At 34.9% G+C, this 67500-nt stretch overlaps 5 protein-coding genes and 1 long non-coding RNA gene across 8 annotated transcripts; 3 read left to right on the forward strand and 3 right to left on the reverse strand.

The window, feature by feature from the left end:
• The first annotated feature begins 4867 nt into the window (after nt 1-4867).
• On the forward strand, nt 4868-11295 carry LOC140960888 (sucrose transport protein SUC4). Of its 2 annotated transcripts, XM_073419206.1 has the most exons (8): nt 4868-5620; nt 7555-8294; nt 8707-8770; nt 8840-8883; nt 9389-9548; nt 10507-10619; nt 11028-11113; nt 11161-11295. In XM_073419206.1, exons 1-5 carry the CDS (start codon nt 5092-5094, stop codon nt 9545-9547), a joined length of 1536 nt encoding a protein of 511 aa, XP_073275307.1. In that variant the 5' UTR covers nt 4868-5091; the 3' UTR covers nt 9548; nt 10507-10619; nt 11028-11113; nt 11161-11295. The 2 variants fall into 2 exon arrangements, with proteins under 2 accessions (XP_073275307.1, XP_073275306.1); XM_073419205.1 differs by having other exon boundaries at nt 11028-11295.
• A 1448-nt stretch (nt 11296-12743) lies between these two features.
• LOC140960887 (uncharacterized) lies at nt 12744-38062 on the reverse strand. Of its 2 annotated transcripts, XM_073419203.1 has the most exons (27): nt 37618-38062; nt 34547-34706; nt 34021-34113; nt 33478-33580; nt 33145-33316; nt 28384-28558; nt 27870-27998; nt 27167-27760; nt 26419-27057; nt 24738-24803; nt 23478-23582; nt 23171-23407; nt 22366-22413; nt 22079-22228; nt 20493-20657; nt 20334-20396; nt 18652-18762; nt 18481-18564; nt 18350-18397; nt 17475-17549; nt 16967-17062; nt 16533-16613; nt 16380-16451; nt 14288-14332; nt 14076-14159; nt 13881-13984; nt 12744-13315 (listed from the first exon to the last, which is right to left on the reverse strand). In XM_073419203.1, the coding sequence occupies exons 1-27, from the start codon at nt 37821-37823 to the stop codon at nt 13222-13224; spliced, it is 3999 nt and encodes a 1332-aa protein (XP_073275304.1). In that variant the 5' UTR covers nt 37824-38062; the 3' UTR covers nt 12744-13221. The 2 variants fall into 2 exon arrangements, with proteins under 2 accessions (XP_073275304.1, XP_073275305.1); XM_073419204.1 differs by lacking the exon at nt 37618-38062 and having other exon boundaries at nt 34021-34094; nt 34547-34687.
• LOC140960889 (uncharacterized) lies at nt 31016-32805 on the forward strand. The gene is made up of 2 exons (XR_012172271.1): nt 31016-32043; nt 32077-32805. It is a non-coding gene; the product is annotated as an uncharacterized lncRNA (long non-coding RNA).
• A 1498-nt stretch (nt 38063-39560) lies between the features above and the next one.
• Nucleotides 39561-45611, reverse strand: LOC140962137 (phosphoenolpyruvate carboxykinase (ATP) 1-like). The gene is made up of 13 exons (XM_073421013.1): nt 45433-45611; nt 45041-45318; nt 44693-44889; nt 43973-44126; nt 43357-43441; nt 42151-42251; nt 41667-41965; nt 41347-41520; nt 41192-41257; nt 40838-41016; nt 40569-40738; nt 40310-40478; nt 39561-39808 (listed from the first exon to the last, which is right to left on the reverse strand). Exons 2-13 carry the CDS (start codon nt 45307-45309, stop codon nt 39665-39667), a joined length of 2007 nt encoding a protein of 668 aa, XP_073277114.1. The 5' UTR covers nt 45310-45318; nt 45433-45611; the 3' UTR covers nt 39561-39664.
• Nucleotides 45612-55788: 10177 nt separating this feature from the next.
• LOC140961382 (glutamyl-tRNA reductase 1, chloroplastic-like) lies at nt 55789-58595 on the forward strand. The gene is made up of 3 exons (XM_073419872.1): nt 55789-56267; nt 56434-56675; nt 57155-58595. The coding sequence occupies exons 1-3, from the start codon at nt 55976-55978 to the stop codon at nt 58283-58285; spliced, it is 1665 nt and encodes a 554-aa protein (XP_073275973.1). The 5' UTR covers nt 55789-55975; the 3' UTR covers nt 58286-58595.
• Nucleotides 58596-58928: 333 nt separating this feature from the next.
• On the reverse strand, nt 58929-67494 carry LOC140961537 (uncharacterized). The gene is made up of 11 exons (XM_073420125.1): nt 67337-67494; nt 67027-67251; nt 66312-66407; nt 65529-65617; nt 65321-65449; nt 64242-64362; nt 63513-63597; nt 63325-63431; nt 62798-62949; nt 60185-60281; nt 58929-59733 (listed from the first exon to the last, which is right to left on the reverse strand). The coding sequence occupies exons 1-11, from the start codon at nt 67415-67417 to the stop codon at nt 59434-59436; spliced, it is 1482 nt and encodes a 493-aa protein (XP_073276226.1). The 5' UTR covers nt 67418-67494; the 3' UTR covers nt 58929-59433.
• Nucleotides 67495-67500: the final 6 nt, after the last annotated feature.

Genomic DNA, 67500 nt, shown 5'->3' on the forward strand with positions numbered 1-67500 from the left:
ATATACACACACACGCGCGCACACACACGAAATCAGTGCCTAGAAATGGAAAACTAAAATAATAATTAAGTTAATTTGAAAGATTTGTAATCAAGAAAAATATGACAAGATAATATATGTAAATATTTGTATGTTGTAATCTTCTACTATAAAAAGGGTGATTGTGTTCAATGAAAATTGCACCTGAGTATTGACTCATTCTCTTTTTTCTTTTATGAATTATCTCTACTCATCTTCTTTCCTTTTATGGCTTATAACACATTATCAGCCTTGAATATTGAAGATATGTGCAGAGGGAATAAGAAAAATTCTAATCGGAACATAAGGATATCACAATCAATTAATGATACAAATAATTCTGGATCTAACAAAAAACTGAAGTGTTGGAACTGTAGGGGACAATGCCATATGAAAAAGAATTGCATTACATCAAAAAAGGACAAAGGTAAGGGCAACACAACAAACGTGACAACTGATTAGATTCAGGGTGAACTATTTTTTTTCTATTGACAACCTGTCGATTCATAGATTTTGGATTCAGGTGCGTCTTTTCATAATATTCCTCATCATGAAATTATGAAAAATTATGTTGCCAGAATTTATGGGAAAATATATGTGGTGGATGGATAACCTTTGGATATTGTGGTTAACAAAGATATTTGTTTGATGTCAAACAGGGCTGTGTGGAAAATAGAAGATGCGAGACATGTACCAAAGTTGATGTGAGATTTAGTTTTGGTGGGACAACTTGAGGATTAAGGGCATAATCTCAGGTTTAATGGTTGTGCAATATTACAAAAAGTTTTATGATTGTTAGCACGTAACAATAAAGCTGAAACTCTTTATATGAATTTCAATTGCAGATATATAATTGACGTTGCTAACAGTTGTTCCAAGTCAGATTTGTGGTATTGCAGACTCGGACATATGAGTGAAAGAGGGATGAAGCTGCTTGTATTGAACGAGAAAATTCCAGATTTGGAATATGCTGATCTTCAGTTATGTAAAAGATGTATCTTTGGAAAGCAGAAAAAAACAATTTCTCTAAATTTAGGAAAGATATGAGAGGAGGAAAGTTGTACAAAAGTAAAGCAAGACTAGTTAACACACCTTTAGCTTGTCACTTTCGTCTATCTTAGGATCAGTCACCTTCTTGTGAGGAGGAACGAGCTTACATGGACAAGATATCATATGCTTCTGTTATTAGTTGCTCATTTATGCAATGACATGTATTAGACCAGAAATACCATATACAGTGGGAGTTGTGAGCCGGTTTATGAGTAATCCAGGAAAACAACATTAGAAGGCGGTGAAATAGATTCTCGGATATCTTAGAGATATTGAAAATTCCGCTTTATGTTTTAGAAAATCGGATTTTGGCTTCTATGGATATGTTGATTCTGACATAACTGGTGATGTAGATAGTGGAAAAAGTACTACTAGATTTGTCTACACTTAGGGCAGTACTGTAGTTAGTTGGGTTTCAAAATTGCAAAATATATTTGCTCTTACAATCGAAAAGCCATTTTGATTGTGATATCATCATGGTTTCACTCACTATGAATCTCGATTTTGATTTTATTTTTCTTCTTTAATTTTCAAAATATATGTCACAATTTGTAGAGAAACGATATATTGATTAGAGTAATATTTATAATGAAATTGTTAGTGCTTAATTTTATTTAGTTGTTTCTTCTCTAAAAATACCGAACAATTTGATTATACAGACTTGATTAGTATTTTAGCTCTAAAACTGTAAGACAAATTATTTTTTAGTGATCATTTTAGACATATTTTGTAATAGTCGATCGTTTCTCTTTTTTTTTTTTTTTTTTTTTATTAATGATTTATGGTATTATATGATAATGGTTTATGACTTTACGTTATTGTACGAATAGTAATAATGTGATAGAATGAAATAGAGATAGAATTGGTAGCATATATATCATGTGGTTTACAAATGAAAGCGTAAAGTAATGTTATACTTGTTGAAGTATATTACATATGAAGTTAATGGTGATGTAAAAGGGTGGTGTAAGAATGATGATAATGGATGGGTAGAATAGAAGGTTGATCTTGAGTAAAATGGGTAATAGAAGTGCAAAAACGGTATGAAAATGTGGCAGTAGTTGTGATTTTTAGCATAATGATTTGGATTTTGATCCAAATGATGTGAGGCCACTACCATTAGAAAGCTAACCTCTTTTTTGTTTTAAGTTTTGTTCAAATCATTGTGGAAGACAAGCCAAAAGTGTCTCGAAGTGTGTCGTGCGTATCGTCTTTCTGGCACTAAAACATGTTGGGAGATTGAGCGTAACTTTTTATTCAGACCTTCAAATGACATGAGGCCAATTAGAGATGCAAGCCAAATTATATGGCTACAACTTTCATGTTTACCACTTTTTTCTAATTCTGAAAGAAAGAGGCGTTTTAGAAGCAATCTTTGTTGTAGCTGTGTGCAGACTGCGCCCCAACGGTATACTTTGATCGCCCCAGTGCGCCTAGCCATGGAATTTTGGTGTTTTGGCCGGGAGGTCCGCACTAGGGCAGTAAAATGTGACCGCCCTAGCACCCATCAAAGTGTAAAAAATGTGTTTTGAGGTTTAGGAAGGTTTTAAATAGATGATGTATCACTTTTCCCTCATTTTCTCTCTTCTCTTCCCATTTCTCTCCATCGGTTTAGAACCTAGGGTTCTTTCAAGTTCTCCTTCTTTCTTCTTCTAATCTCTTCATCTCAAGGAAAAATCTTGCAATTCAAGCTAGAAAATTTATCTTTAAGGAATGAAGGGTATAAGGTAAGGAATCCATTCTCGTTTCTTTTGGGTTTTGAGTTAGAATTCAAGAGGTTGAGATTTTATAGGTTAAATGTTAAATGAAGGTTGTTATTTATGTAATGATGAATTATATCTTGGATTTGACTTTGTAGGAGTATCGTCAAAAGATTGAGTTTACCATTCCTATCGGTGGTTGTAAGTAGACCTCATTATTGAATGCATCTCATGAACTACGTATATAGTGAAATGGTTTTAAATGATTAGCTCCTTTTAAATTATTCAAAAGTACTATGTTTATGTATCTATGTAATGATTGGAAAGAAAAGAAAATGGTTTCTATGTCATTGAAATGTTAAAGGAGCTGAATGTTTTTATATATACACCATGTGTTTGATGAATGGTTTCAATGAATATTATTATGGCTTGATAGTTAAATGGTATAGTGGTGTTAACTTTGGTAATTCTAAACCCACATGACTGATATTGATCAACGAAAGAACTTGTACATGATTGATTTGACTGAAAAGTACATATATACCAATGATTGATAATTATCATTGACAATACAGATAAAGAAAAGAAACGAATGTCATCTTATGATATGATTGTTATCTATGGTTTTATTAAATGATGGCATATAAAGTTTAAAAGAAAGATTATGGATTCTTTGATTTTGCTATGATATATATATTTGTTAGTATGATGTCTACTTGCTGAGTTTTATAAACTCATCCAAATTATGTTTATGGGATGCAAGTTCTAAAGATTAGATTTAGCGGAGTTGTCGCAGCAGATGTAAATTATATATCCCAAATTTTGGAGATGAATGTTCTTTGCTATGTTGAAAGATTTTGGATAGAAATGAGATATATTTTGTTATGTATGTATATGATATCTTTTATTAAAACTTTAAACATGTATGAAAGGATCGTATGAAATTTTAGTTGGGTACTAGTTCTTTTACTAAATGCTTATGGTTTATTTTGTGTTTATTTTAATGGTTAAGTTGGATGGTAAGTTTAAAGAGCTTCGATTGTGACATGTTGACGAGTTTAAATTATAGGTAAACTCTGCCAAAAAAATTTAAAATGCACATTTTCTCCAATTTTAGTTAAGCTTCCGCATAAAAGTTTATATCTTCATTTGATTGAGTCAAAGGTGTTACATATTTGATCTTATTATTTAATTATAATAGAAATATTTTGAATAATATGTATTATTTAGTTTTTTATATTATCTTTAATGTATTTATTTAGTTTGAAAAAGTTATAATGTAACTAACTGCGATCTTAGTTTTTGTTTTAGTTACGATTTGGGAGCATGTTTTGTTTTCATTATGAGTTAAAGAACTCATGGGAGGAAAATGATTGTCATTGGTGACAAAATAGTTTCAGTTAGTATTATGTCCATTCCAAATATATAAGTTTGTTTGTTTTTCTCATATATTATAAGAAAATCATTGGAACTCCGAAATTTACGTATCTTATTTGGGTCATCCATAAAAAAGTATTACTTTTTATGCTAAGCATATTACTTTTTATTGNTATCTTATTTGGGTCATCCATAAAAAAGTATTACTTTTTATACTAAGCATATTACTTTTTATTTTGAATATCGGTAGGGTTGACAAGTCTCACATATAAAGATTCGTGAGACCATCTCACAAAAAACATACTCAAAGTAATATTATGTATAATTTACAGGAGAATATTTACCTCATTTTATCGACTCGTAATTAATGATAATCAAATATATATTTATTTATGATATTACTTATATGATTTTAGTTTTTGTAAAGTGATAAGCACTCAATCTTAAAATTAGTATAAGGGTAGATCGATTCTAGTTGATTACAAAGAATGCGATTTTTGGAAAAAAAAGAATATTGAACAATGTAATAATTATCTGTGTTAGATAGAACAATCAAAACGTGACATCTGATATCGTCGATACTAATTATAGTTTTACGACATTAAAATATTTTACCTTTGTTTATTAGTGTAATAAGTAGTGATAATGATTCATTTTTAAACGTGGCGTTTCACTATGTAAAGGCATTCAATATATTTGGAACACATCATTTTTTAAGATGTTCTCTCTTGGGATTGTAAAAGAGTACTGACATGCAACGTGTGCGATGACAAAAGATCTTAACTTTTTTGCTCCGCCGTACGCGTATGCTAACAAATCCACCCGCCGCTTAACTATATATAATCCGCCCTTCTCCAGCGGAAACGCGCGTCCGCTTGCTTATTTTTCGGGCAGTAGTGAGTAGCGAGCTGTTTCTGCAAGCATCAACTGTTTGAATCATTCGAGCATGCCGGTTCCTGAAGTCGAGAGGCGTGATCCAACGCTTAATAAGCAGCAGACCCAACACCGAGGGCCTCAAAATGGACCCGGTCCATCGCCGAGGTCAAACAGGGTGAAACTCCGAACTCTACTCCGCGTAGCTTCGGTGGCGTGCGGAATCCAATTCGGTTGGGCGCTTCAGCTGTCTCTGTTAACCCCGTACGTGCAAGAGCTTGGCATTCCTCACGCATGGGCGAGCATAATATGGCTTTGTGGCCCGCTTTCGGGATTACTGGTCCAACCCTTGGTTGGCCACGTGAGCGACCGATGCACCAGTCGGTTCGGGCGGCGGCGCCCGTTTATACTCGCCGGAGCCACCTCCATCGTCGTCGCCGTCCTTATTATTGGTCACTCTGCAGACATCGGACGGATTCTCGGCGACTACGGCCAGAAGAAAACAAGAGCTGTGGTGGTGTTCGTTATCGGGTTCTGGCTTCTCGATTTGGCAAACAACATGACTCAAGGGCCTTGTCGGGCTCTACTCGCTGATCTAACAGGTAAGATGACTGGCGAACGCATACTAAATATTTTTACTGTTTTTTCATGCTAATTCTAGATTTGTACAAATTGACATGTGCATGTTTGATTTCATATTATCGTGTTAGTATTTGGGAATCAATCAAATTTAGTTAATATTTGTTGGCCTGGTATAATTTCCTGCAAAACGGAGCTATGGTAGTGTTGGCTATCGGTTTGGGGGAGTGGACTCTGAAATGCCCATAAATGAAATTAAATTTTCCTGTGGAAACTGTAAACATCATCCAAATATATTGAGTCGACTTTGACTAACTTAGTGGTCATTCCCCATTCCTTGGGTTTAGAAGTAAAGGAAAAGTCAAAATATTTTGAATTATCTCTAATTTCAACAAATTTATGATGAAATACAAGTTCTTGGTTCAATACGAAGGCAAACTCGAAAACAGAGTTAATGATTTATGACTTTAGGAGTTCAATCAAACAAGACAAATACAAAGTTATTTTTCCTTTAAAAATATATCGGAGTTAGGATTCTGACTTTTATACTCCCTACAATGCAGTTAAATCAATCTCTTCGTATGTAATTTACAAAATAACATACATAAAGTAATATGTCTCTGTGCTATTGTTGGATGGTTTGGGTTGGTTCGTAAGGATTTCTTTTTCTATTGGGTTGCCGATCAGCTTGTTTCAATCACTCTGTACAAAATTATCATATCCATGATCTGGTCTGCATAATTTGACCCTAGCTCGACTTTACCAAGAGGTGAACGGTATTGCTATTCCTAAACCATGCTGCTTTCTCTTGCTTCATTTTGTTGGGTAGTCTATAAAGTTGCTTTGTTTCATTCTAAGAGAGTTAAAGAGTGCTTCACTTGTCGCGAAAAGTTTAAAATTGTTGGGAGATGGAGCTGTTTTTTATTGGGAATTTAGAGCAATTGAAGCCAGAAGGCCTTACTGCCTTTGTCAGCTGTAATAATTCATTGTAATTCTCAGTGGGCAGGAAATAAAAAAAAATAGTGATTGAAGAGTTCTATGATGATAGAACAGGTTACATTTACGTAAAATGACCTACTGTAGCTTCCTGCCTTTTTTACATTTAAGTTGGATTGGTTTTGCTTTGCTGCCAATCTTGAAAAACGCTAAAATGGCTTTGTAAAGTTACGTCCAATTTATGTTTCAATGCTACTGATGACAGTTTAAACTGTCCTGAACCCCGTGTAGTTATGATTTGAGTTCATTTCATGACTGGCCTGCCCTTGCTACAATTTTTTGCACCATATTTCTCCATGTTTCAATTAGATAAAGATATTACATTTTTTAGTATTTTCATAATTCACGTGGGTTTTTTGGATTTATCATAATTCTCATGTTTGATACCCATGAAAACTTTATCTGGTATTTAATTTCCTTGTCTGCTCCCCGAGTTTCCCTTCGCGAAAGCCACTTTGAAATTCAGTGCAAGGAGATCAGTATTTGACAGCCTGTGCACCTGATTGACCACAATGTGATTGTTGCAAGTTCATTCTTCTCATTGAAGTCCAACCCAATACTCTGGAAAAAATGGAGGCATTTGCAAAATGTTTCTACTAGACTACTCTTATTCGGTACAAGTATAAATCAGAACAACGAACTGCTGATCTATGCTCAAAACATTTTTTAGTAGCTCAGAGAATAAGAAACTAAGATTCTCCATTCAAATTTGTTGTTAGCTCAGAAATAAATAATAGCAGAATGGTCCTACAGGGATATCTCCTAAGATAAATTGAGTTAATGATGGGTCTCCTTCTGAAAAAAAAACGCTTCTTGCTATGTAAAATTATAAAATTAGTTGTTTCAAACATCATTGTGCTCCTTATATATCAGGGGATGCCTGTAGAAATATGTTGATTACTTTGAACGTGGCTTGCAAATGTTTGTACGTTAATCTTTTGCAATTTTTTGATTGTGTTAGGGAAGGATCATAGACGAACTCGAGTAGCAAATGCATATTTCTCTCTATTTATGGCTGTTGGTAATGTCCTTGGCTTTGCTACTGGATCCTTCAGTATGTGGTACAAGATTTTTCCCTTCACACGGACTTCTGCTTGCAACATTAACTGCGCAAATCTGAAGGCAGCATTCATCATTGACATTGTTTTTATTCTAGTGACAACCTATTTAAGCCTCTCTGCATGCAGTGAGCGATCTTTTAGTTCCAGGCACAGTTCTCATTGTTTTAGTGAAGAAATGTCTGGAGGTTCTCCAGAGCATGAAGCTTTTCTCTGGGAACTGTTGGGAACTTTTAAATCTCTCCCTGGCACTGTTTGGATAATCCTTCTTGTCACTGTACTGACGTGGATTGGCTGGTTTCCGTTTCTTCTTTTTGATACTGATTGGATGGGTCGTGAAATATATGGTGGAAAACCAAATGAAGGGAATAATTATGGCATGGGAGTGAGAATGGGTTCATTGGGTTTGATGTTAAATTCAGTTATCCTTGGAATTACCTCAGTATTTATGGAGAAGCTATGTCGAAAATTGGGTGCTGGATGTACATGGGGACTTTCAAATATTCTTATGTCTCTCTGCTTCTTGGCAATGCTTATTATTACTGCCATCAAGAGCAGTTTGACCATTGACGGCCATCTTCCTCCAGATGGGGTTGTTGCAGCTGCTCTAATAGTATTTGCATTTCTTGGCATTCCATTAGCTGTAAGCTACTCAATTTTTTACCTTCAAACAAAAAATTTCTTCAGTGAAAAAATTGAAAGAAATGAAGAAAGAAGCCATTATCTGCCAAAAAAATCCCTCTTCTTTATTTGTCTGTTCACGTTCCATGCAACAAAAAATGAGATTATTTGATTAAGTACTGAAACTAAATTCACCAAGCTGCATTAATGCAATATGGATCTCCCATTATCTCATAAGAGTAATCATTCCGGTGTACGGAATTCATGGAACCAGGTTGACATATTAGTATGGGAGTTACTTGTATTGTTGGTTTATTTTTACTACGAAGGGTGGTTGGAAAGGATCTGTGGATGCTAACTTTCGGGTCAGCTTACTGCTCAATCACTTAAATTTCCTCTATCAAGCTCTCACCTGGGTTATTGAATCTTTGCAGATAACCTATAGTGTCCCATATGCATTGGTCGCTACTCGTGTTGAAGGGTTAGGCCTGGGCCAAGGTTAGTTGGAATGTGCATTTGAAATTAAAATTTGTAGGCTGGAGGCATATAATTAATCTAATCTTGCAGGGTTGTCCATGGGGGTTCTGAATCTGGCAATTGTCATTCCACAGGTATGATTTACTCCACATTTTTTCTTTTATGGATTAATTTTGTTTTATCTGCCTGCTGCCTTCTCTGATGGCTGTTGGATTTGTTGGGTGAGTGTACATGTAACAAGCTTTTAATTAAGCCTGCATAATGTATTGTTTATTTGTGGACTTGTATATGAATGAGGCTTTAATCATTTGACCATGTATGTTTACATCTGCATCGCATTAGCGAACAGCTTCATGACCCTGACAAGCATTTCTGGTGTGCTAACGTCAGAGACTTTTGTCTCTCATCAGAATCCTATTTCCCTTATTTCTTGAAGTTCTGTTTCAATATCTTCATGTTCATCTCAAACATATGGCATGAAGTATCTTCACACATTCTGGTATCTGGAACATCTTTTTTTCTTCCCAAATGTTTCCTGTAATGGGTACCAGTGAGCATTGCAAGGTTCCTATTAAAAATATTTCGACGCTTGCCTAGTTTTATAAACTCATTAATTTTTTTTTTTCATTTTGAAAATAGGTTATTGTATCTATTGGAGCTGGACCGTGGGATCAACTTTTTGGTGGTGGCAACTCTCCAGCTTTTGCTGTTGCTTCGATTTCTGCATTTGCTGGTGGGCTTGTAGCCATCTTGGCTATTCCTAGAACAAGGGTAGAAAAGTCTAGGATCCACCATTAAGGTACTGAATATTCTTAATTGGGAAATGAGAATGATATATTCATATGTTGGCTAAAAGGAAAATTAAGGAGTCTCTGAAGTCCAGAGTAGCATATGATAATATGATATCATGGGTATTACCAGCATAAGTATAGGATCTAAGATGGATGCTAAAGGCTGAAGGTGCATTTATAATAAGTTGTCATGTTGACCATTTATGAAATCTATAAAAAATATTATGTGAGGCTTCTTTCTTAGCCACCATTGGACAGGTATGGATGTCCTAAATTGTCATTCCTGTGAATTAGGTTTTGTAGAAAATGGCCGCTGTTACCTTTTTAAGACTCGCATTGTAACATTGCCATTGTCTCTTTCTATGTAAAGAGCACTAGAATCTTGACCTTTGCGGCATATTTAAAGGTATATATGCATCGGTATAAAATGCAGAGGTTGAGGTTCTGTGATTGTCTCTAATATTCTCTCTCCTGTCTTTGCTCTTCATTCTGTGTACTGATCTCACAGAAATACCTAGTGAAACACCAAAAAATTAAAAACCGTGCCGAAATTTTTATTGATCTATCAAGTTTGGCTTCTCGGCTCTCACAGCGCATTTGAACTCGGGCTATTCATGTTTTACCGCTTTTATCCTTCATGTCAAGGAAGACAACAAATATGTCGTATATATTGGATTGTTTGCCAAAATTTTCACGTTGATGATTTTGTAGGCACGACTGCCACCACGTGCTGGTAACCTTTACGTATAGAATGAGATATAAGAATCTCAAGACGCAAGTGATCTTAAATTTGGAAATTATCTCATTTAACTGGATAACTTTTTCCAATGACATGAGATACACCAGTTTGCTTTACTTGAATTCGTTTTGTGGTGAATCAGTTACACTTATTCAAATGATGCATCCTCAGCAATTTAATCTGGTATGTATGAAGGCAATGAATCTTTTTTTTTCCCCTGCAAACAGGTTCTAACAGGTCAGTGGTCCCATGTAGAAATTAATGACACCTATCAATTCGCTTACATCATTGCGACCACATCTGTTGTATATCTGACTAATTCATACGGAGCTACTTTGAGGTACTTGATATTAGTTTTATCAGTTTGGGAAATTGGTTATTTGTATATCTGACTAGTTACATACGGAGCCACTTTGAGGTACTTGATATTAGTTTTATCAGTTTGGAAAATTGGTTATTTGTATGTGTTGACATGTAGTAAGCACCATTTTTACCTATCATAGATACTGGTCGGTGCCTGTAAAATATCACAATTTAAGGTGGTTCCTGATCATCATTTTGGGCAATCACACAACTAGAAAGAATTCTACTTGGGGGTGAAATAAATTTTAAGTTCATTTATGTTACGCACTTCTATGAACCATTTTTTCCATTTTTCATATCCTACCATCATATTACATTTATATTATTAAATCCTCCTCCTCTGGTAGTTAATCTTGAAATATTTTGGAATCATGGTTCTTGTCAGGACTCTTATTGGATTGCTAACAGACACAGGCAATGATAGCGATGTTAGGACAACTCAAGACTCTGGACCATTATTACAAGTCTACAGTTTTTATAAATTTTGCAGCATCACAGATGAGAATCTCATTCAAAAGGATTGTATTTTATCACTTTCTGTTAGTAATTAGTGTTTCTAGAAGAAGCTGCAATATTTTGTGATAGTTAATCGGAGTTTTGAGCATCTAAAGAGAGACAACTTATTAGGTAATGAAAATATATTGAAATATTCATGGTGTAACACAGTAAGAGCTTCGGTTAAAATAATACACGTCTTCTTCCTCTGCTGGTTTTGATGCGTCCCCCTTTACTGTTCAACATCTGTTAAATTGGTCGAGTAAGTGCTGTAAAGATCTTCTTATGTGATATATCAATAATCCTTTTATGTTAGCTATATGATTGTGAATGGCCACCGGAACTAAAAGTTATTTGAAGGCAAGATACTATATCGGATGGAAAAGTTGGTTGTCCCTTGCTATTGTGGATGATAAGGTTAAAGAATCAGTGGCCATCTTCTGTGACATCTTGTAAAAGTTACCTTATAACTAAGCTTAAAGTAAAATAACATCAATGCAAGGTTAGTTTATTGGGATTTATTCCTGGGAAACAGATGGAAATTTTTTAGGAACTTTAATGCCCTTTATTGATGCAACAATAATGCATGGAAATCTCCTGCAGTTTGTGCCTATCTTGGTTGTGGTTGGTAGTTAAGATACCTGTAATTTGGAAGCATGACACCTCCAAATAATCTATTCCGTGGTATATCTGCTTTTTACCTTCTTGGTATCTGGTGAAAAAAGTCAGGTTTATCTGCTTTTGAGTCCTCCTACAATCGCCGAAACCATTGGCAAGGCTTTTGTATCAGGACCTGAAGACAAGAAAATTGATTCACTTTTGCACGTCCGCGGTCTATGAATGTGGTATTGGCCCTCGAGTAGATAACTCATTTGGAGGAAATCATAAATTGTGTTAAGTTAAAAGTTTGTATTTCAACACATACCATGGGTTGGTGAAGGCTGGGACGATTCTTGTTGCAGGAATGAGCAACGGGCGCTACTGCTGGAGATTGAGATATTATAATATTCTTCTGATAAGGTGTTCCGAGTATAGGATTCTAGCATTTCACCTCGAAACAAGACGGTAGATTATCACCATTCCCGAACCATACTTAAATTTTGGAATTTTTTTCGAAATATCGAGTATTTTGACGGATAAGTTCTCTTGTCCGAAAATGAAAATGGTTGAGAAAACCTGTTGTTTTGCAACCCCTCACTCTCGAACCGTGTAACTCAGCTCATGAATCGAGCACGCATTGTTTGCCTTGTTCAAGGACATCTGCAAAAGTCGCATCTCCCTTCTTTCAATGTATTTCAAATCGTGTTTGATTATTTTAGTATAGTTATTTTCCTGTTCTTTTGTATGTATATGTTTTCGTTGAAATCATTTATTGCGTGAATTAAACCCATGTTCGTATGAATAATACAAGTTTGCTTGCCTCTTTTACAGTTTTACCATCGGAAAGATTCACAAACAAAAATATCTTTAAGATACATCATACTTTTTGAGTAGATGTCCAAATTAGCCACTATGACATATCAAACTTTTACTTTTGAGGGTGGGCGATTAAAAAATCCCAGCTTTTTCAAAGTTCGCAAAGTAATGGATCAGTCATTGAGGTTGCTGATAGTAAACACATGATGTATGGTTTCCCCCCTATGCATTTTGCGTATCATAATTCTTTTTGTGAAGTTAAAAAATAAAGATATTGACTATTTGTAATACTCCAAGAAGACAACTCCTGCTGCTACTGAAAAAACAACATAAAATTGGATACGGTCCAATTAGAGATTCCTAACTCGCCAAACCCCACGCATACCCCCTCCCTCTTCTATCGGAATCTCCCCACACCTTAAGACCCACCAAATGCAGATGAAAACTGCGAAATGAAGACTTGAGACTACCTTTCTATTTAAATCAGCTGCTCCAGAGCTCCTGGATAGGATCATGAATCAAAAACCGAGGCGATTTCCAGTGTCAGCACCCAAATGCAATGCTGACTTAGGCGGCTGAATGCGCACTTATATGCTGTTCTTACAGAAGTGTGAGACAAACCTCCAAATTTGCAGGCATCAACATTTGTTGCTTCCTCGATTTTCATTTCATGAATTTGGATCCAAGCCATGCAAAGATGATGTAATATGAGGTTGTTGCACTTGTGCTTCGGTCTCCAGGCCAAGAAACAGTGATGTTGACCTGTCACAGTTGCGAACTTATAATTAGCTTCAAAAGGAAGATATCAGAAATTTGGACAACAGGGTCATGTTTCCATTCAATAATTCACATCAATCAGCGTATACGGTAAGAAGAAGAAGCTAGAAAGCATCTTAATTTATAGATAACATTTCCAGTAGACGTGAACATGAAATATCGGTAAAACAATTAATAGATCTTATTTTTATAGCCAGGGAACTCATTCCCAACACTGAAAATTCTGTGTTTGATATCTTATGGCTTTTTCCCGACCAGCACAACAGGTTTTCTAAAAAAAATGCATCAAGTAAATAACATATTTTAGAACTTTCAAACCAACTCCAAACAGTCTTCCATGAACCATGATATAGCATCTCTAAGACTTGATGTCTTCGAAGTTCTATGCATGGTTCCTATTATTATTTCTATATGCACACTTCTTAGATGATATTTCCAATTTCTTCTGGTTTTGAACAGAAGAAAATCGTGATTGTGCAAGTCGAGGCTAACAAAGACCGAAACGCAAGTGTGAGATACAAAAAAATTGCTAACGATCAGAATCAATTACCTAGATATAGAGTTTCTAACACTTGACTGATTTGCAAAAGAAATCAGGGGGCCACGAAGATTTGCATGTTTATTCAGAGCACTTTCAAGCTGAGGTGTGGGTAGCTGCAAGCAAGTTTTATAGAGTTGGCGAGAAAACCAGGCAACAGGAAAAAGAAGAGAAACAATTTACACAAGCAAATTAACCAGATAATACCTGTAATAATACACGGAAGGAATGTGGCTGTGTTTGTGAGATGCATTTCAAGAATCCAACCCATAACTTCGGCATTCTCCATATCTGCGCCAATGTAATCATCAAATGAGAAAATTCTTTTGTAGACTCCATATAATCTTACCAAAAATGCATCCCATCATAATACAGAGACGGAAAGTTTCACGGAAAAATCTAATTTGTACTTGCTGTACCTGCCGATGCACAAGTTTGGAGAGAATTTCCATGACAAAATCGACCTGGAATTTGTTGAAATGGATTATTATTCAAACAATTTTCCCTCACCACAGAATAGTATTTGGTTGATAACGAAATGCAACTTGTAACACAAAAAAGAACTCGCGCAAACTGGATCCGATCAGCATATTAAAAGCCATGACAAAATTCAAACATGCTGAAATATGGCAAGCAGTACAAAAGAAGCCATTTTAAACATTAATTCAGTGACACGTCAAATATTGGAAAAGTTGGAACCAACAAATAAAGTGAAGGTTTAGGATTGGAACCCCGCAGTAAGAACATGACATGAGCCAATAAAAGCAATTTTGCCACAGAAAGATGGGAACTTTGAGAAACATTTAAAACACCGACATAAATGAAGACCAAACAAATTAGACATTTCTAAAGCAGCATGGTTTATGTAACTTGGGGCAAGTAACCATATCTTCGTTTCTTGTTTCTCTTTCGGTGTTTTTTAGAGGGTTTAAATTCAACTCTATACCGAGCAAAAGAATGACAATTGTAAAATTATGCACAGGAAAACCATGACATTTTAGCAGCGCCATAAAAAGCTAAGGCTAGAATCAGAAAAACACCTAAAACAAAGAGAGAATAATCTGTAAAGCTTCATAGATCAACTAACCAGAATAGACTCGAGCACAGGTAGTAGTCATAAACTCACATCCTTTATTTTCAAGAATTAGATTGGTTTTTAATATGTTCAAACTTGTAGCAATACTTTTTTCTTAACATACTCCCAATGTAACGCCCCAGATTCGACGACTGTCTCCACTGTACCAAGACGAGTATTTCCAACGTGCTTATGTCCTCACTCACACGCACCCTAGAAAACTTCCCAAGGGGTCACCTATCCCAGAATTGCTCCAAGTCAAGAACGTTTAACCTTAGAGTTCTTATGTGATGAGCTAGCGAAAAGAAGTCCCAGGGGGTCACCCATCCCAAAATTGTCCCAAGTCAAGCACCTTTGGAGTTCTTCTGTGATGAGCTTCAAAAGAAGATGCACCTTCTTTTATGCATCTTCTTTTCGGGAGCTCATCATATAAGAACTCCAAAGTCAAGCTTTTCGGGAGCTCATTACATAAGAACTCTAAAGTTAAGCGTGCTTAACTTGGGGCAATTCTGGATGGGTGACTCTCAGGGAAGTTTCCTAGGGTGAGTGTGAGTGAGGACATAAGCACGCTGGAAAGACTCGTCTTGGTACAGTGAGGGCAGTCGTCGAATCTGGAACGTTATAGTTGGTATCAGAGCCGACCTCTCTTAGTACGGTGTGGTTTGGGGACGAACCAAGCAGAAGCTTGTGGCATGTGAGGCCCAGGGCCGAAGAGGGCGGGGGTTATCGCCGGTGCCATGAGGTTGCACGGACAATGAGTGACTCCTGGCAAGCTTCTAGGCGAAGGAAACATGAATAAACCGATCTCACACCGGAATGAGAGGGATTCCAAAACTGTTCAGGTATGAACTATACAGCTGAAGAGAGCTTAAAACATTTGATTGGTACTACTCATATCATGAAGGTGCATCTTTTTTTCGGTAGCTCATCATATAAGAAATCCAAGGTTAAGCATGCTTGACTTGAGACAATTTTGGGATGGGTGACCCCTTGGAAAGTTTCTTAGGGTGCGTGTGAGTAAGGACATAAGCACGCTGGAAAGACTCGTCTTGGTACAGTGAGGACAGTCGTTGAATCTAGGGTATTACACCCAAACTTTGTCAATATTTTTCTCACTGTAAAATTCAGATGTTCTTATGTGAACTAGACATAAAATGATAATGTGAAACACATTATCAGTTCTGCCACTGCAGAAGCGTTCCTAAAGCACAAACGTATGTCTTTACACCCAAGGAAGTAGCCTGATTCAGCTTCAGCCATTAATCAAAAGGTAAGAAACAAACTGAAAACACGTATCTCATCAAAATGGAAGTGTGACTTAAGCAAAACGAGTAAAATATCTCATGGCAGATTAAAAAAACTAGCATTGTCCATTACAACCGAGTTCACTGGAAAAATTATATAATCAAATAAGAAGTTGATACAACTGCACATACCAGTGTTGGAAATGCATCAATTGCTTGGATTACAGTTCTCATGAAGAGCAAAGGAAGTGGAGTTCGATCAACCTAATCCAAAATGAGAAAAGTTAGTACAGTGCTAAACGAAATCTCTGGATACATGCTAATTGCTAAGAACCTATGGCATACCATCTGGTTTAGGGCATTTGAAAGCACTTGTTGTGTAAAAACCGTTCGTTGCTCAAAACAAGCTGAGCATGCATCTGTAATCTGAAGACAACATATTCCATTACTTAGAACAGAACTCTAGAATGTGATCATGGACAAATGAATTTAATCATTATCAGAGATATGTCTAGGAATAATAGTCTGGTAATTATACAGGAAAATAGAACATAACACTACAACGGTGCACCAGAATATGCATAATAAAAACTTCTGTGACAAATCCACCAGCATATATATCTGTTACATGTTTGTTATGTCCATCTTGTCCAACTCGAGTTTAAAGCTAATGACCAGTGTATATCAAATTGCGCAGCCTCCAGAAAACAAATGGCCTTGGGTATCAAACACAGGATTTTTTTCTGCTTATGAAAAGATAGTAGCGCTTAGATGAGCACCTTCTTGAGAGGGAGACCATCTCTCTCAGGAGAAATGTCATGGATTGCAACCAAGACTTCAGCAGGTGTCAAGGCAGGACCAGTATGGGCAGAACCCTGAAGACAAAAGTATATAGAGTAATCTTAAAAACATATAAACTGGTCAAAGTCCATCTAAACTTTGGAAAGAATAAACTTCCCCAAAAAAATTTCAAACATGTTCATGCGAAACAGCCAAGGTGGAAGATAAATACATCCTTTCACAGAACATAACAGATCATCGATATGTTTTTTCTTGACTTGAAAGCGATGATTATGCTAGGATACGTAAGAGTAAAAAAATTACAACAAGAGGATTCATGTTCTTTCACTTTTAAGGGTCCAAAGTCACAACGGAGGTGCCATGGTAACCTCTTCCTGTATTACGACAAATTATATGAAATCCAAGCTTCAAAAACTCAAAAAAAAGTTTTAAAGAAAAAGGAAAAGAACTGAGAAGATGGTGATTCTCAGATTCTGCAGCCAATACCTGTAAAACATGAGCAAGTGCTGTTTGAAATGCATCCATTGGAAGGTGAACAAGTCGAGGGAAAATAGGTAAAACCTGAATTCATACAAATAACAAACAAATTTACTTTTCAAATTCGTAAAAAGTAATGATGTTTTACAGCGAAAGAACAGGGAAACTAACTAAAAGAATAGCAACAATAAGTTGAAACCATTTCGTTGCAGAACTCTCCTAAAAGTACAATACCAAGGGGACTTTTGCTTGCGTTGACTGAGAAAAATAAGGAGAAAAATAAGAATGAACTAGGTTTCTCAGTTTTGAGGAGTAACAAGACTAGCAGAATTCAAAAGTTTGCAGTTCGCACCAATCCTCAAAGTGAATGGATCTTTTCATCTCTCTTGGAATTATACCTTTAGCTGTAGCATTTGTTTTTTTATTTATTTTACATTTTGGTATTGCCTTTTATACCAAGATTCTAGATTATTCATATTGAGCTATTATGAATCCTTCAATTTATGTTAGGATTCTAGCTTAATTATTTTCCTCACAGAGTTCGAAATATACTAACGATAGTATCTCTCATTATTGACCGAAATATTATACAGTCACCGTCAATATTTTTCACAATCAACCTATAATCTTCCATATCATCTGATCCTATTCTTTTTGCAAAACTGAGCAGAGCACAACCAAAATTTCCTGTTCACAAGTCTAGTTAATCATGTTTCCGAGTATAATATTTTAACATCCTTTCGTAAGTCGCTCCATGTATGGTGAATTGTGAAACAACATACTATGGCAAACTCTACTGGTTCTGCCAAGTAATTCATACTTTTGTATCCAATATATAAGAGACAAATAACGGGCTTATAAACATGATAGATAAAAGCAAAAACCTCATCTCTTGAAAAAGCTGATAGTATTGGTATAAGAATAGTAGCGTCCTGCAAAGAATAACACCGTGAGGACCAAAACATCAACAATGAGCAATGCGAAAAGTAGGCAGAAATAGGTGCTAGAATACTACCTTTAGTCTAGTCTCATATAAATGTTTGACAATCGCCACTAAATCTGGAGAAGGTATTGTCCCTTCGGACAATATATGAATCACCTTCATGTAGAACCAAAATAATGGTCAGCATTTTACGAAAGACATTTCAAGAAAAAATTGATGTCAGAGAGTAGAATGGGATAAAACCTGTGTCAGTAAATCTTCACTTCCTTGGGGTGGGTTAGATATTATCTGAAGCAATTCAGAATATGGTGACTCAAGAGCCCTTATAAGAATAGGAACATGACGATGCACAGCCTGAACAAGACAGAAATTCAGCTATTGGAAATGAACTAAACATAATCAATGAATTATTCACACAAACTCTAGGCAAGGAAAGCAACAACCATGGGTCACTAGAATCTGATTGACTACTTTCTTATCGTAACACGTGCTTCTTTGCACAAGACAACATCATTAGACCATTTTTCTTCATGGATGGGTAATTTTAGCATTTTTCGTTTGACTGGAATGCCACAGATGAAGTTTGGCAGCCAAATCGCAACAACAGTAAGCAGTGTTAGATTGATCAAAAGACTTGAAACCACTGACAGCTAAGCTTCCTGATCAGTTTATATGCGATGCATGACCTAAAAGAACAAGAGAAGATGCACCGCATAGAAATTCGACAAACTGCTAAATGCTTCAGATCACTGGTACGATTACAAATTAAAGAAATGAAGCACGATATGCAAATGGTTGTGGCATCTCATGCAACAGAGCATTCGCCATATTGTTGTGACGAGTTGTATCCTACTATGTCCCCTCTGAGATTGAACAGGAACAGGACTATTACTATTCTTTTGTAAATGCGTTTCTGTTACAAGGATTAGTACTAGAAAGAACAGGTCTACTACAACTCTTTTGGAAACGCGCTCCTGTTACACGGATCAGTACTAGTATGTTTACAAGATGCCAAGCCAGGAAGTTCCATAACTTGACGAAGTAGTCTTTACATCAAGTAATTTTCTTCTCTCTTTTTTGTATTTGTCCCTTCGGGCGAGAGATTTTGGTCCAGTTTCCCATGCACGTCTTTTTTTGTTTCAACAACGGCAAGCATCGTGTGGTCGATATAAAATAATTACAAATGCATATTGAGTCACCGCTATGTAAAGAACCAAAAAAATAGGTTTGTGTGATTCCTGACTCCATTAATATAAAGTTGTATATCTTTATAGTCTTTCTTAAAAATGGAATTTTATACACTTCATATCTCCCAACATGATAACAACTTTTAATAAAGTTGTATCTCATTCCAAAATATATTTCATCGTTATATTTTATTCCGATCTAATATTGTAAGTTACAATCTTAAGATATCCTATGGAGTTAAAAATATAAGAACTACGAAAAAATCTTATGACATGATATCTAAAATTAAAAATATTTCGTTCAAAAAATTAAATTAAATACATCACATTTTCCTATATAATGGCCAAATATATACTTACAGAAAACAAACCTAAAAATACTGAAAATAAAACTGAACTCCACCTTAGGGATTTCGAAAACCAAATGACATTCACAGCTCTTTATTTCTGTTCATCCATTAACACAATGAGTAAATAAATTACTCAGAGACGCTAATAAATTATCAAACCAGAACTGGTTTTGCAAACAAATTAGATGAAAATATGAGCATGATCAGAAAACCAAACATGCAACAGGATCAGAAATCCAAACATGCTACAGAAAGCGAGAGATAACCTCTTTATCTTATCCACTGTCACAAAAATGCAAAGAATGCAATAATTATGCTCTCCAGAGCACATACAGCCTCGTAAGAAAAGTTATTTTAAGCCACCATTAATAAAATAGCAGATAGAGACCTGCTTAACAGCCTTGGGGGAGTGTGTGTAATTGTCGAACACCAGTTGAAGAAGACTTGGTTTCTGTGAGGAAACAGAAGCAACGGAGTCAAGAATCATGAAGACCAAATAACTAGAAAATGTCATTCTCTTCAATTATCAAAGAAGCATCCAACAAACCTTTGAGCATAAAGCAAAAAACAAAGAAACGTGGCTCTGTGCTTGAGAAAATGAGATTGAAGAATCATTAGGAAACTGATCCTGTGAGCCCTTAACAGAGTCATTTTGAGAACTTCCAGCTTCTGAAACTTGAGAATCGCTTATGGATGTATCTTGGCTTTCCACCTAATACAAAATTGAAATAGCATCAATAATGGAATGATAAAATGTGCAACTTTAGCGACTTTAGCCATACATGCTACAAACACTAAATAAAATTCAGCTTATGTATGGAATGCCCAAAAAATACATGAAATGACACAATACCAAAAAAGTTTAAATATCTAGGTGAAGAATAGAAACTCAACACCTCCAGTGGAGCATGTACCAGGAAAATGAGATCAAGAAATTCACTTAACATAGAGCCCACCTCTGTAATAGTTTTTAGATGTACATCTCGTTGGACAGTGAAAAAGAGCATTGACCTTGCTCGTGCTAGTCCTTGAACCATAAGTAGACACAATTCATATACTACCAACTTAAACAGAAAACAAAAGTTTAAAATGCAGCAACTCGCGTATGTAAGAGCAATGTGTTTATAAGTTGTCGAACAGCCCATATTTAAAACTATGCAGTGATGATGTAAAGAATTAGTATATTTTCATGTACACTAGCATAAGTAAATTTTCTAAAAAGTCTAAGATATGACAAAGAGCAGTTCCAAACGGCTGTTGTCATTATATAAAAAGAAACATATTTTTACTACAAAGAAACATCATAATCACTGAATATTGAAATTAACAGAACAAGAATTAAAAAGAAAAAATAAAGAAATGGAATTGCACCGATCCCTAGCCCCTGAAAAGATGAACTTGATAGAATGATGAGAACTTGTCCGAAGGGTAACAGGCTTAATACAGCGAAAGCGAAGAATGCTCAAAAGTCTAAACAAACTCCTTTGGCTTTGTAGTTAACTACTTTTCATTAAATAAGTATTAACTTTTAAAGATGAACAGCTGATAAACTACATACAGAAATATCAACATGAACTGCATCCATTTCCATAGATGGTATGTTTTTCAGAGGGGTTGACAGAGCTCTAAAGGTAACTGCAAGGAAAAACTAAACAAAAGGCTCGACTATACAATTAAACCTCCAACAATAAATAATTAGAATTAGAACATAAGAGAGTATGTTTATATCAGTACTGATATAAGCAGACAGTACAGCTGAAGAAAGTCACTAGACCTGTCTTCGGCCATGCAGAGGAAAATCTAGTCATTTTATCTGCATTCACGAGTATAAACTAAATGATATCCTATTAACAAATACCTCTATTTCAGTGATCCAGTGAGAAAATTAAATTCCAAGCAAACTGCAGCAAAGGCAATCTTTAATTTCATGTTATTTTCTTTATTGTTTAGACTGATCGGACGCATTTGAAAAAAAAAAAAGAAGATATGAAATTATTTGTGCGGTATGTCAGTAAGAGAACAAAATGTAAATACTCAGAATACACATTAACAATCAAAATGAAATCACTTTGCTAGAAAAATAATTACAAGAGGGCAAAATACACGAGTTACAGAAAGATAAAATCAAATAACCTGTATTTCAATTTGTTTTTCAGGTACTGCAGCAGAATTAAAAATCCCTGTATCAGAAACACGCTCATCTACAGCTGCCAGGAACATTTTGGTTGCAAAATGCTCAATGTTTCCCGAAATGTAGCTAATTGCATAAAGTTTGTTGGCCACCTGACATGAGGAAGACACTTTAAATCAGATATAACACCTTCAATCCATACTTTTTCTATGGACTGCGAGTACTTTAGTGGTCAACCCAACACCAATTGTCACTGTGCCCTTGAAAAGAAAGTGGCTATTTGCCTTACCAAGCGAATGGCTTTTGCACGAACATCGTCCTTCGAATGAACAGCACACTACACCTCACAATAAGAAAAGTTAGAATTTGGCACAAGTTTCCACATATACAAAGTTAATGTATTCCAGGAACTGCAAGTGCAGATGTAGCTGACAAGCATGATATAATGTACACATTAAGCTTCTTATCAACTACTGCATGCATCAAGTCTATTTGATATAAATATTCACAACCATTTCTGCAGAGATAGAGGCAACTAAACAAAATAATGAAACAGTTGAACGTACATAAGATTCATTTCATGCAAAAAAAATAGCGAATAAAAAGAAAAACATAACAAATTTGAGACAGAATCAAGAATTGTTCTAAGAAATTATCTAATAAAAAAGAACAAGACAGGCGTAAAATCAACAATTCTTCTGAATCATTAAATTTTCTTTTGCATCCCCACAGGTTACGAATAGTTGGGATTCTGATGCAAAAGGTTATCATCCAACTAACTTCTACCCTTCCAATTATTTCAAACTCCTCCACTTAGCATCATCCACAATTTTGTGAGGATAGTCAGTTACAGCAATTTTCATTCCATTCCATCCAGAAGCAGATAGTTGAACAGAATAAATCAGTTTTAGGATGAATGCTCTATATGCAATGTATGCCAAGTGCCAACTATTCCAGTAGAATGGCAGTTTTATCCAGGATTACCAAACAAATCAAACGAGAAAAAAGGACAACAAAAAACTCACATCCGTATGAACGCCATTGAAATAAAATACCAAAAATAGCTTAATAACGCAATCTCACACTGAGAGTACCTTCAAAGCTATATCCAAGCATGCTTGACGATTGGGTGGCCGCACCAAAATTAAGCTCCATGCTGCACCAAGACCCTGAGTGACATGATCACCATCACGACCATCTGCCTCAGAATGACTCTCAGTACATAGATCCTCCAGCAGCCCCAACACAGAGTCAGGTATAGAAGGAACTTCAACAAGAAGTCGGCTAAAAGACTTGTCAGATGCTGGTAAATTAGCTACTAAAGCTTTCGCCTGTAATTTAAGTTTAAATATTACTACTTTGTACACTGTAGCAACAGTTAAAAGTTAAGAAACTTCGTACCAATCCCAGAAGGAATTTCTCATATGCAATGGCAGCAGATGATGCTGAATCTGAGATCACAAGAGAGTGCAGATGATAAAGAATATGCATAACCAACTCGTGTCCCTGAGAAAGGAAACCAAAGAGAGAAAGATGAGGTAATAAAAAACGGATAACGAGAAACTAAGACTTTTAACACTTCATCCTTTATTTTCAAGAAGTCGCTACTGTAAGGCGAGAGGTCATTTGAGTCGTCGAACAACAATTTGGAAAAAAAAGATAGCTGGATAATCTCTAAGTGTCAAAGAAATGATACTGGAGAATATTTTACAATAAAGTAAAATTTCAGTTAGTTTATTATGGGATGAATCCCAAAGATTAAGATATATGAGCTTTTCATGACCAACATGCCAACAAGCTAACAAATAGATCCAACACAAAATTTAGGTGATTGAAATCTATGATCAGTAGGCATATCATAAAATAAAGGATGTGACTCTGATTTTGAGTGAGATCCTCACGCCACTTACACTTCGTAACTGAGAATTGAAATAACTTTAGATATGGTCGCAGCTAAAAAATGAAAGAGAGTAAATCTTTCAAAACAGATAATTTGTTTGTTAGGTAATAGTGATTTTCTAGGCAATTAATATACTCACACTCAAATCTCACATTGCCCCAAAATGAATTCATGCTTCTTTTTCTTTTTTACAATAGTATTTTCTATTCTTTAAAATAACTTTCTTTCCAGAAGTATCTTTACATAAATTATTGATAACACTCAACTTTCAACCCACTATTGTTTAGAGTAAAATATGAAAACTCCATACCAGGTCAACACAGCAATTTCAAAGTAATTTGAAGGGGTGTCTCATTCAGTATAGAGCTTTTAGCAAAGGCAATATATGCATCAACATGCAACAACATATCATGTATCATCTATGATAATGCAAAATAATGAGTTACTCTGACATGTACATAAAAATAAAACAAAATGTAATACGTAAGTAATGAAAATAAGTTCAGAAGTCAGAAAGTTTATGCATCTTTGTAGTACATATAATTATACATTACAACATAAGTAATGGTTTAACATGCTTATCTATCATGGAGTTTAAGGCAAGGCCACTAACAAAAAGTTAATATCATTCGGAAAGAAAACAGCAGTTGGCCCATTTCTCAAATGAAAAAGGGACTAAAAATCACAGATGGATAAGACTGCATATATCAGTTAATTTATGGCTTGCACCAATCACAACACATGCAGAGGAAGAAAGAGACCTTTTGTCGATCATAATCTGAGATAATATATTTTTGCACCATTCCAGCGACATCATTGACATCAGTCTACAAAATCCAGATAAAGAAAATTCAGAATAGACAATAGAAAACAGTCCTGCACAATATACAACATTACGTGCAATCAGTCTGTAGAAACAACATCCTGTACCAAAATCAGATCCATGCTGAATGTTCAAAAATAATTAAATCATGGCAGGTTCAGGTCATAACATGGAATTGGCAAACCAATAGTTTAAGACTCGAAGATGGATAACATACAGACGAATTACACAATTGTACATAGCCAAGGGCTTTGAGAGATCATCATTCTTATTCCAGAACTAACCCTATCTTGAAGGTAATGTTGCCAGGAATACAAATCTAATTGCGGAAAGTAAGGCACTGCATGCAAGTCAATCAAGTCTGAACTAGTATTTTTCGGTTTAAACAAGATATATTCTTCCATAAAGTGCATCAAAATGAGTTGCAACCCACTTAATATTGAAGTATTCTTCCTGAGAGCGAGCAATGATAATTCTTTTTTCATCAGTGTCGTCCACAAATTTTGTATCTTTCATCAGGTATAGAATCAATTTCCTCCCTCGACCATTCTTCTAATGGATGACAGTCTATCAACCCAGAAGCCGTACAAAATTGTCCAAACCAGCAATCGTCGAAACTCTGGTTTTCATTATCTTTAACTCTATTATCTGATATTTTCCATGTGAGTCTTAACTACCAATTGATGAGTTTATTTTATTGGCAATTTTATTTTGTCTCGTCTCTTTCTTCAAGGATCCTAATTGGATTCTGACATATTTTACATGATTGGAGTGATATCCATATTTGAACTGTAGTAAATACATCCACTATTTAACCTAAATTTCATTTGGATTTATTATCCCATTTCAAATTGTATTTCTCATGTTGAAACAGTTTTTCTTCACCAATATTGTAAGGGAATCCCACGTTCTCTATTTCATTCAACATGAACAATATATTTTCTGCAGACACACCTTAAAATTTTCGCCTTTTTAGGCGACCGGTTGGCATAAACCCCCACCATTCCAAAATGTATGCATTTATATGAGAGTGGATGTATTATATATATTAATTGAGTTTATTGTTTTCATCATTTTGACACATAGCATAAAAACAGAAATATTCTTCATATGAAAGATTATGAAACATAATTCTTGGTTCACTTATCCGCATACATTACAAATAAAAGTGTTGGCCATATCCAACTGAAACCAATATTTTCGAACTAGATTGAATCCTCAGTTGTTTAGATGATAGTTCATGCTCCTTTGGGATTCAAGGTGGGCTTGAAAGAATATAAGGATTGCTCCTAAATTTGGTCTTAGCTAATGATGAAAGCAAGTTCCTGTTCAAGGCATCAGTGTAAAAAAAAAAAATAATAAAAGTAACTCTCTAATTACCCAATTCTCAACGCATAAAATCAAAACAAATTTCACTATTGAAAAAATATAAAAGCACAAAATCAAAACAAATTTCATCATTGGAAAAAAAACAGGTGTATTCCTGCAAACATTCTCGTTCAGCACATCTCAATAGGCTTGTTTGAAGTATAAATATTGACATAAGCCACGCCTATGAAAATCGAAAGCATTAAAATCTTGTGATATAGAAAAGTAAATGAAAGGATCTTAGGCCCTACCTGGGCAAACAATCGGGCAACCAACGCCATTTGTGCATTCTTAGAATCGATTATCTCCAAACTAGGGTACAGATTAATTATCCGTTCCAGTGCCACTTTCTTCACCTCTCTTTGCTGCTTTTCAGTTAGCTCAATAAATTGGGGAAGCACTGGCAACAGTGTAGATGCAATTTCAGATATTTCAACATTTGAAATATTGGGTGGAAGCTGGTCAGTGTCTTGTGATGATGGGGAATAAGTGCCATCTGGAGGAGCAAAATCCAGTGGTACAGCCCCATGAGTGTCATCAACTTTGCTGGCAGAGGATGGCAAAAGATGTGAAGCATTATTTATTTCCCCACTCGTAATAAATTCCATGGCTTCCATATCTGGAACTTCATCTTTCAAAACTGATCTATTAGCTTCTGAGATTGAAGGGGTTTCAGATGGATTTGAGATAGTTTCAACTTTGGGAACCAGAGCGATGGAAATACTTTCAGAATTAGACGGAGGTATCAATGACAGTGGACAAGAGGAGCTAGGAACATCTAAATCAGACTGTACAACATGATGGATAGGATCAACATTATCTTCCATATGAGATGACGGTGTCACATCTACAGGTACCATCATGCGTCTTGGATCAAGGCGACGAGGATCCTGGACCATTTATCAAATATTAAAAGATATCTGGGAACAAACTTACAGTAATGAAGAAAACATGAAGAGTAAAATGGCCCATAAACTGTTCTACTTTTAAAAATCTTACCCTTCGAGGATCACGTTTGGAATCTGCAGAAAGATTGGTGGAAGTGGACATATCTGAAAATGGCAGGCTAATCATGTTTGATAGAGATGCAGATACTTCTGAAGGGCCTAAAGTTGGTAAAGAAGTAGTCAAACCATTTGACGGAGATATCTGAGATAGATCGCTTGAAGCATCGTTAATACTGTGAGACAAGTCGCTGAATCGAGACAAAGGAGGTGGAGATTTTGGCAAGTGCTTCATATTCATTATAACAATATCCGAGAGTAAATCCGGGTGTATGTTGGATATAAGAATTTCCAGAGAGTCGATCCCTCTTTCACCTTCTGCAATTAGAGCACTAATCATAGCAATCATTTGTTCAACAGGACTCAGATTATCATCTATCACAGAAAGTTTAGGGGAGATCCCATTGACAGGGTCCTGTCCAGCATCATTGAGAACAGCATTTGCTGCTGCAGTTGTGTTACGAGGACCATATCGAATTCTCTTAGAAGAAACATCCTGGCAATTATTCTGATCATCATTCTCCATCGGCGCCAACCTTTTCTTTGTCACATCTCCTGCAATATGCGACTGATTTGGTATCTGATCATCCTGAGAAAAAGTCCAGATTACCACCACAACCGCAAACAAATATATAGAACCAGTAATTCATCAGTCATGAGGTAAGACCACAACATTCAATTTATTGAACAGATATAACCTTATTCAATCTCAAATCTCGTGATGCACGCTCATTGTTTTTCATTAGTTTATCCATCTGTCGGATAGCTTGATCGGCAGCTTCTCCAGCATTCATAGCTCGCAAAGCCTTCAGCAACATTTCCCTCGACTGTTATAAAAATTATATATTCAATGTAAGGATGGCATAACAGGTAAGTACTTGTGTGAAATCACTTTTGTCTAGATCAATTAGGCACAGGGGCATGAAATTCTGGACTACAAATTTATTCTTGTGGTTGGTTAAAACAGAAAAGTTCCCACATTTTGAAATGGATTTCCTGATACGTATGTATCCATTCATGATTATAAAAAGGCAACAGTATAGAGGACTAATTTCATTTCTACTTCCTGTATGTTGCTGCATATAAAATAAAACCGTAAATGAATGCAAGAGCTAATGGTTGATAAATCTGGCATTAAATAAAATTATTCAATTGAGGATCCACAGAAGTACATCCAAATTCACTGTAGCCACTGAAGCAGTAATATTTTACCTCGACAATGATTGGATGTGTACACCTCAAAAATCCTAAAAATGCAGTTCTCAAAGAAAACTGAATGCTGACAGTATGGCGACCCTTCACCATCTCCCAGTTTGGATCCAAATCAAGCAGTGCAGTAAGGATAGAATTGTAGTACACAGGCCTCTTCCGTGCAATTGCTGCAAGACTGAAAACAAAGATCTACTGTTAGATCATGTATAGAGCTGAAGCACGTGCAACAAAAATAAAAATTTTCTAATGCTTGCCAACAGAAAATAAGAAGCGCCACAAATAAGAAAGCATCCACCAATTAAAATTATAACACCCATAGAAGCACAAAGAAAAAATACAAAAACATTAGATTAGATACAAACGAAAAAAATGGAGGATGATACACATACAGAAATCCCTAGGTCAACGAGTCAAGATGAAAGATAAGACCATAACACAGGAAAAATAAAACAATAGTGACATTTTATTATCAGAATAAAGCAATAGCAATAAAACACAGACAAGCCGAAATTATCTACAGTTTTTATCCCATTCAGTAAATTTTTTAAAAGATATCATTGTTTGTTTATAAAGAACTCTCTTCTTCTACTCAAGCTTCACTTTGACAATTAACTCCAGTTCACAAAACAGACAGCACGTGACTGACATCATCTTTTTATGCTTACTAAACTTAAAAGAAAAAAAATGTATGAAGCAAAAGCTAAAAAAGTAAGATAGACTGTTGAAAAGCAGCACGGCAGAAGCCCAACTAGCTCATAAAAAAGTGATTTTTACCAAACAAGATAAAGAAGCAAATTTTGAATCTCACAACTGAAATGCCACCCAGAAAAATCATGTCCTATTCATATTTCTCTCTGAGAAAATTGATGGTCCAAGTATAAGAAAAGGACAGATCATCGTGACTTCTCATATTTTCCAAATGATTTACATAAAATTTTGAACTATCCAATGAAGTGTTTCATACATAACATGTGAAACATACATGTCTCTCTCCCAACAAAAAATGCCGGATATACTCTCTTGGACTGCAGAAATTGATTCACTTATTTTAGATGTTTGTAGGAATCAATAATGTGAAGAAGACAAAAAGTAATCATCTCAATGGAAAGGCAAATGCCTACACATACTATCACATGGATAAAGAAAGTAACACATCACTTTTGTCACTGATCAAATGGCGACCAAGATGACCAGCATGACATCATGGCACCTGATAAATCACCATACTGGTTGCCATGAGACTTCAACAACCACATTCACCATCAGACCAAAAAGAAATAAAGAAAGACATTAGATAAGAAGCAAAGGTAGTAATCGTCGGGTCTTCATCTTAATCCAACCCAAAAAAATTTAAAAGAATTTTGTGCTATTTGGGAAATGAAATTCGGCCACGGATTTTAAAAGTTGTAATATTCAATTAAGTGATGATGTCCAAACGATATATGAAAAAGCAAAGAAGGTACAATAATGGTTGAAAGAGGAATAAAAACGAACGTGAATGTGACTGTGTATGTGAATGGTTTTTGAACAATTGAGTTGAATGTGAGGTTGTGTTACTTAAACTATTTAAAGCCCAACTGGAAAGGTCAATGCTTCATCCTTGCCAACTGAACGACAACCATATTTTATTTTCCAAAAATTGTGGATACTGTGCGTACACTACCACCACCTTCAGCAAATGAGGTGCCAAGAGAGCTTAAACAACAGGAAGACCTTTACATAGATCAGTTAATATTAAGTTCATCCTCATGATTACTCCACAAAAGAATTCCACTTGTGCCGTGACCGACTCCTCAAAGGGACCTATCATGAACTCCGTCCACTTTCAGCCAACACACAACGCTTACATCTTATCTTTCTGCCAGACCAAGTGCAATATCATCAACCTTTCCAATTGCATGACCATCAAATTCGATGCTGTAACATACAATCCATTTTCTAAAAAAACAATTACTTGACGAGGATGTCAGTTAGCTTCCTCGTCAGTTAGTTTTAGGCTTAGAATGTTGTTGATTTAATGATTAGACATGACAAGCCTTCATAGAACACATTGTGCACACGACATTGACTAAGAAAAAACCCATGAAAACTGAAAACGAGCAGCAGATAACACTAAGTTGCTTCTTATACATGAGTTAGAAACCTAGAAACAAAATAAATGAAATAACACCACGACGTCTAGCCAAATGGCCAAATTAGAAGAATATTGCAGTAGAATACTACATTACCTACCACAAGTAAATTGTCAAAAATTAAATGCCCGTTGGCTAAGTATATAAGCAAGTTAGCACGTTGAGAGGATGCCTTTAAGGCAGAAAAGTGTTGGCAAAGTTGAGCTTGGTCGGGTGCACCAAGTCAACTCGACGGAACAAAATTTTAAAGCAAAGATTAATGGGTTTCAGATTCTCCATCAGCTCCAAACATTTTCTTGATATGCTGCATTGAACTAAGTAGTCTGATTAAAATGATGTGCCTGACAGTACAATAATGTCATTTACATTTCCATTGTACTAACAGTTTGATCTCTAACATGATAACAACCCATTCAAAAGTGCTCAACAACATCCTGTATCTTACAACTGTTAGCATCAAGTGTTCCACCTTTTCTTCAATTCCTTGAAGATTGAGTGGTCAATCGACTTAGTATTGATGTTCATCATTTTCGTTTCCACTTACTATAGGCATTAAATGGCACTGCTCACAAAAACTACTTCACTACACTCCAGACCCCACGTCACAGGGAATCATCAAGGAGAGAAAAAAGGCTTTATGCGCTTCACACAAATTGCTCATCTCGCTCAATTTTGCAGTTGGGGGATATCATGCTGCCAATAAACATTAAGTGTATCACTTTTAAAATTTAAAATCAAGATAAAACCCTCAGGGGTGTTCTTCCCATAAGAAAAGTAAGCAGGCTCTATCAGGCGAAATTTTCAAAACAGTTCAAGCCAAATCTTTAGCCCAAGAACAAGTGCTAGTTCCACATGGATTAGATAAGGGATATAAATACTGACAACAAAAGAAAGATAACATGCATGACAGAGCAAAACCTTCTTGCAACAATAAAATGAATACTAGCCGAATATGACTTATTATAAAATTTCATGGCGTTTAAATCATCTAGTCAAGAGTATTTACAAGCCCCACATACCGCAACTGTATGTTCATACAAAATTCAAGCTAAAAAGATGAGGTGTTTTGTATCAAAACATTTACAACCAGTGGTAAATGGACCCTATCAACCGCAAACGTTGTTGACATCGGCTAACTCCTACTTCTCTTATCTGGACCATCAATTCAGCAGTCCCTGGCAAACTGCTATTTAACTCCATTGCTAAAACGCGGCACAGCATGCTGCACTGATAGCACAATAGGCTGTAGAACTTTATCACAGAAGAATTTTCCAAGCTTCAGTGATCCCTCCAAAATCTCAATTATATACATCTAAAAACAGGTCATTGTAGGGAATTACCAGATAACAGATTATCTCGTAGCTTTAAATGCAAACAAAATTCTAAATGAATTATATTTCCTTCATTATTCAACAAAACAGCATAAGCAACAAATAACTAAAACTTTAGTGAGGTACAAGGGTAGCAGGTTGAACAGTTTTCGCTGAATCTGCATTGCACAATCACAAAATCAGCACACGTTAGACGAGTGACGAATCAATACTGGATGATTTATCAAGAGTATGCTATCAAACCAAATCTTTGATACACACCACAACCCTTAAAAGTTCAAAGTCGTGGTAAATGCAATATGAATCATAAAGAAATACAATGCAAGCTGTGACACCCAGTCCAAAACAACAGATTAGACAATACAGCCGTGAAATAAAAAAGCACGCAAAATTAGAGGTCAAACTGAACGTTGATGTGCCTAAAAAGGTTGTAAAAGTAACAGATAACATGAAAGGGATCAATAAATAAACACCTTACTGTCCTCCAAGGAAACATGGGGATACACACGCAAACAATTTGCTGAGAAAAAATTTTTAATTGCATAATTGGTATTATGGTATTGTGTTCGTGATGCCTTCTCCTTTTCCGATGAATTCAAAGATCCAAAACAAACTTTGTCTCATACTTATTTGCTTGTTTCATATTTTACCGAGCAAGAAAACAAGGTTTCATAGTATAAACCACAATTATCTTCAGGAAAAGAATTAAATCAAATTCAAATCAGGAGAATCATGTGTTTCGATTCCACAGAAGTTATTTCAACCATGCATACAGTTCAAAGTTTTCAACAAACCTCAAATGCATATCACAACCTATACAATAATTAATAAGTAGTTAAGTACATATAGAAAACAAAATTTTTTTGGTTTCATTATCTTCAGCATCCAGAGTCACAAATCACATTCTCAAAACCCAAACGCTTCTTTCACAAACAAGCCACAGTAAGCAATCTCCTAAAGGACATAAGCTTTTCCAGTGGTAACCGTCATAGCAGCAGATGAAACCAGCCAACATGTACTCATGTTTATTACCAACAAACAATAAGTATTACGGCACTCAAATCTGTTAAGTAATGCTCATAACCTCCAATTAACATAAGCAGTCCCACTTCAGTTGGAAAGTTAAATATGTCCTTCAAAAGATATTCCAATTAAGGTGGAGCTTATCACTTTTTAAAAATAATGATAATAATGAATAAAAAAATATTTTAGAAGTCAAAGTTTTTTAAACTGCCCAAGGGAATTAAAGAACTATTTACAAAAAGAGAGGGAACTAAAGAATTATTTACAAAGCTCACCTATTAATGACAGTTATCGTCAACGAACCAAGGAAATTACTAGCTGACCGTAGCATGTCCAACAAGATGCCCAAATATCTAGTCGCATCTTTGACAAAAACTGACGGATCAACAATAGGATGACCATCAATGATCCATGAGATATTGAAGTCACTTCCAGGTCTTATCATGACTACAGGAAAATAATCAATGGAAATATTACAATTACTAATCAGAATCTTAAAAGCATTTTGCATGATGGGTTAAAACAGCCCCATTAAAAAGATAACACGGAAATTAACCTCAAAAAGTCAAACACACCCATGTTTATAGTCATCGATCGAAATGGATTACCTTCTGGATTGAATGTTTCAGAATCATTTGAATGAAATGTGAAGTGTAAAACATATTTTTCCATAAACTTTATCGCCAACAACTTTGGACCAACAGTACCAACCTACAAACAAAAATGCAGGAAAATTTTCATGTAAAGCACGTATTCAAGAACAATCCAACATGAAAGGCAGGTTACAGAACAATTCATTTGCCATTGATGAAGCTGTGAAATGTTCTGATGATTTCCTCGGGGAAGGTCAGATAGAGCAAACAATATATAATGTGCACTTGCAAGTAAACCAGGGCTATGACAATGTGAAGTGTGAACACCCTGAAATCATCATTCGCATTAAGGTCCCCCAACTAATACAATTCATCTCCACCATCTAACTCTTGATGCTAGATATCAATGTACTACTTAGGATAATCTTAATCTTCAGCATGGTGAAATCCCCAATAATGCTCACCCCGAACAAATGAAAATGATACATATGCACTAGTTGAAGAAAGATTGTGATTATTGCATCATAAACTACATTGCACCTGCAACTTGATAAATACCTCAAAAATAATGTCCAAAATAGCATCCTTAAACTTCATCATCCAGGTCCACAGCTCTTCAAGCCACCTCTCAACTATACCATGCCGTTGAAACTATAATTTTTAAAACACAGTTTTAAAGTTTCATACATAAAAACAAAACTAATCATTCCCCGAAATAACAGTAAGACAAGGAAAACAATGAAAATAAAATGCAAGAATTGAAAAAAGAGGTCGGTCGAACATGATACTCAGTTCATATTGTATGCTATACACAAAATGAAATTTGTGAGTTGCCTTCGAGTCAGATATATGCTCCTGCACTAACTCATATGAATGTGATCTTTGTAACAAAACATGAAATCAATGTTACTCATATGTCTCACAATCACTACCAACAGCACAGATTCCAAAGAAAAGGCAATGAACTTAGAATAAGAGAAATCATGAGCTAAAATTAATGTAACAGGTGACATATAGGTCAATCAGGAAGAGAGAAACAGATGTGGTCACAAATCAACACACTCATTCACAGTGAGAAATAGACCTGAAATGCTAATTCCTCCAATGAACGATAAAAAAATTTTGTGCCGGCGATAATAGCTTGCTTTGAAAGCTTGGGATTATTATCTTTCAAGAATGTTAATAACACAGGTAAAAATACGGACAGATGCTCCATTGTTTTTTCTCCAATCTCGTCAATTACCCTGTCAACCAAGCTCAACAATGTTAAGAATGCTGAAACAGCTTCATTGACAGTTACCAAGTAAGATTACGTACAATTAAGTGTAAACTGCAAAACAAACACAAGTGAGCATCTTTAATGTGAACGGGCCTATTTCAGTCAAAATATGTCCTCAAAAGGGAAAGATTAGAAAGACAATGATTGTTGCTTTAAAATCTAACCCAAAAAATAAGATGAAAAAATTAGAAAATCCAGGGGAAACAACAGATAATATTCCTTTAAAACCTCCACTACCCGATATATACCACTTGGTAAAGTTATTCAATTAATATGATTTGAAGAAAATCACTACTGCTTAAACGAACATTCCAAAGACCGAATTCGCTCTAGGGGAAACAAGCATAAAATTAACAAGATAAGAAAATAAGCATCCCAACCATACAGAGTGACTCACAAACTAATAGCCTCACCTATTCCTACCAAAGAAAAGTCTCATAACGAAAAATAACTTGCTTCAGCATTTGAAATGGTTGGTGTCTGCTTTCAAAGCTTATCATAAAATTTGTAAGAAATAATTAGATATTTAATATTTAACATCTTCCTGCATAGACTATGACGGAGTACCTTTCAAAAACACATTTGGGCCTCCAAAACAAAATGTTGAGACGGATCATTTTGTAAAGTTCTCTACAATTTTTCTTCAATTTTAAGAGAAATGGCATTATTAAAATCAATTTTGAAAATCTAAACATAACCTTTAAAAACATAACCCCAAATTCCATTTAACATAGAAGCATATAAATATAGGTTTCCATAAATAATCTCAGTTAAAAAAACTTATATAAAGGGTGATTATTGAAATAATTACTACAAAAAATTTATCAATAAGAAATTTAATTAAATTTAGAAGTATATCAAAAAATATTAATTAATTTTAGAAGTATAGGGTCACTAATTAGTGGGAAGTAGTTTTTTCCCTAAAAATTTGCTGGAATTTTTCTTTTTAACTAAAACAAAAATAAAAACAAATAGAAATTAATTTTTTCTGAGGCTCGCACAACGGGCCATTAGCTCAGTGGAAGAGCACACCCCTGATAATTGCATCGTTGTGCCTCATGAATGGTTCAATGTGTTCGGTGGGGGCTGTATAGATAATCCAAGGCTTATTAGCATGGCGTGGTCCTCCTGTTCGAATCGGGGTTTCAAACCAAACACTTCTAATCACAAAAAGTGTGCATTATTGCTTGTAATTGTATTAACAACCACATAACAGCCAGAGGCTTGTCTCTCTAGAGACATTGACTTCTTGTGCAAAGTGAAGTCCACAAGAAAATACAATGTGACTTAATATTACAAATGAACAGTTGGTCCAGGTCCATATTTCCAACACCGGGCTAGGAATAATGAATAAACCACAAACTAACCTTATATAAACACACAAAGTAAGTCCTCTCTGAACATGTTCATGTTACGTTTGTGGGTATTGGGTAAAAAACACAAGCCATTGCACATTGGTGAACCAAAATAGCAAAATTAATATCCCGGGGTCAGAATTTAGATGTTTCGCCTCCATTGGAGGTCTCATAGGTCAAGGACCCTTTGGGTCTAAAGTTTGGCCAAATTAAACGTGTTTCCAGTCAGTTTTCAAGTTCTTTAGTAAGTCCTACCCATAAAAATACATTAACATTGGTATTCAAAAGTACCTGATAATCCTCAAACCGCACTGATTCGCACGTTATGAAATCACCTAAATAACTTTTTATGTGCTTTAAAATTATTTCAAAATAACAGTAACAACATTCAAAACATTCATGACAAGTAGCAATCTTCTTCTTTCTTGTACTCTTTCTTCACTTATAAAAGTTACATGTGTCAATAACAAAGGTGTTCAGAAATCGAACCAAACTGTAAAACCGAACCGAACCACATGAGAATCAGTTTTCAATCAAACATGATTTGGATCCAAATAGTTTGGATTGATTTTCAATCAATCACGGTTTGGATCCACATGGTTTGGATCGGTTTTTCAGTTCATTACGGTTTGAACTGGTTATAAAATCAACCAAACCAAGTTTTAGTCTTTTAGAATAACTAAACCGAATCAAACCGATTAATCGATATACAAAAATTATGCCATTGATCTTGTTAATTTAATATGCGTTTTTGGGATATAAAAATATTTTATTAGATTTTTGTTTATGTTTATTATTAGTCTTGCAAACAGTCCAATTACATAGAGAATTTATTTGTTGCAGATTTAAGTCAAGATAAAAATAATCATAAAACTAAAAGTTTAGGTAATAAATTTCACAAATCTGTAACATGCACTTTAATTTATGATATCTTAGTTATAATCATTTTAATCTATAATAAATAATAACTTTAACCCCGCCTCTAAGTTCTATCTAGTGTCAACTTCTATTTTTTTCCAAATAAACACCTCGTGCACTAATTAACTATGAAACTCGAAACCTAAAATTGATTATCCAAACCAAAAACTTGGTTTGAATTGGTTTGGTCATTAATATTTTATGGTTTGGCTTGAATTTTATCCAAAACCCAAAAAAAAACAGTAGATGAACAGCACTACTAGTCAATAAGGGAGCCATCTCTGCTTAAATTTGATAACTGAGAACCACAATCTCAATAAGTACTCGTAGGTTCCATATAAAAACAAATAGAAACGGTTGCATTCATAGAAATTTCGATTTGAAAAAAATCATGTCAGACCCTTAATTACACCTGTAATTTGCATCCACAGCCGGAGCAAGGAAACCATAGTTCCAATCATGATAACAGGCTTATGTAATTGGAAAATTATGTTAAAGGAAATGCAGTGTGAAAAAAGAAAACAGGTATAAAAAAAATAAATAACAGATCGAAAAGAACCAGATATCGGAAGAAATTAGCTTCTGTATATAGCGATATCTTACTCAATGAGGTACTTTCTAACAAGGGTTTCGGGGGAAAACTGAAGCTCAAGCAAGAATGGATAAAGATCAGCGGCGTGAGAAGGCTCAACGGACAACAGAATATCTTTGGCCTGCTTCAAAGACGAAATCTTTACAGCCAAATCCCCATGATTATTCGCAGCCGCCAACAGTGGGAGAGCCTGCTCCCGCACCGGCGCCACAGCCATGTCACAATTGGGGGAAAGTGATATCAAGAGGAATTTCCCAGAATTCTGCAATTGGGGGGCTTCTTTTCAATTGGGGGTTTCCTAGGGCTTTGAAAATTGAGGGGGGTGACGTTCTAAACTTGTAATTTTGTTGTTTGGTGCAGTAATAACGAGACCAAGTTCGAAGGCTCTGGGGGAATTGCTAAATTTATTGACGAACGACGACACCCAAGTGCGGAAGCTAAATTTATATAGATAAATCGAAGTCAGTTTCAAATAATTTTTTTCCATGTTTGAATTGAAATATGTGTCACTGTAGGGATTCGACTAGTGGATGATGATGATTGCATAATTTGGTTAACGTCCATGGGAACATCCAGCTTGGAAAGTTAAAATTCGTGCAATTTCAAGAATCTTTCCTCCATTTATCGGATGAACAAATTGTATGATTTGATTTGTTAGTTTTATTTCACCGTGAGAAGAAGTAAAATTTGAACTTTATCGGTCGGTGAGTTCTTTGTTTTGTCGATTATAGGCGAAGTCATGATTTAAATATATATATATATGGTTGACATCAATTCCGTGTTAGATGGTGAAATTGTGTGAGTATTCGATTAAAACCAAACCGATTTTTTAAATCGAATTAACTTAACCTTTTTTAAAACAAATCGAACTAAACCGGAAAAATCGGTTATTTTGGTCGGTAAACCGAATCAACCGAATTATTTGAGAATTTTTTTTAAAAAAAAAATAAGTTTTAATTAAAAAAATTTATGTAAAAAATGAATTAAATAAATTTTATTTTTATTTTTAAAAAATATTGTAATTTCTAATTCTATCGTCTAATAAAATTTTATTAGGAATCTGTAATATTTGTATCCTTATAAGTTTTCTTAGAAAATCTAATATTATTTAAAAAAATTATAATCGTTCGGTTTGTTTCATTAATCGAAGTTTTATATTAATACTTGAATCGATATTATAAAAAAAACTAATACCGAACTTGTGAATAAAATGAATCGGTTTTTCAAATTAATTCAGTTTGGTCAGTTATTTTGGTTGAAATCGATATCTTACTCACTCTAGACTGTGATTGATGTATGTTCATTACTTGTCATGTCTCCTCTTTTTGTTTAAAAATAGCTTTATAGCTTTTTTATTAATTCACAGAGTGACATAACTTTAAAAAAATTCAATTATCCAAAAATTTTCTAACAATTTTTTTTTTCAAAACTCGTAATTATTCAAAAAATTTGTTATTCTAACTAAAAAAATTGTAACACAAGCACAATAATAATTTCAATATCAATAATTTTCAAATATTTCAATTAATTGATTTTTTTCTCAAAATTCACAGTAATAAATTTTTAAAGTAAAAATCGAAACTCAAAAATTCATACACATCATAATTCAATATTTCCGCAACTCAAATAATCACAACAAAATATTTGAAATAATTTTAGAATTGAATTTCAGAAAATAAATAGATGGAACATTCCAAATAGTGTGTAAATATAACATTTACTTATATAAGGTGTTTTTAAAAATTAGAAATAAAACCTGATCATGTCAGAGAGGGTGAATATGTCTGAGTTTTTATAACATGGAAATGGAATATGTTTGTTTTTTAAGAAACGAAGGATGTAAAAGTCTAATAATATTTTTTTAGTAGGGTTCTATATATATATTTTTTCATGAGGAGTTGGTGTAATTAGACCGCATAATTGTATCATGTGCATGTGAAAGAGGAAACATACGTTATTCAAATACAAAAGAGGTCTTCAATACACCAACAAACCGTAATAAAATATAATAAATAGTTACTTTGAAAATAAAATAAAACGGTTCACATTATTTAGTGCTCAAAAATTTGGTCCAGCTGCAAGGATCTCCTGTGTCAGATTGTTATCGGTTCCAATATTGTGATTCAAGAACACCTCAAAATTCTTTTTGAAGAGTCCTCCTAGCTTGAGCAGTGTCTCCTTGTGTGCATTCTTGTCTTTCCACTGAAACCAAATGTAAAAAAGCACACACGTTACACAACATGCCATAGTTAGAACTTCAAATATCATAATAGTAGGGTTTTAGAAACGTTGTTATTTTAAAGACAAGCTCGAATAGAGTCCTCGCGTTTTACTTAGTCCAACCATGGTTTGCTTAGACGAAGAAAAATCACGAGTGTGTTTGTATAGAGAAGTCTGGGAAAAATATGTTGTATGGATCGAGAAATTTTTAAAATACAATTAGAAAAGTTAGATGTCCATTTATCTTTAAAAGATGACAGAAGACCATATGAATCTGTTTCTTAAAAAAAATAAGTGAAAAGGCATGGGACAATACGAGACTGATTTGCGACATAGAATGGCGGCTACCTTATAAGCGAACCATGAATGGAGGCTGTTTTGAAATCATTTGTCATACCAAAATGTTATTCCAAGTGAGTATAGAACCTAGGATAATATGATATTGATGACCAAAAGTAATCCATATTCTGTATTGTAACTTACAGTGTTAACGGGATCAAGGATTTCTGAAGGCACTCCTTCGATTCCAGCGGGGATCTCAAACCCGAAAACTTCTGTCTTTGTGTAGTTGGCTTCGAGGAGGACTCCCGAGTGTATCGCATCAATTATTTTTCTCGTGTAAGCTAACTTGATACGACTGCCCGTTTCGTAGCTGCAAATGAAACATCGTAGTAAAATTTGACCTCAATTTCTTTCAAACGTATTGGGTTAAGATTAGTGATGACTAAAGTTTTATGAATACCTTCCACCAGACCAGCCAGTGTTTACAAGCCATCCTGTTGCTCCATGTTTCTGCATTTTATCAGCCAACATGGCTGCATACTTGGTGGGATGAAACATTATAAATGCCGCACCGAAGCATGCAGAAAATGTTGCAGTTGGCTCCTTTATACCATCCACGGTTCCAGCCATCTGCATTGTATTAATGTTGCTCATTTTTGTTAGTGAATAAGTACTAGCAAATTTGAAACAAGGAGCCTAATCATCATATAGAAAATTGTTGGTACTTACCACAGCTGTATAGCCACTTATAAAGTGGTACATTGTTTGCGCCAAGCTCAGTTTGCTGACAGGGGGGAGCACACCAAAGGCGTCACAGGCCAAAAGAATGACATTTTTCGGATGAGGTCCTACACATGGTATCTTGGCATTCGGTATGTATTCTATGGGATACGCAGCCCGAGTGTTTTCTGAAATAAAAGGATTGAAAATTTTGTGTTATTATAAGCCAATTCATTTGGTTTTTTATCGGTGCTTTTCTACTCTTTTCCTCTCTCTCTTTTTTTCTTTTTTGTTTTCATACTGAGGACATTCTAACTTCACCTTTTTACCATGTCAATTAGCATAGAGAACTCAAAATTTTACCTGTCACAGATTTATCTGTATATTCCACTTCTCGAGTATGTTCATCGAAGACAACATTTTCAAGAACTGCCATGTATAGAAGGTGTTGTCAACTAACCAATGTCTAAGTAATAGAGGGAAAATTAAAAAATATGTTTAAAGTATGAAAAGAATACCTGTGCCAAACTTGATGGCGTTCCATATATCAGGCTCCTTCTCTCTAGACAAGTCTATGCACTTAGCATAACAGCCTCCCTCAATGTTTGATACACCACTCTCACTCCAGCAATGCTCGTCATCCCCTAACAAATACCTATTGTGATCGGTAGACAATGTTGTCTTTCCAGTACCTAAAATATGAACACCAACATAAAAAAATTTAATGGTCTATAACACATTGTTGGCTAGATTAACCAGTAGCCAATGCCTGTCATGAAAATATTATTAGATTTCACATTTTGGCTAGGTGCAGAAACAGTGGCTGCTGTAACTATACCTGATAAGCCAAAGAAGAAGGCTACATCTCCATCTTTTCCCATGTTACAGCCGGAGTGTAAAGAGAGGATTTGGCGCTTAGGCATGAGATAATGCATCACACTAAATAGACCTTTCTTCATTTCTCCAGCATACTGCGTGCCAAGAATGACCATTTCCCTTCTAGCAAGATTAAGGTCTATGCTAGTTGAGGAAGTCATATAATGTGTGAATCGATTACAAGGAAACTGCCCTGCATTGTATATTGTGAAGTCTGGAGTACCAAAGTTCTCCAGCTCCTCTGGACTGGGTCGGATGCACCTGTCACCCACCCGATTTACCAAATATTTTAGGCTCATATTACTTGATATGACAACTTTGGGCAACACCTTTAAAAAGCTAGTGAAAGTTTTGATCTTTTGGCATAAAAAGTTCATTTATATAGCTGTTGGCATAAAAAGTTCATTTATATAGAAAATTCAGGTTGGTTTCTGTAAGTTACTCACATATTGTGCATAAACAGAGAATGATAGGCTCTAGCCGAGACAATCCTGACTTTAATGCGATTCTCCGGGTCCCAGTTAAGGAACTGATCATTTACAAAAACCTGAACATTCAAGGAGATCATTAATTATTATTCTTGTATTGGAAGGGAACCTACTAGACGTGTTAATGTATCAAATGGCCGGATGGAATTTGAAATAAGCGAAAAAGCTGAGGTTCCCCAATTGACGCTGAATAGCCTTTACTTTTTTTACCAGTTTCCCCCATTTGTTGAAGTTTTAGTTGATGTAAAAGTTCATTTTAACGTGGTTGTATGTTGTTGACAAGCAAATGCAATCACAGGACACCAAGAAATGACAGCAACCACCAGTTGTTGGAGTTGTTTGACTCAAGCCAGGGACTAAATTTATCAACTTGATGACGAAAAAACATAACAGGTATACAGTAGCTTTAACTAAATAATTTTAATTCCATATCGATAGAATTTTTTTACTTCCACTGCCTTATGCTTCAACAAATCTAAGACTTTATGCTATTGCAATATGGCTTCATTTGCTTTGGATACGACCAAAATCATGCTTTGGCATCCATAAAAAATATAATAGCCTTTTACTTGAGAATTTATATTGTTTATTGTATTGGATGTTTTGCATGAGATGCCTGATGGAATATGGAAACCGTAAATATAATATAAATACAAATAGAGAAAACAATTTTTTTCCACTAACTTGTAATTTTGGGTTTTAGTTAATTAAGTTTTCAAATTTTGGGTTTAGTACATCATTCACTAACTTTTAATTTTTCAGTATATTGGTTCAATTATTGATATGATATTGGAAAACGCTGATGTGGCACCGAAATAAGCTTACACGACATCGAAAATTGTTTACTTGTCAGATGCCACATTCACAATTGGAATAAAATAGCCGAAAATAAAAAAAATTAGTGTATCAAACCAAACTTTGACAATTTAATATATCGAAACTCAAAATTGAACAAGTTATTGGACAAAAAAATATATTTTCTCCTCTTATAAATAATCAAGTGGTTGACTTAAGAGACTGTAGGACTTTTCCTTGAAAAAGTCGACAAACTGAACGTGATGATATACCCATCAAAAAAACTGGAAAGAAGAAAGAATTTTCAGAGAACTAACTCCGAAAGCATGAGATTCACGTAGTAAATGACCATAAAAGTAAAGTGAATACCTTTTCCAAGGAACACAAGTAATCCACAGCTCTTTCCCTGTTGATCATGAAAGTTTGCTCGTCCATTTCAATGTTGGGTGATCCCCTGGGCATCACAAAAATTTCGTGACACCCTTGACTTTTGGCCAGTATAGTATAAAATATATATGATCTTACGTATAGTATATAATTTGATTTTTTTTAATCAAGTTTTATGATTTTTATTTTGTTATTTGGTATTTTGGGAAGAAATATTTTTTTGTATAAAACATTTCAATTTTGAATTCCAACTTCAAGTAAACTAGTTACTCTTGGACACATTTATTTGTGCATAAACATTAAAATTTAGTATAAATATAATTTTATGGATAGCATAATATGCTGAAACAAATTTTTTTAATTAAATTTTATAGTTGATTTTTTATATTATTATTTTTTATCCAAAAAAATGAGAATATATTAGGAAAGGAATTGTGTTTCGAAGACCAGTGGTTTCTTGCTTAATAATATGTATAAATAATTAGAAATGTTTTTTTTATGATGAAAGACCAAATTGAGAAGGAAAAAAAACTAGAAAATTTTATATCCTAACATACAGTATTTCATATAAGAAATATAAAAAAGGGCATGCGCTTACTTTCCCCACCAAAGTTCTTCGGCTGTGGTTTCATCCTTGACAACACGTTTATCTCTAGGAGAGCGTCCAGTTTTGGCCCCCGACAAGGTAGCCAATGCACCGCTTGCCGCGATGAATGATCCCTTCTCATACTTTATGGCTTGTTCGTATAACTCTGAATGTAACCATGAATTTATTTTATTTTTTAAAAGATTTTATAAGAACCGATTAAAAGGAAAAAAAGCTCAATAAATTCATACATCTGAATTTTCTTGTATACAAGTAAAACATTTTTCGGGGAATCATAAAAACCTACATTTGAGGAGCGATTCTTATTAAAAATAGGACAAAACTTTCATTTTACCCCTGGGTCCAATCCCTTTGTCAAATATTAAACTATCGATTTTATGATCTGTCGTTCAATCCTTTTGTTGACTATAAAATAAAAATTTTAAAATTAACACCCATTAAACTATCAATTAATGATTTGTTTCCCCATCAATTTTTTTTTGTTAAGTGTCAAACTAAGCCATCGATTATAAACTTGAGTTTATGACATAATGTTTTCAATACTAGCTATAAGTTGTATGATCAGAGAAGGCAAAATTTCAAGACGTAATTATGAATTTTGCGTCACTCAAACGGCTCAAGAATTTACGAGAGGCGATTATTGCAACTTAACATATTCAATATATAATTGTCTCTTTTTCGTAAAAAAAGATAGAGTTTGTGTATATTTACCCGCGGGCGAGAGATTATAGAGGATGTGAGTGAACTTGAGGGCACTGTCACTGCTGATATTGAAAGTGGGGACGAAATGCTGCTGCTGATGATGATGATGACTCGCCGGCTGCACGTGTGGTGTCTCCGACTTTCTCGCCGGATCTCCCTTCACCACCTTCGGCCCTGTTTCCCGAGTCAAAGACGCCAATGACGCGCTGCAGTATTTACGTACACGAGGAGAATAAGATCCATTCCATATAAACTAATTCTAAACGGGTCGAGTACAAACTTGATCTATGTCAAATCGTAAATCGCGGAGTGATTGATCAATTGACTCGAAGAAAACAACGATAACAATACGGATACCTGATTGATTGCAGCTGCTGTTTGTTGCGCTCTTCTTCTGGAACTACGGCGGCGAAGGTGCCCAGCGCCCCCGTGAGAGGAGTGGTGGGGGCGGATTTCTTCTTCTGAAGCGAGTGTAATTCCTGGATCGTCTGAGCCTTCACCGGCTGGGCGGTGTCGTCGTGGCAGATCTCATGATCTTCCTTCATTTCTTCCCCGCTCCTCTTATCAGTCTGAATCTTCGGCAATCCGTTACTCCAATTGCTAAACCTAGATTCTCCACTCGCCATTTTCACAACCTGTTAATAAAAAATAAAATAAAATAATAAAAATCGACTTCGATTACGCAAAATTTGATTTTCACAGCTAAAAATCATGAACTCTGCAACAGAATATGGCGATCGGAGACTTACTGGAATCGAAAACTTCGACTGCGGTGGAAATTTCCTACCATGCAAATGCAAATACGCGATCGATGATCGAGTTTGAACGTTTCGGGTGACACGGGGGGAAGTGATGGAATAAGGAGGATTCGGAGGCGTGTTTATTTATACCAATGCAATCGTCAAATCTCTTAACCATGGTTAATTAAGCTAACTGTGGCAAATGTCTTTGACCCAGTGTATATATATAAACAGAGTTTTTGTCAAAAAATAGTAATTTTCCGCCAAAATATCCTTTCTAAAAAGGAAATATATATAATGAATATTGAAATATATGTACTGCAATAAATGATCACTTCAATTATTGTTTGCATTGATTATATCAATTCATTTAATTCAATTTTGAATTTAATTAATTTTTATATTAATTTAAATGTAATTTATGTATTATATTTTTTTTATTCAAATTGAAACTAAACTCTATTGAAAACGTAAAATATATTAAAATTTTTTCATTGATTATATCAATCAATTTAATTAAAAACTGTATAAATAAATTTAAAATACAAATGATTGCAATGTTCGGTATCACTCATGAGGTAAATCATTCAAAAATATATTTTGCTATTTTAAGTAATTCCCTGCCCAAATTACTTACTAAAAAAAAATACAATATTTAATTAGTTTATTTATTTTTTCTAAAAATAAAATTGATTGGGTGTTAAAAGTTATCACTACAACAAGGTTTTCCAATGGACATTAAATTACCATTTATAATCATAAATTTTTTTATCTCAAATGCATATTATTTTGAAATTACCGTAATTTGAAAGAATTAATGCATTGTAGTTTTCTTCCAAAATCACATGTATATTTTATATCTTGAATTGTCTTCTTAAAAATTCAAATAAGAGAGCACAACAAAATTAAAAGAGATAGGTTCAAAAGAGTTTCAAATGGACATTAAATTAGTCTCAATAAACATGTATAGTACCCTCAATAATCAAAAATATTTCTTAAAATTGTTTGTGAATGTGGATTTAGACGAAATTACTAAATTTTTAAAAAAATATTTCTCATTCATTTTATTGAATGTGTTTTAAAAAATTTTTTTTATCACATGTTAAAAAATAATAATATATAGCTTCTCGAAAATTAAAGAATTAAATATGTATTAAGGGTGGTAGTCGACATCAATATACTAAACACGATAAGTATCATGTCATTGTTTTAGGCTAATACAATCTAAAATTTTGATATATGATAGTGATTATTAGCTAAAAAAATTAATCGACATGCGTTGTATTTAAGAAAGTTTTTTAAAATTAACGAAAAAATAGTTTTAATTTTTATTTTTATTTTTATTTTTATAATTATATTTTTTTTTCAATTTAAATATCTATTCATTTTTCACTAATTTTTAATAATATCATCGTTAAATACTAGTATCATTGAAAAAATGAAATGTCATATACTTTAGATAGAGATAAACGTTTTTAGTTGTGAGAAGAGATTCTTACGATTGAGTTACGAATCCGAGCCATCATTCAATAAAGGGAAAAATTAGTTTTTTTATACTCAATTTGCGTTTATTTATATTAAGCAGTTATAAATACATTTTGTGTAATCAAAAGGATTCAATTAACACAAAAACTCTCGAAATCATCTCACGAATCAATTTTGTGATATAAATCTTCAGCACAACTAAAATCTAGAAAAAAATTATTATTTATTTATTGTAAATATAAATCGGGTCGACCATAAGCAGGTTTTGTTTGGACCGAAGAATTTGGATTTGAGAAAAAAAATTTGAAATGGCTTCACGTTGAGATGAATTTAAAACTCACCACAATTATTCAAGAATATTATTTAAGATTTTAAATTCATTGTCAAATTTGTTCAAACAACCGAATAGATTTGTTATTATGAATTTGAAATTCAATTTATTTTCACAAATTTGTTTGTTTGATCTCGGATAGCAAACTTTATATTATAATATGGTGTTTATTCAAATAAGAACATTTCAATAACAATGATATTCCAATTCTTCAATAATTCCATTGCACGCAAACAATTTTATTTACATCCTTCCATGGTTTTGTTTATACTACCCAAATGGACAGTGTCGTTCTTAATTCAACATATGACATGTGTGTGTGCTATGTAAATAAATAATGGTTACGCATTCAACTATAATGTATGAATGAATGGTCAAGATTCATCACACATGTTATGTACTGAGTGGATGAAGCCACTATCCAAATGAGTACCATCTACCAAGCCCCATCTGTACCATTTTCGACTCTAGATCGACCCTTACAAGACAAAGAGTCTTCATATACTAATGCTTGTGTTTAAATTTTTTTTAATGGAATCCACCATATCTGTCTTTCAATGTATATTGGATAAACATTCGGACTAATGTAATAACCGCAAAAACTAAACTAGCTAGGTAAATCGCATTAGACAAGTCGTGTGTGATATACTAGTAAAAAAATATTGGTATAAAGAATCAAACTTCTGATCACTTGTCAAACATTCACATACTCTACCAACTCGAAAACTTTTGAAACCAATATTACTTTTTATTATAACCACGAATGTTTAAAGTACATATAATCTTTGGGTGCACTAAGATTATATGATTTCAAATCCATTTTCTTGTTTGGATGAATTATGTTCCTCTAATTTCAAATCTACCATTATTAGACATTTTTTAAATACGACCAACATGGGTGTTATTTCAAATATATACTCAAATCATTTTCATTTTTTTTTTCCAGAATCAAATCATTTCATATAAAAGCGACATGTATTTAATTTATTTTATATTTGTTGTTGTCGTTGTGATCCGATAATTGTAAAAGATAACATGATATCTATTGTATTTTGATATAAAATTTAATAAAATCGAACTATTTTAGGAGAAAATACAATTATATTATTACCTAAATATGGGCATGATCGTATGGAAACTTGGAAATCAGCTTATTATATTTTGTGTGGGTCTCCGTCAATTTTTCTCTTCTGTGATGAATGTGAGACATGTCATGATCTAATCTAAAAAAAAAATTGATTATTTGTATACAATTTTGATATATTATACATCAATCGTACACATATCTGTGTTTATTACTGAGATAACACTCAGTATATATATACAATTTGAAATTAGTCACCACATCTAAAGGAGGAACATGTCTCTTGTGAGACAATATCACATATTTATATCCGTGAGACGGATCGATTCGGTTGATATTTGAAATCAAAATTAACACTTTTGACATAAAAATAATATTTTTATAAATGTGATAAGATAAGATATGTGTTTCAAAAAATTAACAATAGACACGATCTCGTAAGATATATTTTTTTTTTTCACGACCATACATTGATTGAATGAATATCATCTCAATATAAACGTATGTCAAAGTTGTTGATATGATTTAAATTTAAATAAACCATTGACATTATTTATTTATATATAACGTGGCGGCTTCACGAATCGAATTCTTTGATTTTATTGTACGTAATATATAGATTATAATATTATTGAAGCATATATATATTGCATGGAAAAAAATTTTGTACGGAAGACTTTTTTACTTTATAAAAATAATATATGGATATATAATATTATATTATTATATAACAAATGGTAAAAAAAGATATCAACATGGTCAACGCCTAATATAGGCAATAAAATGGGGATATGTGCTCAACTTATTTCTTAAAATATTTTATAAAAGATTTGCATGCTTATTTTAATATTCCAGCTATCGGATTCATTCAATACTAAAATTGCGGTGAATTTTCGCCGACTCTAAATCAAGACAAGCTCCAGGACACGTGTAAAATATTTTATCGCAAAAATTTTTGTGAGACAAAAATTTTTTTGACGGTCTCATGGATCAATTTTGTCGGTCGAATCTTTTATTTGGATATGTTAAAAATATTATTTTTTTTATTGTGAATATCGGTAGGGTTGACCCGTCTCACAGATAAAAATTCGTGAGACCGTGTCACAAGAAACTTACTCATATTTTATTTAGTTTTTAAAATAAAATTTCCAAAAATAAATTTATTTAGATAAGAGAAAATGATATTTAATTTCTAAAAAATCATAATTACGCTCTATTTTCAAAATTTAATATGTTTTCTTACAAAATTACAGTCACTTAATTATTTCATATTTTTTAAAGAGTAATATAATATACCCTTCTTTGTATACATTTCTTCCCAAATGAGTTAACTACATTTAGGTTATAAGACATCCCTTTCTTTGTCAAAATTATTTCTTGAAAATATTTTAAAAGTAAGTTAGTATTTAGATGAGTCGACTCGATCCATATATACAGTAAAAATATTTATTTTTGACATGAAAAAATAAAAAATTTCATGAATCGGATCGGAGACTCGTGTAACTAACAGCATCCCATCATTTTGGTCAATTCATCACTTAAATATTAAAACAAACTTGCGAAGAAAATTCATGTACGGATATGATATTTTTCTAATTTTTTATATACATTAAAAAAAAGTCGACTAATAATTTAATAAAATTTTATAAGTTGGCTGATTTCTCCATTAATATCTGTCCACCTTTGCATTATTTTATTATTTGTTTTCCATACAAATTCATCAATTAATTGTGAATGATTTGCCTTTCCCGTATCAAAAGGGCACCTCTTTTCCATTCCCGTCCCCCATCGGTTGTTTAATTTGATGATAAATAAACATTTGTTTTTTAAAATTGTTCTATATTTATTTATTTATATTCAAGAATATGAACAGGTGGAACTTTAAAATAAAAAGATATGAACTAAAATGTGCTAAATAACGACTTAAAATGGATCATTGATGAAGAATGTTGAACCACTCGATGATTAATATGGATATATGATCATTTGACTCGAATTGAACCTTGAAATTATATAAATGATCGAAAGTATAAATTAGTGTGTTATATATATCATTCATATATTATATATAATTCATCGTCGTCTAACGATTCAAATGATGTCTGAGAGTTATTTGTCCATGTAGGACCGAACGCTTGCTGTTTTTCCAAAAGTTATAACTTATGGTAATGGTGCAACTCAAATATTTTAAACATCATAACAGTTCAAGCATCATGGATTGATTGCTCTACCCAACAAAAATAATTATTATACCTCAACAATCTAAAAACTAATTATGCATAGTTCGGTTTAGAAAGTGATCCTAATATACGTTAGAGAGACCGACACTCGACAAAAACAAAAGAGATCGAGAAAAGAGTTCAACTTGGGCCGATGGCCCTTAGGACAAATTCAAAAAAAGTTAATAAATGCTATATATATAGACACACACACACACACTTTTACAACATAAATATTGGTTATTGCACGGTTACTCTCAATTTGACCAAATTTTCAAGAAATTTTAATCGCTTCCAAGTTTCCCGATAATTGATATAATCGCTTCCAAATTTTGAAGAATATTTAGTTAGCATTTATTAACTTTTTTTGAATTTGTCCTAAGGGCCATCGGCCCAAGTTGAACTCTTTTCTCGATCTCTTTTGTTTTTGTCGAGTGTTATATATATATTGATTATAAGAAGTATACAATAATTTGGATATAATATTATAAAAATTTCAGATGCAATGAATAGTAATGAGTAAATTTATTTATTACTCAGAGCCGCTCTCAAGGGTCCCTACAATGGTAGTCCCTTCTAACTACCGGGCGAACCCGCAGTTCCGACTGTCATCCGACACACAGGCCCAATGCCCCCCTCTCAACACTCTAATACATTGGTGACTAAGAGACTCTCTTCAAATGGAGTGAAGCCAGCACGCGGTACACAACATATAGGGGGACGAGATCAATCCAAGCAGTGGGGAAGCCGACCAATCCATCATATAGACACAGAAAAGATAGCAAACTAGCTCATCAGTACAGCTAATTGATTCGTTAGGTAACATGAGTTACACAAGCTAATAGGAAATCGACACGTACCTCTCTTTCTTTCTTCTTCTGGTCAAATCAATAAAGATAACTGCTTTTTAAACTATACTGGCGCAAGTTTGGTAGAGTCTCATGTAATTTTTTCTTGGTTTTAATCTGCCGTCAAATGTGTGGTCTATCTATCTCTCACTCTTTTTGAGGGCAGACCAATAGATCCATCTCTGATTAGGACCATAAATTATTTGAAAGACTTTAGGCCTCTCCTTCAAACCCTCGAACCCTCGCCTTGGAATAATATTTATATGCGTGTGACACCCAATAAAATAAAATGTGTTAGAATTTAATACGATTAAAGTATCATAAAAATAGGACAAAAAACCTTTAATAATATATTTACTTGTATATTTCCCTATCCTTCTGTTCTCATATGAAATCTTCGAAACCATTCTCCACCACTAGTCTACACTCTTCTCATCCAATTCCTCTTCCTCATTTTCGTGAGTGATTGTGAAGAATATATAATATTTTTTTAACACAACATTGGGGGTGCACATGCAACGTTATAATTTTAAGCATGGCTCTTGTGAGACGGTCTCACGAATCTTTATCCGTGAGACGGGTTAATCCTACCGATATTCACAATAAAAAAATATTATTCTTAGCATAAAAAGTAATACTTTTTCATGGCTAACCCAAATAAGATATCTGTCTCATAAAATACAACCCGTGAGACCATCTCACACAAGTTTTTGCCTATAACTTTTGCAAAGCGACAATGTCTGATCCTCAAATTTGTATCAAAACCAATATCAAGAGTTTGATTATCTTGATTTGCAAGTAGTGCTAGGGGTGGGCAATCGGGTCGGGTTTTTCGGGTTCCACCCGACCCGAACCCGATCGGATGCAATTGTCGGGTAAAATCGGGTAACTATTCGGGTTCGGGGTAGTACCCGAACCCGATTATATTTTTGTCGGATCGGGTTCGGGTATAGAATTGCTATCCGAATTACCCGATCGGGTACCCGATTGTTTTTTAAAAATAAAAAAAACATATGGGCTTATAAATGGACCGGTCCAGTTTAATAAATTGGAAAACCATTATGATGTTTTTTTTTTGTTAATAAATTTACATCTTTATGCAGGCGATGAAACATTCCAGATGATATTTTGAAAATCAAACAAGAAGTTGATTTTGATTTTTTTGGTGAAGATCTAAGTTGGATTTCAAGAATAGACTTGTTAATTTCTTATATATGCATCTAAATAGTTTATGCTCGATTTTTTTGTGTTTAACTGTTGTAGACATTCACGAGAAAATATTATTTTGATAAGCCTATTTTCTCGTCACATATTATTTGATAGGCACAAAATGATAAAATGTTATTTTGTCAAAAAAAAAACACCCGAACCCGACCTTATCGAGTACCCGAAAAGCGGGTATTGTCCAAAATCGGATTGGGTTTGGGTAATAAAAATGCTAACCGAAAAAATCAGGTGCCCCATCCAAACTACCCGAAATCCGAAAAACCCGACCCGTGCCCATTCCTAAGTAGTGCATTATTGAGAGGATAGAGAACCGATCCTATATAACATTTAAATGTTTTATATGAAAATTTTATATGTCATCATATATATTATGGCAAAAACTTGTGTGAGACGGTCTCACGGGTCGTATTTGTGAGACGGATCTCTTATTTGGGTCATCCATGAAAAAGTATTACTTTTTATGCTAAGCGTATTACTTTTTATTGTGAATATGGATAGGATTGATTCGTCTCACGGATTAAGATTCGTGAGACGGTCTCACATGAGACCTACTCATATATTATTAATCTAAAGTTTATGAGAGTGATTTGGAGATGAAGTTTTAGTTTCCAAAAAAATATATTTTATGTTGAGGATTAAAATGTGAGTAATAAATTATCTTCGGGATATGGCCAAACCGAGGCATCCCACGAAGGACCCAATGTGAACTAAAGAATAAAGATAATTCGGAGACATCAAGAAAAAAATTTCTAATCCGTAAATTTTAATTTTATTGAAATGTAAAACAATAAAATCATTTAACACAAACTAAAACAAATAGACAATAATTATAAATAAAAGAGTAAAAAAAATTATAATAAAAGAGCATTTATTTAACCTTTTTTTAATAAATAAAAAGGGTATAGATTCAAAGATAATTTTTTGTGGTTTAATGACTCGAATAGTGAAAGCAAAGTGAGATTAATATTTCCTTTCGATGAGTAAATTACGCTTCCTATTCGTAATGTTTATATGATTTGAATTTTTATTATATTTGATATTATATTATTTTGTTGGGGTCCGATAATTGTCCAAGTTTGTTATAGTAATCTAAACATGTTGTTTGAACTATCGTACGATTAAAAATATTTGAGTTGCATCATTACTACTAGTTATAACTTTTGGTAAAGGGGAAAACACTTTATCATATAATTGGTATTATAGACAATATCACAAGTTCGATTATCATTGATAGCAAGAAATACGATTATTGATAAGAAGATTGTTGAGCTATAATAATTGTTTCTACTTATTAGAACAATCGAACACGATCTTACATTATCTAAGTTATATCATATGAATGTTTATCTATAAATGTAAAGCTACTTCTAAACTATGTTGCATTGTGTCTGTGTCTATATATTTATAGAATATATTTTATATGATATTTTTTTTACTATAATATTACAAGAAGGTGCTATGAGTAAATATCAGTATCATCATATGTTTTTAGGGCTAATGACATCCTACCTCCTTGTGAAACTACTAATTGACATAAATCTAGGGATGTCAATGGGTCCGGGTTTTACCCAGACCCGCAATGGATCCACCCCATCTGGGCGGGTTTGGGCATACTAAATGGGTCATGGGGCGGGTCTCGGGTCCAATTTTTGAGACCCGTCTGGGTATGTGGCGGGTCATGGGTCCTATAATACCCAACCCATACCCGCCCCATATATGTAGATATAAATTGATGTGCTCGCGAAGATGGTTGTGAGGTGACGTGGAAGGTAAATAAATCACATTTTTATTTTGTCATTGTACTTTCATTTTAATTTTGTTACTATACTTTCTCTCTTTAAATTACATTTTTTTTACGGTTTTAAATTACAGTTTTATTTTTTCAATGTACTTTCTCTCTTTAATTTTGTAAGTAATTCTTCAAGTAATTTACCAACTTGTCACACCATTCTTGATGAAGAGGAAGATGATCCTGAATATGTGTCTGAAAGATTGTTTACTCGCTGATTTTACATTGATCTGTTTAAGTTCTGTTATGACTTATTTTTGAGGATGTCAAGACTTTTTATTGGAGAGCTAGTAACTCTTTTTTTATGTGATTCATTATGTCGTGAAAATAATTTGTTTGTTATTATTAAGTGTGGTCGAAGACATGAATTAGTTTTCTATTATGTTGTATTTAGAGGATTGTTTGTTTCATAATTCAGTCATATGATAAGAAGATTATTGTTTTCATTTAAAAAAAATTCGGGTCTCACGGGTTTCGCGGGTTTACCCTGCCCCATTTCGTTTTCGAGGTGGGATGGGTCCGAAGATATTTAACCGGGGTGAGGCGGGTAATGGGTCCAAATTTTATTCATGAGACCCGCCCCATTGACATCTCTACATAAATCCCATATGAAAATTTAATAAGCCAATACACCCTCTCTTTTTAAGAAAAATAATTGAAAATCTTCTGTGCGGAAAATTGTCATATTCTTTTACCCCTCTTCACATAAATGAAAAAATTTACTATGTGACACTAAAGTGAAACCAATACAGTGTCGATGTAGTACTAACGTATATAATGTCACATCAGTATTCTAGATGAGAAGACTAAAATTGTAAAAAAATCGAAAGACGTAAGACTGAAATTGAAATTTAATATAAATGAGCAAATTCGCATAAATACAAAAATACAAGACCGGAAAAACAAACAATTTCCACGAACCAAAAAGAAAGAAACTCGTCAAAAAATATTTTATTAAATTGCTTGAGATATTCTTGTAAATTAATAGGAAAATGTACATAAAAATTTGAACTATTTTTAAACCGGAGGGTTTTAAAAATAATATTTTTGACGTTAAAAATAATATTTTTTATTAGTGTCCCAAATATAATATATCTCACACAACTAACCAATGAGATTCTCTCCTCATGATATAAAATATTGTAACCCAACCCTTTAAAACATGTCTTCCTCTCCAAAATTTATTATAAAAAATATTTTTATTTTTAATAAAAATCATAGTTTAATTTAAATTATAAATATGAGGCGAGGATAGTCCCCAATTTGAGGGGAAAAATTAGTGGGTCCCACATGAGAGTGTGGTGACGTAGACAAGTTTATGGTTGTTGTTTGCGGCAAATCTTTAGGATAAAACGTGGTTTCAACTGACCAATCGAAACTCAGAGAAATCCGAACCCCAACCCTCCAAAATAGCGACTCTTTCCACCATTCTTCCGGTTCTCCAATCAAGAACACACGTCAACCCCCCTCCAAATCGTGTCAAGAATTTCATCTGCTCCGTTCGATTTCGGGTTCATGTTGGATTGTTGGAGCTGATTTGGATTGAGGGAATCGGAATATCCGGCGGTTATGGCTGTTTCAAGCGCGTTTGTGGGTGCGAAGCTGGAGAATCTGTTTATCAGTAGTACGGCGACGGCTTCGGCCGCCTCAGCATCCACGCCTCCTGTTGGCTTGCTCTGCAAGCTGGGGAATCCTGGAAAGCGTCGAGCTTATCTGAATAGGAGGGGATATTCCGGGAATTTGAGGTGCGAGGCTGCATCCAACGCCTTGGGTCAACTGGATTCCACTAATGCGGCTTCGTATTCTGGTCTGGCGTCGAGCCTCTCCGCTCTGGAGCTGCTCAAGTCTTCCGCCGCTGACCGTATGGACTTTTTTTCCACATTTAAATTTGATTTAGCTGTCGAATTGGATGATCATGAGTTCTAATTCATCGATCATTGATCATGGTTGAATTTCCAGTGTAATGTAAATTTTCGTAGACGCAATTATTTTGGGTGTCCTGACACTATGTTCTTGATCTGGTCCAGGATATACAAAAGAAAAGATCAGCATTGTAGTCATTGGTCTCAGCATCCACACGGCGCCTGTTGAAATGCGGGAAAAACTTGCTATCCCTGAAGCAGTGTGGCCTAGAGCTATTGGGGAGTTGTGCAGTTTGAATCATATCGAAGAAGCTGCTGTCCTTAGTACATGTAACAGAATGGAAATCTATGTATTAGCTCTCTCTAGGCACCGGGGAATCAAAGAAGTGACTGAATGGATGTCTAAGGTAATTTTTAAAAATTGTTTTCTTTTGCGAATCCATGGTTACCTTGAAGTTTATTTATAACGTATGGAACTTAGTGTAGAAGAATTTAGGACGAAGACATTTATGACAGTTATTGTAAAACGAACAAAAAATACACTTTCTGTGTTTTTTCATGTTAGCTTTTTCTTTGAAAATTAATGGATATATTATACGTAAGGATCCCAAAAGAGTTCAGTGCCAAATTATAACACTGGCACTGAACGTGCAAATGAATAATTTAAGTACTATTTTCCTACGTGTCTGGAGAGTTTGTCAACTTATCCTAAGATTTGCCAATCCTATTTTTCATTTTTCAACAGTAGAGTAAACAATGTAGAATGAATGTCTCGATAATGCTTTCCTTTATTCTTATCTTATACCAACACACATTTTATCAAGCGTGTTTTCAATTGCGTTTTGTTAACATGTCCATGCTCATAAGATGTCGTATGCTTTGCCAGACTAGTGGAGTTCCAGTTTCGGAGATCTGCCAGCACCGTTTTTTGCTCTATGACAAAGATGCAACCCAGCACATTTTTGAAGTATCATCAGGGCTAGATTCATTGGTTTTAGGAGAAGGTCAAATCCTAGCACAAGTGAAACAAGTGGTTAAAGTTGGTCAAGGGGTCGTGGGCTTTGGAAGGAATATAAGCAGTCTCTTTAAGCATGCAATCACTGTTGGAAAGAGGGTTAGAACCGAAACCAACATAGCAGCTGGGGCGGTTTCCGTTAGTTCAGCTGCTGTGGAATTGGCTTTAATGAAGCTTCCCGAATCCTGCCATGCCACTGCGAGGATGTTAGTAATTGGAGCAGGAAAAATGGGCAAGCTTGTGATCAAGCACTTGGTAGCCAAAGGGTGCACAGAGATGGTGGTAGTGAACAGAAGTGAAGAAAGAGTTGCTGCCATACGCGAGGAGATTAAAGGCATTGAAATAGTATACAGACCCCTCACTGAAATGCTGAAGAGTGCAGCTGAAGCTGATGTGATTTTTACCAGCACTGCATCTGACATTCCTCTTTTTCTTAAAGAGCATGTTGTCGACTTTCCATCGGTAAGTCCAATTCTTGGTGGTTTGAGACTTTTTATTGACATTTCTGTTCCAAGAAATGTTGGTGCATGTGTCAATGAGCATGAGGGTTCACGAGTGTACAACGTGGATGATCTTAAGGAGGTTGTGTCTGCAAATAAAGAGGATCGGATACGTAAAGCAATGGAAGCTCAAGAAATCATCACTGAGGAATCGAAACAATTTGAAGCCTGGCGCGATTCACTAGAAACTGTTCCAACTATCAAGAAGTTAAGGGCTTATGCTGAAAGAATAAGAGCTGCAGAGGTTGAAAAATGTTTGTCAAAAATGGGTGACGAAATTCCAAAGAAATCGCAGAAGGCTGTTGATGATCTTAGCAGAGGCATTGTAAACAAGCTGTTACACGGGCCCATGCAGCATCTAAGGTGTGATGGAAATGATAGCCGGACTTTGAGCGAAACCCTTGAGAATATGCATGCTCTTAATCGAATGTTCAGCCTTGAGACTGAGATATCTGTGTTAGAACACAAGATTAGAGCTAAGGTAGAGCAAATTCAGAAGTAAAAGTTACAACTGCTGTGCCTTCTATAGAGCTTTTTGCCTGGCCTCGTTCTTCAACGATGATAAGAGGAAAAGTCATCATTGTCTTGTTTGGTGGCATGGCCCCAAATTTTACCACATGATATTAATTGCACATGACTAATCACATTGCCTGTTTCCCCTATTGATGTTAAACTCTGGAAGTTCTCAATTTGTACAATATAATTCAAACACTTGGATGTGTATTGATGTTAAACTCTGGAAGTTCTCAATTTGTACAATATAATCCAAATACTTGGATGTGAGCAAGGGCTGATTTGTTTATCTTATTCAATTCCATCCTCTTTTGTGGAGTACTTGTAATTAGTCTGGACGTTTATCGTCGAGTGGTATGTTTTGCTACCCGGTGACCCCATCATACCAGTATATCATATACATGTCTCAAAGATTTCGACTATTCAAATATTATTTTGATATTTTTTTTTTTGCAGAGTCCCTGAATCCCCATCTGTTGAATTGTTTTTTAACGCTTACCATACTGTCATCCAACTTCTTGAACAATGGTAAGTTAGCTTCCCAAATTGAAAATGTTGGTCATAATTATTATATGCAACATCATATAGTGTAAGTTCCGTAATCCATCAAAAATTACCAATTGCTTGCAAAATAAACACCAAATTCCATGGTTGGCTTGGTGATTTGGATACAATTTAAGCAAAAGTGTAAATAAATACATGATGAAAATGGAGTAAATAAAAATAAATAACACACGAATTATATTCTTGGACCAAAAATGAGTTTTATCCATTTAAAGCTCCAAGTATCACGATTTTAGAAGACAACCAAAGTAAAAGCAAGAATGCTACAGATAAAAAGACGAGATATCCACTTGGCTTTGCCAATAAAGGTCATTTCCCAGCATAGCCAAAAGCTTCGGGGCGGAAGAAATTGGATCTTTTTCTCAAACCAATTCGGACCACCAAAATGTGCACTTTGAACGGCTTTCTCCAGCCACTCATTGAATACCATTTTAACTGGCAGATAAACCATAAGGAACCCTCAAGTCCTTGGGATGTTTTAGTCGACCGAAACAAAAAAACCAGAGAGCTCTCATGTATGTAATCTAGCAACTGCCCATTTTACCGACTTCCAAAACAGCCTTCTACAATAAACTAAGTGATGCGGAGAGCATTCACGGCTAGCCCGAGTATAATAGAGACAATAAGAATCAACAAAGATAGTTTCACCATGGTGTAATCAGCTGACTCGCTAGGTTTCTCTTTTGCTTTGTCCCTGATATTCTCTGCAAGTGAATTATCCAACTTAGCTGATGATGAACCAGATGCTATGCTCCAAAAGGATATAGTACTTGGAGACACCACAATCGGAGTTTCAGATTCGGGCTCTAAAATTTCCGATGCATCAGTTGGAACTTCTGTAGACATTAGCTCACTGCAATGATCTTTGAGAGCCTGAAATTATAGAAGAGAAATAAATGTTTAAACTGAAGTACCAAGCAATTTTAGCTTCCCATCTATTTTTCCATACATACTAGTAATATTGCTCACATTTTGCATGGGCCTAAATTTATTATGCTGGAACAGTAGCATTTTTAAAGATCAAATTTTAGGCACTTAGAAATGGAGCCATCGTTCATAAAAACGAAGAGTTCTTAATCAAGTGATTAACAATCACTGAGATACTAACATCCTTGTTATGGAAATGGAGTTTGCCTATATAATACATATTTACAGAATATCAATAGAGTTTGCAAACAATAATTTATATGTTCTCTAAGTATTCTATTTATGCATGTCTGAGAGTATTCGCAAGTTTGTGTTACTGTAAAGTATACCCGACATCATCTGCTTCAGCAAATCAAGTTATGGAAACTATATATGCATAAAAAGCATAGTAACAAACCTCAACTGTTTCAGATGGCTGAACATAATCGCATATGTAAGTGCCCTCAAGCCATGGAACAAGTACCCTTCGAGGAAATGATAGATTGCAATGTTTTCTGTCAGAGAACAGATAACCAACAGTTAAAAGTCAGTTCAGAGAACCCAAAGATGCCGGCCAGTACAAGATTATATGATGGAAATTAGCATCTGCTGTGTAATATAACCATGAATTGTCACCAATTTGCTTTGCTAAAAACAAATTCATTTTCTGAGAATATCAAAGGCATACTTTTAATGTGACACCGACTTCTTAATGTGACCCCTTACACTAAAAACTAATTCAATTCTGTGAGAGATTGGATGTGCAACGCCCCAGATTCGACGACTGTCTTCATTGTACCAAGACGAGTCTTTCCAGTGTGATTATGTCTTCACTCACACGCACTCTATGAAACTTCTCAGGAGGTCATCCATCCCAGAATTGTCTTAAGTCAAACACGTTTAGCTTTGGAGTTCTTATGTGATAAGCTAACGAAAAGAAGACGCACCTTCTTGATATGATTAGTACCTATCAAATCTTTTAAGCTCTCATCGACTGCACAGTCCCATACCTGAACAGTTTTTGGAATCCCTCTCCTTCCGGTGTAAGATCGGTTCATTCATGTTCCCTTCGCCTAGAAGCCTGTTACGAGCCGCTCATTGTTCGTACAATCTCATGGCACCAGAGATCACCCCCCGCCCTCTTCTGCCCCGGGCATCACATGCCCACCAGCTGTCGCTTGGTTCGTCACCGAACCACACCGTACTAGGAGAAATCGGCTCTGATACCAACTGTAACGTCCTGTTCTCATTGTACCAAGACGAGTTTTTCTATCGTGCTTATGTCCTCATTCACAAGCACCTTAAGAAATTTTCCAGGGGGTCACCATCCCATAATTGTCCCAAGTCAAGCACGCTTAACTTTAGAGTTCTTATGTGATGAGCTACCGAAAAGAACAAGCACCTTCTTGATATGAGTAGTACCTATCAAATTTTTTAAGTCTTCCTCAACTGCACAGTCCATACCTGAACAGTTTTTGGAATCCTCTCCTTCCGGTGTAAGATCGGTTCATTCATGTTCTCTTCGCCTAGAAGCCTGCCAGGAGCCGCTCATTGTCCACGCAACCTCATGGCTCTGACGATCACCCCCCGCCCTCTTCAGCCCCGGGCTTCACATAAGTGGTACCAACATTTTAAAAATCTAGGTACTTAGTGTAGGGGAAGGCGAAGAAACCACTTTTCAGGGGTGGGATATTCTATGAGTGACGGTGCATGGACGGGCTACGACATTTTTTTTTGTAACGATCATGGGCCATTAGGCTAAACCAACATGAGCCTCAGCCCATACCAATGCACCACTACTGATCTTGAATCGTTAGGATGGTCCAGTCCGTCACTCATAGAATATCTCACCCATGAAAGGTGGTTTCTTTCACCTTCCCCAACACTTGAACCCAAGACCTCCAAGCATAAGTACCAAGATTCTTAAAGTGTTGGTACCAGTTGAGCTATAGATATCATCGATCTCATACCAAATCCTATTAATCGAATCACTTTTTCGAGAAATACGAGACATCTAAGTCATACAAGTAAAGAGATCTATTCATTGATAAGAAAAAGAAAAAACATGAACTGGGATTGGATTGATGATAAAATAGAATCCTAGGTCGCGAACAGTGATTCGATTGATGATGAAGAAAGAGAATTCTTGGTTAAGTTCTTCGTCTTAACGACATAAAAAGGAATTGATCAAATTCTATTGAGTCTGACTCATAGTGATCATTTATCAAAGAATGACTCTGGTTATCAAATGATTGAACAACCGGGAGCAATTTACTAGCTCAACTGATACCAACACTTTAAGAATCTAGGTACTTATGCCTGGAGGTCCTGGGTTCAAGTGTCGGGGAAGGCGAAAAAAACCATCTTTCAGGGGTGAGATATTCTATGAGTGACGGTGCATAGACATGAGCTACAGCTCATGCTGGACCATCCTAACGACTCATAACCAGTAGCCTATAACCAGTAGTGGTACATGGGTATGGGCTGAAGCTCATGTTGGTTCAGCCTAATAGCCCATGTACAGGATGAGTTCGAAATTAAAAGCCGACTGAAGGGATAAAAAAAAAGTAGATTGACCTAAGGACTTGGGTTGGCTCATGTGCTTAAAAAGCTGCCAAATTTCAATGAGCCTATTAGGCAATATTCCTGGGGATCTTTCCAATTCCAACAACTCAGCAAATAAGTAAATAAAAGGCTTAAATTTTGCCTTATAGAAAAGGCTTACAGGAGAAAAATGTCGATGTTCCCGAGCAATAGATGCATTTTAAATTTGTCGCTTTCCAAGATAACTAAAATCTCAAGCACAGACTCATTTTCTCTAACTCACAATCTCCCAACTAAACCAGTAGGGGTCATCAATCAAAGATACGGCCGCATTTTATGTGTGAATGAAGTCAAGATGTTTAACAAGCAATGGAAGCTAGTCAATTGAGTGCGCATAACTAAACAACTAATTGATGATGAACTCGATTAAAACTGATTCAGAGATTAACAGATGAGTAAACTGCTTTAACGATTCAAGATGTCGTACCTTTGCACCTGAAGGTCTAAATTTGGCACAAATTTATAAGTTGATACATGGTTGTCTGTTTCCTGAATATCATTGGCGTCAGATTCCAATTCTCTATCAGCTTCGTCGCACATAATATCTAGTCTACTCTCCAAACTCTTTATGATGTCTTCCTGATCAAAAGAAAACCCGAGATCACAACATTGTATCGAGATAAACATAATTAATCACAGAGAAATCAACTTAATATATATTCACATTTCTTTATGTGTTATAAGTTTCATGAACCTTACCACTAATATCGTTTATAAGTTGTACAAACAGCAATCATAGTGAGAATCATGAATGAACAAATGGAGCAGAATGAAAGTTCCGGTGAAATCAATATACTAGAAGGGCAAATAGAAACAGTTTTTAAGTAGCCGACAAAAGTTGTCTTTCTCACAATAAAAATATAACTCGTTAAGATTCTAAAAGATTTTTTTTTTTTTGCATTCATAAAAACATTAAAGATTATCTGTTCCGAAAGTGCGACAAGATGGAAATACCTTTATGTCAATTAAAGCTTGTGAAATAGGTTCCTTTGAATTCAAATATGCAAGAGAACATACAGAGCCACCAAAGAGAAGAAGACCAAGAACCTCTTTTCCGTTACCTGCTTTTTCCCACAAAAAAACAATAAATATCAAGAATAATTCAGATGGACATTCAATTTAGAAAGAGGACTAAAACATACATTCCGTGTATTTATCTTCCAACAAAGGTAGAAGAAATTCAACATCATGAAAACCCTCAGATGCACACAGCTCGTCTTCAGTGAACTAAAGTCAAGGGGAAGAAAGATCAGAATGAAAATACGAGTAATACTAGCATAATCAAATTCCATTAGTAACTCAGGGAGAAAGATAAACTGCAGGATTAGTGGGAGGGAGACAGTTATTTTGCTTCCCAGCAGCTGCAGAAATTATTTATATCCTTTGTGTTTTATCTTGGCTGGGAAGGACCAAAATAGTTCCAAAGAAACAATGAGCTCTAATGTTTATCTCCTATCATTCAGTTAACCATGTTCATACAATAATAGAAGTGATCAGAAATGCAAATTGGGCCGTGTCGGTAATTACAGAAGCCTGCAGGCTGCAATAATACAATGACCTTCGGTGTGTCTATATTGTGATACAAAGTAGAAGTGGGGTGCTTTGTGCACTTGTCTCAGTAGTCAGTTCACGGATCTATATGGCGAATAGAGGTGTCAAATTAGCTATTACAGTACCAAATGCCCTCACAAAAAATAGAAAGGGGAAGAGGCATCTCATCATGGAGAACTCATTTACATTCCAAACCTTAACATGGGTTATGAACATCCAGATGTTCTCACTCAAGGGTTTGATAGTTTCTCACCACGCCTTCCTCTTGTTTCATGTTCATACGTCTTTTTTGACTAATTCAGAATGGAGAGAGGGATTACCACTTTCCCATTGACCAAAGCCTTTGCACTTGCAAGCTCCTTGGCATGGATCATAATTGAATCACGAAGAACGTCAGCAAACCTTCTGACATCCAACCCATTCTCGTGGTCTATAGGCATCCTAGAACAATCAAGTTCAAAATAACCAGATATGAGCAACAGAAATAAACATACATCTAAATCAACATTTTGATACAATAAAAGAGCTTATAAAAACACATAAATCACTTAAGCAAGCATTCGCCTCAATATTTTTTTGAAGGGTATTCACTTCAATCAACAAGAAAATATAGGGGAAACAGAAGGAAAAATCACAAGTTTAATGCATATGAATAACCGAAGCTTGAAATTTTCGTGATTAAAAATATCAACCTATGAACGATTTAATCCCAAAGACAAAATATCTCAACAGACCAAGAACTAAATTACAGATAGAGGAACAATTAGAGAAAAACTCACAAACAAGTAAAAACTAACATAAAGGTTTGATCGACCATCTACTGAAGGGCAACAGAAGAAGACTGTAAGAGCTCAAACAAACAATCACCATTCAGATACATGTTTTTTAATCAAGATTTGACTATTCTGAAATCTACAGATAAAACACGGTCAGGACCAGAATTTCCAACAATACAACTTTCCCACTATTAAACGCCAAACCTCACAAAAGTCACGATGGTGCCAAAAATAGAAAGTAAATAGTTTCAGCTAAAGTAATAGTCGCATGGCTCATCGATTATTGCACTTCAGATGCAAAACATAACCACTCACATTACATTCACTATCGACAAAACTCTTCAAACATCAGATATCAGGTTGGGGAGAATTAGATTAATATGACATCGTGAAGCATGTCTGTTAATACATTAAGGAGAGGAGCATAAGACATAAGACTGAATGAGAATTAGAGGGAAATTCTGCAGCATCCCTCTCCCAAATAATCACACAACTACACAAGTCACCCAATATCGAATATCACAAGGGTATTTCCGACATTTATACCCTATGACATAATAAGCGGAATAGCTTAGTAATCCTAAAATGAATCAGTACATAATAGATAAGAGCGATAGCAACACCTTACATCAAAAGTGTACGTGCATCTGAACGTTCGAAGGGAACCTAAGACCTTGCCCATTTTAAAATCACAAGGCCGTAGACTGCTAGAAGGGACATAGTCTGCCAGCGAACAATTTCGACAAGTCCACCTGAAACACAAGCTTTACCCACTTAATCACATCTCACAAACTCGGTAAGTCAAAGGGAATATGAGGTATGAAAGGTTACCTCAGAGGACTATAACTAATATGAATGAGTAGTCTCTCATTCTGATCAGTAGTGATTGAGGATGCTGCTGCTGCAACCCCTTTAACAGTCTGTAAGCAAGGTACATGATTATTAAATGTAACAAAAAATAAATTAAAGATGTTCAAATTCCTAACGGCTATAAAAAATGTACAAAAAATAGATGTTCAAATTCCTAACAGCTATAAACAGTAATGAATATACATAGGTTGTCCACTGTGTTCCATATGTTTAGCATTTTTAATAACACTGAAGCCCATTCTTTTCACGTTATCCAGCAGAGTTCCCATATCAGCTCATATAGAAGAGGCTGTAAACACCCATAATGCAGAAAGAATATCACTTCTCAACTGCTGCTCATTGAAAGCCAGTAATAGAAAACTGGAGCAAGAAAAAATGTGTCAGCATGCTGACACTTTTGTAACCTCGAGTGTAGTTCGTTAATGTGGAAGAAGTGTTTGTTATGTAGATTACACACTCAAAATTGTGGTGCCAAAGTATCATGCGCCATATGATCTGATACAGATGGTGGTTTATGCTAACCAATCTCAGGAAATACACAAACAAATCAAACAAGATGCATGCCGCGCACATACAGAGAGAGCGAGGAAGGGAGACTGGGAGTGATAAATTCTCGATCACTATGTATTCATAACTACTAATAAAATAAGCCTGAGCAGTGGCAGCTAGAACTAGACCCTCCTGAGCATTCATGAATAGCACAAAATGATATAAATATAAGTATGAGTAAGAATGCAACAAAACCTGGCATAGTGTTGTTATTGAATTCTTGAATGAGATTTCATTGACCCAAATGTAGATACCAACAACCTTCATGCCACCCAATAGCATCCTTGAGACCTAGAAGGAAAAATCACAAGAGGGCATCATTAAAATCAACCACCACCTTCAACAAAGACTAGCAGCTAAGGTCGAAATTATGGAAATAATTGGGAATATAGCACTCCTATCTAACTTATTACAGAATCATAATAAATGTCGAGAAATAGGTCAAAGAAACAAGTTTATCATGCCTAGATGATTCATACAAAGCCTAGTTGAGAGTGGATTGAAGGAAGAGCAAGAGATGAACATTGTGCAATACAAGAATTGTTATCATATTCGTTGTTAACATTAAATCGTACTTGAATCACTTGTGGATGGGGAGTTCTACTTGATCAAGAATGCAATGAGTGAACCCGATTAAATTAGTAATAGGATTATTGCACGCGGTTGGATGCTGTGGCAAATTTTTGAGGGACTACACAGACACTAAAGTTATTCCATTCCAAATTCTTCTTTATTTTTTGCGTTTTTTCATTCTGTCGGTCAGATGATACCCTCATATCCAATTGAATCGTCTAAGCATTCAAATCAACTCCATATAGAAATAAGCAAAAAAATAAAAATAAAGACAGGAGTAGATAATCAAGTAGCAGAGGTTAAAAGACAAAACGTGAGCTGAAAACTGGTATTCAACCTGGCGAGCGTGCTCGGAGACCCAATCGATATCAATAGAGAGAGCAGAAGCATCAGGTTGAGATCTAGATTTGGATATATTCTTCTTTTTATTTCTGTCATTTTCACCAGTGCCGCCGACAACCGAACACGGCAGATCCCCGGCATCGTTCGGTGGCGTCGGCACCAGATCATACACGAATCCTTTATCCAACTTTGGACTCAGCTTCCCAATGACAAGCCCTACCTGCAAAAATTCAAAATTAAATTAAACATAAGTAAACATGCAATAAATCCAATGCCAATCAATCAAAATGTTGACTATAACCAACCTGGGATGGGAGGCCGGAGTCAGTGAGGCGGTTCTCGGCCAATTTCAGCTGCAGTTCATCTCCAACCACCGCTTTGACCATGTTTTCTCGGTGGTCTGCGAGATCTCCTCCTTTTCTCTTGGGGATTTATAAAATTTCGTTTTATTTTATATTTTTTTAAAGAT

The sequence above is a fragment of the Primulina huaijiensis genome, chromosome 16 (genome assembly GCF_012295235.1).
Source record: "Primulina huaijiensis isolate GDHJ02 chromosome 16, ASM1229523v2, whole genome shotgun sequence".
Classification (NCBI taxonomy): Eukaryota; Viridiplantae; Streptophyta; class Magnoliopsida; order Lamiales; family Gesneriaceae; genus Primulina; species Primulina huaijiensis.

Bases quoted from the DNA above. Each gene is read 5' to 3' on its own strand.
- LOC140960888 (XM_073419205.1), top strand. From the start codon at position 5,092: ATGCCGGTTCCTGAAGTCGAGAGGCGTGATCCAACGCTTAATAAGCAG. The intron at 8,295-8,706 runs GTAAGCTACTCA...GAATCTTTGCAG, and splicing joins TTCTTGGCATTCCATTAGCT to ATAACCTATAGTGTCCCATA. The intron at 8,771-8,839 runs GTTAGTTGGAAT...CTAATCTTGCAG, and splicing joins AGGGTTAGGCCTGGGCCAAG to GGTTGTCCATGGGGGTTCTG.
- LOC140960887 (XM_073419203.1), bottom strand. From the start codon at position 37,823: ATGGCTGTGGCGCCGGTGCGGGAGCAGGCTCTCCCACTGTTGGCGGCT. The intron at 22,414-23,170 runs GTACTCTCAGTG...TGTGAGGTGTAG, and splicing joins GCTTGGATATAGCTTTGAAG to TGTGCTGTTCATTCGAAGGA. The intron at 16,452-16,532 runs GTATGCCATAGG...ATTTTGGATTAG, and splicing joins CAAATGCCCTAAACCAGATG to GTTGATCGAACTCCACTTCC.
- LOC140962137 (XM_073421013.1), bottom strand. From the start codon at position 45,309: ATGGCGAGTGGAGAATCTAGGTTTAGCAATTGGAGTAACGGATTGCCG. The intron at 43,442-43,972 runs GTAAGCGCATGC...TGTGATGCCCAG, and splicing joins GAAGAACTTTGGTGGGGAAA to GGGATCACCCAACATTGAAA. The intron at 41,966-42,150 runs GTGAGTAACTTA...GGTGGGTGACAG, and splicing joins TCTCTGTTTATGCACAATAT to GTGCATCCGACCCAGTCCAG.
- LOC140961382 (XM_073419872.1), top strand. From the start codon at position 55,976: ATGGCTGTTTCAAGCGCGTTTGTGGGTGCGAAGCTGGAGAATCTGTTT. The intron at 56,268-56,433 runs GTATGGACTTTT...GATCTGGTCCAG, and splicing joins CAAGTCTTCCGCCGCTGACC to GATATACAAAAGAAAAGATC. The intron at 56,676-57,154 runs GTAATTTTTAAA...ATGCTTTGCCAG, and splicing joins TGACTGAATGGATGTCTAAG to ACTAGTGGAGTTCCAGTTTC.
- LOC140961537 (XM_073420125.1), bottom strand. From the start codon at position 67,417: ATGGTCAAAGCGGTGGTTGGAGATGAACTGCAGCTGAAATTGGCCGAG. The intron at 67,252-67,336 runs GTTGGTTATAGT...GAATTTTTGCAG, and splicing joins ACTCCGGCCTCCCATCCCAG to GTAGGGCTTGTCATTGGGAA. The intron at 60,282-62,797 runs GTACGACATCTT...GTTCTCTGACAG, and splicing joins TTAGACCTTCAGGTGCAAAG to AAAACATTGCAATCTATCAT.